Genomic DNA, 72,089 nt, shown 5'->3' with positions numbered 1-72,089 from the left:
TGTCATCACGTGACGTCCATAAATAGAAAAATTGCCTTAATGAAAAAGTAAAAAGTTCAACACTACCCTGGGGATAATTCAATCCTTTTTGTGAAAATAATTATGTAAAAACATCACTGGGTCATGAAAAGTGCTGCTAGAATCCTACTCTCCCGACACAGAAAAAATATTCCAAAGTTTTGCATGAAACCTTACCAAAATTATTACATTTTGTACAAACGATCAAGGAATTGTCATCAATTCATGTTAATCACACGATTCTAGCAGCACTTTCCAAGTACTATAGAATACAAGCTTTCAATACAAACAAAAATTATGTCTCAAACTATGCAGCGTAGTGTTGAACTTTTGCAACTTTGTTGTAATAGAACGACAGAGGAAAGGCTGATCGGGATTTTAAAGCACTGCCTGTGTTCATTATAAGAAAATATGATTTGAATATATCAGCGTACCTGATTCTTAATCTTTAATTCCTTATGAATCACACAAAACATTCACAGTATATGCTTCAAAACTCCCATTTTACATATTTGTTTACATGAATTCTCGTCACGTTTAATTTTCACTCGGCAAATATTTGATCAATAGTTATGACATCATGGGTTTGGTATATAACCCCCGTGTTAAAGACTTATCTGTTTATACCACCAAAAAACGACATGATTTTGTTTTTATTATGTTTTTGAATGATTCCATTCATTTCTTGGACCTGAAATTAAACTTTGAATATAGATATTAAGAAATCATTATTTCTAAACTTCACGTCATGCAGCTTACTATGACGTCATATTGTAGTGGCAAGTAGTATATCTCTGGGTGTAGCCTTAACATACCCGCGTAAGAATTAAAAGGGGGTTGGGGGTCGTTTCATATTCACAACTTACTGTTGATTCAGAAAAAAGGGAAAGGAATTTCTAATATCAACAAACGACTAAATGTGTCAAGAACGCTTTATAATAAAGATTAAGTAATACATGTGAAATATTATTCCAAATTGTCTACTGGAGACAACTTTCTTAAAAAATATCTTAGGTTTCTTTAAAAATCTTTCTTCTATCAATAAATTATATACATGAGCTTTCTAAATATCAAACTGTGTTTTCGTGTGGTTATAAAACACTTATTCTTGAATAAGGGAAGTGTAATATGGGTTTGCTAATTTTAGTGAAAATTTTATCTCATTTGTATTGTTTACATAACCCTAGTGACAAGATAACAAATCTTGTTGAAATTAACTGCCAAATTTCAAATTTGAAAAGCTCAATTTGACTCATTTTTATAAACGAGAGAGAGAGAGAGAGAGAGAGAGAGAGAGAGAGAGAGAGAAGCTTTCGAATGATATTTACCCAGCGGATCCTCACGTCCATGCCTAGTTTTGAGAAGTGTAATTAGAAACGGTCTCTTTGCTGTTGACAGTGACACGTACAGTTGCATAAAGATCTGAAGATTTAATCATACATAATTACGAGAGTTAAAATGTTAAAAACATGTTTTGTCAATCAAACATAGATTCAAATATTTATTTCTTTAAGATATATTGCTTAATTTTTGTTGTTGTTGTTATTGTTTGCGTCTTTCGAAAAAAAAAAAACAACAACAACAACCCCAACAATTCTCACTCATATTAGATGTCATATAATACCGAATGATAAGCGGAGTAAAATTAAGACCGTTAAACAATGGGGTTCTTTAGCATGCCAACGCTTACCGTGACAGGAGACCTCAATGACGTAGTGCCGGGCATTTGGCAAAGGCGTCACTATATATGTTAGACCTCTTAGCTTTACGAAGCACTGCGAAAGGGAATTGAATCTCGGCCTTCGAAGACCCATACCAGGATACTGTTAAGTAGCCGTGATCGCTCCTACCAGATAGCCATCAATAATAATTGTGAATAGTTTCAATTACGAATCATTTTAGAACAATCCATACACTAAGCAGCGAGGTAAGAATGTCCATAGGAAATAGGCCTTCAAATTTACCGAGAAAATGAATACAGATTTCATATTTTCTAATACAGCGTGAGTTTTGATCAATCGGAATTCTGCTATTTGCAAATATATATATCGGGTATCAGCTGAGTTCTGCCAACTCAGCTAACATTCGCTGTTTCTCATGTGACAGGTTTTAAATAAGAAAAAAATGTACACGGCTGCAAAGATAGAAAAAGTTCAAGGTTATGCAGGTATGGTTTTGCGATGTTTCTTTCAGATGTTTCTTTGAGATAAATTCCTTAACATGAACTGTGCTGGGAGCAACAATTTTCTTATGCTCGGGAATTATGTAAAGTTTAACCGTCTTCCTATAAACTTTGAAATATTTTTAATTTACGGAATAAAGCAACAGCACACAACCAGATCTCAGCAGTTTAAAAAGGGTATTATAGCTACACGTGCTTAAAAGCTCATAATTTAGTGATGAGGATATTATTGAACTTTTGAGATTTTGGAGTGGCTGTGCCTGACATTCTAGTACGTTTCTGTACAAGTGTGCCTTACTTCCGCTTTATTTAAGGTCTGTGCATTTTCAATCCAATTGGACTAGAAAATATTGATAAATACATTGAAGAACATGTCTCAATTTTGGTCCGATCACGCTTGTTTCAATTTTATTTTCATATTTACAAGATTCGATAATAGCTTGATCCACGTCTCAAGTACAGGAAAACTGCGTTTCAAATTAGTCTGTGACATCATTTCAATAAGTACGACGAGATCAAGCTGGCTTTTATTCTACATTTATTCTATTCTCAGAAAGTGTTATTATGGCGAAAGAAGTGACACATTGATTTATTTCTACATTATACGAGAAACAAAGAATTGTACTTTGTCTAAAAAATAACATTAGCATTTATTTATCGAGATTCATTTGTATTGTTTGTGACGTAATAATTGTTTCCAAAACCTCTACATAGGCTTATGTAAGTAAGGGAGCCCTTAACCTAGCTGCGTTTGTAGATAATGGAATTTTTTAAACATTAATGCAAAAAATATTAATACTTCGGAATCATTATTAATGCTGCGAATCTAATGATTTTTTTCTTCTTCATTTTTTTCCTTATAAGTAGATGTATGCAGTTGTTAGAACAGAAAAATTCAGTATGTAGTCTAAAATTTATATGCACATTTAAATAGATTGGCGGTGTTTTCATAAAAAAAAAGTTGGCATGGGTATATATAAACCAAACTTGGAATTTTGATCAGATTAAGAATTTCCAATTTTGGAATTTAAAGATCTCCTTAGAACTGCAAATAGATTTGCTGGTAAAATGATTTTACCAGATTTTGTTACCATCAAACAAAAAAGCTTGACAGACTTTGTTTCTTAATCGATATTTATGCCTATCCAATATTTGTAATGTCTATGGAGTTGGAGGTGGCTTAGTGATAGTTCATATGTTATTTAAAGATACTTTAAGTGTACATAAAATAAATTAAAGGCGATAGTGTTTTGAATTTACAACCCTTCCAAATTACAGAAGGTGAATATTTCCCTGTATTAGTGTGCACCCTCTCCAGTTACCAGAGTTACAGCATATTCTCCTTAGCAACGACTGCTACGCCCCATCATTTCCATATCATTGCACCTTCGTTTCCAGAGTGGTGCACCTTCTATTTTTACACCTTCCCCAAGTAATCAAGTAATACTTTTATACAATAACTTATAATATGTTTCTTTTATACAAAGACTTTCTCTTGTTTTGTTGACTGATAAAAGGTACAGAGCCCACGTATTACTATAACGAAATGCTGTAGAATATAGGAAAAGTATTTATAAAAGGTTTAATACAAACATTTAGGCACGGCATTTTTTCGTTACAATATTTAATCAGCATTTAAACACCTTTAAGTTGTTATTAAGCAAAGTTCAAAGAGAGTATTTCATCATGTGCATACATTTATTTTTATATCTGATTTTCAAATTGCCATGCATTTATATATAAATGTATGGAGATAACGAACAGTATTCAAGCTCAAACGTCCATTAAACAATACAATTATTGGAGCAGAGCAAACTCGGACCTCTTAAACATCAGAGGCGGGATCAGGTGCCATGTAGGAGTGAGCCTCCCCTGCTGACCGATCACACCCGCCGTGTGCTCCTTGTCATGATCGGGAAATAACGGAAAAATCCTTCGACAATTCAGCGCGTAAATAATGGCCTAACAATAAGTATGAAAAACATCAGTCAGCATTTGACTTAATGATACATTGAATTTGCTGACAAGGTCAATGTATTGACCATAGAATGTACGAAATGACGACTTTAAACGATAGAGAAAAAGACAGGAAATTGAAAAACAATTATTACTCACAATCAAGTAGATGCACAGATATCGCATTATGTCCTTTAGCTGGAAAACAGTTGATGACATGCACAATCATTATAAGTCCATATATATCGTATGGCTCTAAAAAGTAATTGCTTACAACATCACGATGTCTAATATATTTTGAATCAGAGAGGCTGCAATTAGAATTTTTGACGTAAAATGCTTCTAAAATTGATTCACTATGTAAATAAGTGGTATTAACTTTCCACTGTCCACCGTCTGTTCATTAGATGATGCTCAAAATATTGTAATAAATATATTACAAAAAAAAGCAATGGAAAATGATCTTGGGACGAAAACAACTGAGTGAAAACCGTCCAATTTGAAGAAATACGGAATAGAAAAGTTGGTCTTTATAAAAGTTGATATTTACTGACTCTTTATGCGATATAGTCATTATTTAAACTATCTGTATTACAGGTCAACACATCTATCAGATGAAGTAAGTGTATATAAGTACATGCTTTAATAAAAAAAAAGAATCCATAGCAAATCAGAAATAATTTAGTTTACCTAAACTGTGTCTATTTTTCTAGTTGGCTAGACTTAAAGCGTTAAAGTTTTCCTTACAATTTTCTTTTTAATTCAATCATACATATTAATAAAAGCTTCATGCCAGTGCAATGTCACTTTCCTTTTCTATTTGTCAATAAAATATCTCAATTTTGAACAAGAAGCGAACAAAAATTGTTTGTACATGTATCAAACTTTATTAAATATTGAAGCAAAAATTATTATTAGATGAAATATAATTACTTACTCTTAAAAACAAGATGTTAGATACAATGCCGTCGTAGAAATTTGATTCACATATTTACTTAAATTCACAAGGAAGGAATTGCTGTTCTAATTAATAGGCAGACACTTTCAATGAATAAATAGATGAAAGTAAAATACTGGTCTTTATACTGGTAATCAACATGTCATGAGAAATTTTTATACATAAACTCAGGAAGCATTTGGTATCCGAAGAGTTCTACAATCCTGATGGAATTTAGAAATTCAATATTTTTTTTTTGATATCAGTGCAGTACAATTTGATTTTTAGAATAGGGATGTCAACGAGTACCCGGTTAACCGCGTACTCGATCGAACGTCCGGGTATCGCATACTAAAATCACTATTGGTTACTTGGATGTATTTTTTTTTTTCATATTTCAAAGTACATATATTTATCAAAAACGTATCCAAAAATCCAACTTAAATATGCATTATCCATGTTTATACTGTAATAAGCGTCACCTACACCCGTTAATACCCTTTATCGCCTGTGGCTGTGTACATGTTTATACAGTAATTACCGTGACCAATTACCTGGTACACAGCCGTTATCACCTATTGTGGCTTCTTATATTTTAGAAAGCTTTAATTATTTTCTGTTTTCTATGAACATCGTTTAAGTATGGTCTATTATTTTTAAATAATTTAGTTCGCATACGGTAGCGAAATCGAACATACATTGAAATGCCGCTACCCACTTCAAAAGTGAAAAAAGTATTTGAAAAGAACTAAAATGTTAAAAGTTATCTGTGCGGAGTAGACATAGCGTACATGTATACGGGGAAAATAACCAACATATTAAATATTAACAAATGTACGTCTAGCGATCTCGACGTCAGTTTCTTTATTCTCTTTCGCTTGTCTAATCATAACAAAGCTGTGTTACAGATTGTCCTCCTCTTGCATTGATCAAATCATCTTCCTAAACAAGAGCTGTAAACCATTTGTAATTATTGGTGTATTGATTGTTGTCTTTTGTGTTTTTTGAGAAATAAATTTAGTACATAAAATCGTTTTTGTTGGGCTTGATGTTTGTGTACAGACATTAAAAACGTAAAAAAAAAAACAAACAAGAGGCCCAAGGGCCTTGAATCGCTCTTCTGATAAACTCTACAACCTATCACGTCTATTTGAAGCCTCTAAGTATCCTTTATACATGTATTTAGATAAAGCCTTGAAATTCCAAAGGTAGGTCATCATGACCTACAATTTAGATGAAACACTCTGAGAACACAAGATGATTCTAAGCCAATTAGTACCTGGGAGTAGGTCATGGTGACCTACTTATCACTTGTCATTCTCTGAGGAGCCAAGATGCATCAGCTAAGTTTGATGATTCTAAGCCAATTAATACCTAAACTATTTTTTAAATTATAACCATAAAAATTCATACTTTGAGGACCCAAGATGCATCAACTGACAAAGTTTGATTATTCTAAGCCAATAAGTACCTGATATATTTAAATAAAGCCAAAAAATTTCAAAAGTAGGTCACAGTGACCTACATTTCAGTCAACTTACTTCGAGGACCCAAGATGCATCAACTGACAAAGTTTGATGATTCTAAGCTAATTAGTACCCGAAATACTTAATTATAGTCATATAAATTGAAAAGTAGATCACGGTGACCTACTTTTCAGTAGACGTACTCCGAAGATCCAAGATTCATAAACTGAGAAAGTTTGATGATTCTAAGCCAAATAGTATCCGAAAATATTAAATACAGCCATAAAATTTCAAAAGAAGGTCACAATGACCTACTTTTCAGTTGTCATACTCCGAGGACCCAAGATGCATCAACTGACAAAGTTTCATGATTCTAAGCCAATTAGTACCTGGAATATTTAATTAAAGCCATAAATTTTCAAAAGTAAGTCACAGTGACCTACTTTTCAATTGTTGTACTCTGTGGACCCAAGATACATCAACTGACAAAATTTCATGATTCTAAGCTAATTATTACCCAAATATTTCGTTATAGCTATATAAATTGAAAAGAAGGTCACAGTGACCTACTTTTCAGTAGACGTACTCCGAAGACCCAAGATGCATCAACTGACAAAGTTTGATGATTCTAAGCCAATTAGTGCCCGAAATATTTAATTATAGTCATATAAATTGAAAAATAGGTCACGGTGACCTACTTTTCAGTCGACCTACTCCGAGGACCCAAGATACATCAACTGACAAATTTTGATGATTCTAAGCAAAATAGTACCTTAAAATATTAAATAGAGCCATAAACTTCAAAAGTAGGTCTAGGTGACCTACTTTTCAGTTGTCGTACTCCAAGGACCCAAGATGCATCAACTGCCAAAGTTTGATGATTCTAAGCCAATTAGTACCTGAAATATTTAACCTACTTTTCAGTTGGCATTTTTTCGAGGACCCAAGATGCATCAACTTACAAAGTTTTATAATCATAGATGCATCAACTGACAAGATTTGATGATCCTAGTCCTTATAGTAAGCAAAATATCAACATTTAAATAAAATGTAATTTTTAGTCAACTTTGAAGTGACCTTGAGACCACGCCCTTTGCCCCAGGGTAATGCCTTGAGCAATTTTTAATCTACAACATATCCTCATCCTTTTATGTAAGTTTGGTGATAATCTGCCCAGTGGTTCTTGAGAAGAAGATTTTTTAGCAACCAGTACTTTTATTTCTTTTTTCCTAATTATCTCCCCTTCTTTTAGTACAAATGGGAGCCCTTGGGCCAAGGCTACCCTGTGACAAATTTGACAATAATTGGCCAAGGGGTTCTTTAGTTATGGCCCATATTCTAAAAAGTTTACGCACACCGCACAAATGGCCATAGCATTAGCTCTTTGAGCCTTTGGCTCAGAAGAGCTAAAAATCACCGATAGGGTTAAAAGAGCTTAACTAGTCTCAATAAAATTAACACACTTGTACTTTACATTTCCGATTTGACATCCCTAGAATAAAATAAAAGGATTGCAGGATTTTTTTTAATCAACTGAACAGATAACTAAAACCACATTTTGAACATGCAATATAGAAATGGAGCATAGTTAAACTACGCGACAGCCTCTGTATTTGACCAATTAAAAATATGTCTCCGCTATTTACTTTTTTCAACCAAAAACAAATTGTTTGATTTTTGTTGAAAAAAAAACAAACAAATAAAAAAATGTCCGAAAAAAAAAATAAAAAAAAAAATATCAAAACAGACACTGATATTTCCATTGCACCCCTTAACTATATTGCATTATATGTCAGATTCGTTGACTGTGTCAATGTGGATGGATAATTCATTCAGAGAATTTTCAATAGCTGTTACGCTTGACAGGGCAATATTACTACAAAATTGATCGGCTTTATCTGGACACCACAACTTCACACTCGACTGGTTTACACTTATGCACGTATTTTCTAATCGATTCTTGAGATTAAAGATTGTAAAAAATACTGGCCTATGAGCATCCGATAAAAGATTGCAAAAATCATGTATATCAAAATTTTGTATAGCTTCTATAACATTTATACTAGCCAGAGCATTTTCAAATGTATTACAATTTTTACATGTAACTGCACCAATGTTTTTGTCATTACCTAAACGGCCATTAAATATAAAAATATCATTGTTCTTGCAAAAGTCTACTAATTTATAATCAAAATTATTAACAATCGTGTCTTGAACTATTCTCTGTAAGGGTATTGAAAGTTTTTCAAAAATGGTAGAAAGTGCTTCAGTTTCACTATGGGAAAAATCATCGCATACATTTATATTTGTCAAAACATTATCAGGAGTAAAATATTCAAATAAATGACCAGTTCCTGCATTAAAATCACCCATTAAATACACATACTTATAATCATTTACTAAACTGATTAACTCTTGTTCGACTTCTAAAAAACAGTCAGGGGAGGAGTATTCGCAGTACAGTTAAGGCTACACATGAAGATAATATGGTAATGAGGTCATAATGAGCTTTGACGTCATGACAGTTGCTCCGCCTAGATAGATCCATATAAGGAAATAGAGCTCAAAAAAGCTATTTAATGATGATTGCGAGAATTTGTAATGAATATCTGTATTTTCAGGTTTAAATAAATAAACATTAGTGATTTTCTCTTATATAGTAACAACACGTCTTCGAAATAATTCTCTTCTTATTGTGTCGTTTGGCTGCATTCGGCTTCAGCCAAGCGCTTGCACTCGGTGAAACGGACTGTTGTTTACATCTAAAAACGTGGCGACAGCAGCTGAGATATGCAGTGGATAAATGCAACAATCAGGCAATCTTTAAAGAGAAAAGGGATAAAATGAGAGACCTGGGCCTTGTTTATCTTTTTGATGAGAAGATGATGACGTTATTTCGGGAAATCATGGAAAACTGAGACGATCCGCACTACCTCCCTAGGTCCCTTTCTGTTCACTACTTGGTGTGTATGTGCATAGGCATTAACATGTTGACATACTATTCTTTACATCGATGTAAAATAACCTTGAACATGTACAATAAGATGTATTGTTACAGTCCGTCACAAACTGCAATGCAGTGCCTTGTGTGTACCCCCTCACCCACACACACAAAAAAACACACACATTATGAAAGTTGCACACTTTTAAACATGCAATGATGTTGTCCTTTGGCATACATGTACAAACATGTAACATAATATAAGCACAGCACGTCATGATATCAAATAGTATAATTTAGATGCAGTCACACTTAAATTGTATTTGTGAAGTCAAACTGCACAGTGTACAATGTATGTGCACTGTACATACAAGAGTATAAGACCCTATAAATTTTAATTTATACCTCTGGCAATCAAAAATATGTGAATTTTAAGATTTCAGTTTTTACCAGTGCTTTATATTTTAAATTCATCATAGAAATTTTACTATCTGTATCACTAGGCTGTAAATTTGTAGAATTTCTACATTAATGAAAATAAAATGTTTGAATTTTCATTTGTCTGACTACATGTACATTAAGTCAGTCATATATGTATATACATGTATTTATGTACTGTTTATATGTATAATTCTTTTCTCATTGTAGCTGTCACAGAACTGGTTAAAACTGGCATTTACATCAGCTAGAACTATCAAAGTAGATGCATCAATTTCTCCACTGGGTATGATCACACTAAAGCATTTCACATTAATTTTATAGTATGCCAGTGTTAAATATTTTTTTTAATGTTGTATAGGTGAAAGAATTAAATGTTATCTCTAGTATATTGATTTTTTTTTACTTAAATTAAGTATAGCTACCAATTCTACTTTTGCAAATGTCATATAGGTTTCAATTTTCCAGAAAAGATTTGTATCAAAAGTTTGTTTCCATTTATTTTATGAATTTCAGAAAATATAGTATAGCATGGTTTGTTTTGTACAATGCAATGTCATTTCATTCTACAATAGTAATCATTATGTTTTTCACTCATTACATATATATTGTGTTGTAGCTACTCCCAAACAATTTGAACAATTCATTCAGGCAGCAAGTGTTTCCACCAATAAAATAAAAAGGTATGCTCCATATAAGCTCTAAACCATACATATTCCTACATGTAGCAAGCTTATTGAAATGTTTTGATAACAAAAACAGTAGAGTCATGTACAATTATGCTCTCCATGTTACTCAATGCATTGTTTTGAGTATCACTTTTTTAAAACACCAATGAACCTTCCATAATGGTATTTCATTTTGTTTTCAGAATTGATTTCATCCAGAAGAACTGTTTTTGAACTGTGGACTGTTTGAAATATTTTGCACCTGCTCAGATATCCCTTCACAGCTTGTCTTTGAATTTGAAAGGCTGTTTTTATTAAATAAATTTTCTAGTGACTAATACTTTGAATTTTTAACAGTACAATGGTGTGAAAGTTTGAAGGCTGTTAAGATTTGAGTATCTTAAGTTTACTTGCATGTATTCTGACAGGCGCGTAGCTGCTTATACGCAAATACGCAGATGCGTAAACATCGTTTACAAATTAAAAAAAAATGGGGGGGGGGGGAGGGAAGGGAGAGATTTGTGAGAAGAGAAAAAATATCAATACCATCCAGCAAATATTTGTGTTTCAAATTATTTTATCTCATACTGTTTCGATTCAAATTCAAATTCTATATTACCATGTCTTTATAAAAAAAAAAAAATTAAAAAAAAATTGTAATATTTTATTAAATCATTGCCAAAACCAAATAAAACATTCATTAATTTGTAATTCTTCTACAACACATTGATAATTTATTTTAAGATCTTTGAGAAAATATCAACCGTTGAATGCTGTGATCCACTAGAATATGATTTGAAATATTATTTTTGTTAAAAATTGAAATTATAATTATATTTGTTGCCGAAAGATGATACCAATATATCTTTTTAAAAAAATATTCAGCCTCTACATGTACAATAAATTTGCACGGAAGTATTTAACTTTGTGTTAAAAACAATATTACTATGTCTTGTATTTTCTAAAGACACTCGAAATGGCATGATTTTGAATGAAATATTTGGTAAAAACCATGAGCTTCCAGGGACTTCGCCCCTGGGCCCTCATCTGGACCCACTGGGGGTCTCAAAGCGGACCCCAGCCGTTCTCTGCGTACATTTCACTTCCATTCTGGTATGCGCCTGTCTGTGTTTTGAGGTACAACAAAATCTAAATTTCAGCATGTATATTGTGTTCACCTGTTATTTAACAGAGTATCTGTTTCTTGATTACAAAATTTTTACTATGATTATCTTGTTTGCGCATTGATTGATAATTACTCAAAAACATGAGACTAAAGCCCCCCCCCCCCCCTTCCCCCTCTACGCCGATATGATTTGTGCTACAATACCCAAATAAGTAAAACCTGATGTAAACACTGTTTAATAATTTATTTTTAACATGCCAGTAAGTATATGGTATCAAAGGAGCCAGAGGCAAACTGGTGGGGGGAGGGGGGGGGGGTAGATCTGTAGAAAGGAAAACAGGTTATTAAATACAGGAGTAAGCACCCCAATCCCTTCCTTCTGTTCTTAAAGCTTTTAACGTAGTCTAGAATCCATAAACAGTTGAAGGTTTGATAACTAAAATAATCACATAAAAAAAAAATTAAAAAAAAACTACTAAGTTCTGTTGGAGATATTTTTTCTGTGTGTCTACTGAGGAAGAATAAATGTTTTATCATTGATAGGGGCTGTCTATTTTTTTTTTTATTACAAATGACTGAATCTTTCAATATTTTTAACCATGGGCATTTTCCAGTTCATTGACATGATGGATGTTGCGGCAAATTTTAGGCGAACGGAGGAAATGCGGTAGGTGTCAAATACGTCTTGTGCAGCGTATAAAAGAACGAAGATATACAAAACAAAGTAAAGTCAAAGATTTTTTTATGCATACCGTTTTGATTTAGTAAAATAAAGCCCAGCGCAGTCCGTAGGTATTATTTGTTTAAAATTTGCGAGGTACACACACTCTACTAAGTATCACAGAGTTATCTTCCATGCTGGGTCAATGATGCGTTTGAAAACTATATTTAGAATGAATGTATTAAGATTTCAATTTTTAATCAAAAAGTGCAAGGGCAAGGCGACAACCCAAGAGGTAGGTTTTTATTTTAAATTCTTTATTTTACTGTATAGTTTTTAAAAAGTGATGCTCATTTCTTTGTAATTCATTAGGCAATTTAAAATTTCCGATTAAATGATGAAAAATACCCTATTTTTGAATACTGGTGTTTGTTTTCAATGAATAACTTAAATATTTCAGAAATCTGACTGAATGAGCATCAGTTTTTCGATAGGCTAGATACCAAGGGACACAATGAAACCTTGTGCAGTTCAAATATTGTTTGCCTTGCCCTTGCACTTTTTGGTTAAATTTGACATTTCATATTTTGACCTAAAATCGCAGCTCACGTGACTTTAGAGGGTCACATGATGACAAAAAATACCGATGTGAAAAGCGATGGACAAACTCTTCATAAAGCCGTTAAGATATTTCAGATAGAGTTTCATGCTAAAAAAATTAGACGGTTGAACTTTAAGTGTCTCGTTTTTGGTGCCTTTTTATAGAAAATGTTGCCTTAACTGTACTGCGTTTACTATGTAAACAATACCACACAGTACATCTTCATTGGTATTGAGTAACAGTTTGTCTACTTTAAACCATAAAACATATTTACAGTAAGTGTTTATGACTTTGACATGTTTAACAATGTTATCCTTAACTGCTAAAATAATACCCCCAGCTCGAATATTCTTAAGTTTCTTTCTGTTTTTCATGAAAGTTGCATAGCAAGGTATTTAAATTTTATCAGAATCGTCGTTTTTTGTTTCAGAAGTCCTATTACATCATATTTTTCGATGAACTCTGTAAATTCGTTATAGAGTAACTTGTTTTTTAACACCACAAACATTTAAAGAAAATATTTTCAAATTATTTACATTACTCTTATGTATACATTGCTGTTATTCGGAGTTGACTGTTCTCCTGTTCGTCCCTACCTTGGACGATCGGGAGTTGACATTTGAGGTTGTCTTTTTAAAGGTTGACGCTCGTTAGTTTCCCATGGAGTATCCTGGCTCGCTGGATTTTGCTGAGCTGTAGATGTCAGGGGAGTGGATCCAGCGGGAGGCGTGCACACTTCTCCGTCAATATAAAGGATACCACGGACAAGTTTTGTTCTCTTCTTGTCTTTCCTTGCTTGCCGCATAACTGGATATAGCTTCTTCCTTCTCTCTTCTAAAACAGCCCAAACTACCCTATTGTCTATTTATACTTCGCTACTAAGAAATATAGAGGCTTGACTGCCCCTAATCTTCCTAACCCAAGTACCGATATACATTCAACCAAGTTAACTACGTCTGCCTATCTACGCAGCCTTCTTTTTTTGGTTCTCCCCCGAAACCGCGTGCTCGGCACTCCTCTCATCTAATTACACCCCAGGTGTTACATGCCCCCTCGGGATAAAATAGATAAAACCGTTCACGCGTAATATATATATATATATATATATATATATATATATATAGAGAGAGAGAGAGAGAGAGAGAGAGAGAGAGAGAGAGAGAGAGAGAGAGAGATAAAGAAACAAATTCTATGAAATTGATCTACAAATGACTCATAAACTGTTTTTTTCGGATTTATTTGATTATTTACTATAAATTTGAATTAAGATAGACTGAAGGCAACATCAATAACCCAAACAAAAGCGTTAGTGTACTTAAGAGAAGCTGTCTGTAATCAACGAGAATTTTTTGGAAAATGCAAAATTTTTTTTATTAAAAAATCTTATCATTATATAAAGCATTATTGATAGAATTAATAAAAACACTTGGGTAAGTTACTTAAACTCAGTTTATAAAATTTTATTGATCACTTTGTTGCTACCATGGTAACAAGCAACAAAGCCTTTAAAAACTGAATAATATACCTCTTTAAATGCAAAATAAATACAAATAAGATGGTGAGATACCTATTTTTATAAGTTTAAGGTAAATTAACAATGCTTAAATAAAATTTTTATGAAATCAAATTTTTTATATTTTACTAAACATGGTTGCCATGGCAACCAAAATAACTTCCATTTTATACAATCAAAAATTCAATAAAACAACAGATTTTTGAGCAAAAATTTTTCAGGGGAACAACACAGTCTGGTAAAGTCTTTCATATAGAAAGAAATAACAAATGTTAGATTTCTATTATAAAAAATAAAATCAGTTAAACAACTTTTTGTTTTTTGTTCCTAACCTGACCAAAAGACCATTTTTTGTTTTAAATTCAGCAACATTTTCAGAAATCTGTTTAAGAGCCACTCATTGTAAGAATTTTTTTTTTTGGCATGCATGATCAACAATTTTGATGAAACTCTGCTCATTCATACATGGCTTCATACTTGAAACAAATATATAAAAAAAATTGGTTGTTAAATCTCTTGGTTGCCATGGTAACAGATAAAAAAAAATGATTTTTTTACTACTATGAATCTTTATTATAAGTCTTGACAAATACTAAAAAAATCAATTTGACCACTTACAATTACACCATGTTGCTACCTATGCTGCAAAAAAATTATTTGGATATCTCTAAAATGATGGTAACCATGGATACATTTTGCATACAATTTACATGCTGAAAATGCTCAGTATTCATTTATGATAGGTGTAATGTGATGAAACCTAAATGCCAATAGTAAAAAAATACCCAAACAAAATAAGTACTTGGCCTTATGCACAAAGACTATAGCAATTTATTTTTAAAATAAATATGGTTACTATGGTAAAATATCATAGAAACACACAGTTTGTGGCTAAGTTTTAATTAATACTGTCAACTTAATGAATGAATAGTGCTAAATATATATCTTAAAGACCTTGTTGCGTGACACAGATGGTATCAAGAAATATTGAAAGTAAATGCTATATTATAGTGTAGCCATGGAGACAACATAGCTGTAATTAAAGTGATAATTTTGGATGGTACATAATTACAACACAGAAGTAGCTAAATATGTCTTCAAAGGGTGCATCTGTCATAATGGCTGGGGACATAATGAAATCCAGGAAGTGCTTTACTTGTTGAGATGAAACTTTTCCTCGGACTTGCTTTTTGTCAGGGACAAGAGTTGCAACACCAAATGTTGCAGCATGTTTACGTGCAGCAGAATACTTATAACGAGTCAGCTCTGGAATATTTTTTTTTTTCAAATCATTAAAGCTGTAATGTTGAACTAACAAACTAAGAATCTGTCTCTGAGCTCCCCAACTTACAATACTATAATAGGCACAAGAGTCAGATTCTAACATCTTCTCTGTATCTGGCATTGAATATAAAGCATTTTCTATTTTCGATTTCTGTTCAGGGACCAGGATCTGTAAAACACCATGCATTATTTGCTTCGCTTTCTTGACGTAATCATTCTTTGTCCTCTCGGAAGCTAGGTCAAAGTCAACACTCAGAGTTTTTTATGGGGCTTATATCTACTGCTGCTAAAAATTCATTCAGTGCTGCTTTTCTTTTTCTTGAGGGACTCTCCTGAGAATCCTTCCGCTCACAAAGCAAAGAAAACTGTGAGGAAGCTGTTTCTGTCACTGAAAATTCATCCTCTCCTTGGCTGTCCATAAGCACTTGTCCCTGAAATTTTTTTTATAAATATAAGACAATATTACAGTACCATGTGCTATGTCTTTTACATGAAGCTAAATTCATGCAGGTGTAAAAATCATGCATATTTCAGCAAATTTATTTGGGTTACAAAAACATAGTCATTGCATATGTTTGATTTCACGTTTCGGACGGACAGACAGATTTCGCTAGACAAATTGTGATCAGAAAAGGGCACTTTCACTTTCGGCTCAGGTGAGCTAGAAAGTCTGGAAAAGGTAACTTTAACAGAATTATAGAATAATGGAATGGCAGAAGGAAAGGGGCAAGATTTGCCCCAACCATTTCATGGTGGGGATATAAAAAGTAATTAGCTTTATGTTTGCATTCCTTTACCTTATTAGGCTGTTCACTCCTAGCTTAATCAAATTAATCATTTGTCTTCATCAATGAATTTATCTTATCATTTGATGATACTGATCTTATATCTTTGAGAATATCACGACAACTATATCATAGCTGACTAGGTCATTCCTTAGTATCCCCTCACTTCACCTGATCTGGCAAATTAAGTTTGTATTGTATATTTGTATCTTGTTATTTCACTCTCCTGTTAGCTTATACTTGTACAGGTCTGTATTTGTTTGATGGATGAGCAGTAAAACTCAAAAACAATAATAATAATAATAAAAAAAAAAAACTGGACTCAGCATTTACACAGCAGTGGTGTAATTTAAACATGCATAATTGACAATTTATAGTGTGCTCACCAATTTCAGTTTGGGATGTTTCTAATTAAAGGATTTTAAAATTGTAGTGTGTTGTGGTGTAATACTTCTCAGTACATATTATAATTTATTAAACAGAATGTTCACCTTCTTTTGAAATCAATATATTTGACAATGATATATCGTGATTTATATGGTAACTAGTATACATGCATGTACATTGCAATATATTTACCATTATAGTACTATTGTAGCTTCCATTCTTTGGAGCAGTTCTGATCCGCACTTTCCACATATTCCTACAAAATGACTGATTATCAATATATTTTTGCATACAATAATGTGTAAGTTTACCAGGTTTCACAAGATGTTGACTTGATGATAACAAGTGACAAATAACTTTCTCATGAAAGAATAAAAAACAAATAAATCCTTTAAAAACTAAAAGATCTGAACAACTTTTGTCTGAATTACTTCATAGCATTCTTGACATTTTTGATAAAATAAAAATAATTGTGAAGCATAAGTAGATTACCTGAGCCAACAGGAATATGCATATTGTCTTTTTCAAATATAAATTTGCTTTGTTCAATGCTGACAGATGTCTTCTCCAAAGCTTTATATGTTTTTTTACTCCCTCCCTTCCCACACTGAATCTGCACCATGCATAAAGATGATCGTCTCCATTCTGTGTCATATTCTGCCCTATGCACAGGGCAAACAGTAACAGAAATTTGGGTCAAAAAAGCCTCCGTGCAGTCTTAGCAAATCAGCTTCACTTTGTATATTTTCCTTCGATAAATCAAATTTGAAAAGGTGGTCCCATATCTCTTTTTTACATTGAGAAATTGATAGTATGTTACATTTAACTGTCTCATCTGATGTCCTCAGCCTGCCTTCACCACATTCATGTATTTTACTTGATATTGCTTGAAATGTACATGGAAAATCCATTTTTGTAATTATTCTGAAAACAAACGATAAAATTACTCAATAATTTGATTCATTTCGGAAGTAACATTTGTAAACAAGTTAAATGATGATCAAGAAGTTCACATTTAATATGCCGGGTTTATAAATGCAAGACAATATGATATTGATCTCATACCATATATTAAGGGATGATATAGGCCCTTTATCATATTCATTTTCAGTAATCAGTTGTAAATCCATTTAAAAAAATCATCAAAATATTTTATTAAATGGTGTTTATGTAATAAATCTATTGAATATTCATACTCTGATATGCATTTTGTTATGATCGATTTTTGACTGCTGATATCAGATATGTAAACATTAGGGATGTCAATTTTGTCAATAATTCATATTCGAATATTCAATGAAAGTATTCGAATATATTCGAATATTCGATAAAATAAATAAAATCTGTTTTATTTTAAATATGCATCATCCTACTCTCATGAGAGGTTTAGCGTAGGTATACTTATATTGGAAGTAAAATTGTATGAAGACTTTTGTAGGTGTACAATAAGAAATTCCATTTGATATTTGACAATGTTTGAAAAAAAATATTGATTTAAATGTAGAAAAGTATAATTTTAACAAATGAAACGTGTGTTTATAGTAGCTCCAACTGAGGAACCAGTCGTCTTACCTTAGGCAATATAGTCATAACGGTATACTGATCAGATTTCAATACGTGTAATAAATAACAATTATCTGCCTAATAAGAGATAGCATTATAATCTTTGATACAATGTAAACAAATATTTCCATAGACAATTTTTCTAGTTAATTAACTAAATTCCCGATAATAAATATAAAATTCAGGATTATGATTACAACCCGAGATAATAAGTAATTTACACATTTTTTCTGAAATTAAGCCCTTTACAATATTAATTAGAGACTAATTCTATCGGACATTCATTTAATGATCAATTAATTTTATTTTGATAAGTATACTCTTCAAGCCTTTTAGACATTCTAAAAATTCATTTTGTTTTCCTCGATTCTAGATCTGATCGTATCTAATAAAAACTATGAAAGAACGTTTTGTTTTATACATAAAGCATTATTGTACAATTCTTTAACACCTTACTCAAAAAAAACAAGATACATATAATTTAGTAGATCTATAAGATACGAAAGTAGTGAAAGAAATCAGGCGATCAAAATTAATTTGATCACTAGTAAATTAAACAGGGATAATCCCAGCACTGTTCTAATCAAAATTCATTAATCACAGTACTTCTTTTTATGAAATCTGAAAAAACATCGAATATTCGAATCTTAAATTCATATTCGAATATCAACTCATCGAATGAATATTCGAATGTTCGAATATTCGCTGCCATCCCTAGTAAACATATATAGGTTTGACATCTGCAAATCAAGACATTTTGTATAAATTTGAAATTTTTACACAGATTCTAACTTCACCATTAACTAACTGAGAGAACTTAATTTGCAGGAAAAAAATGCAAATATATACATTACCTTTTCAGGAAATTGTTGCATGTTGATGTCTGTGCGGGTATGTTAAGGCTACACCCAGAGATATCCTACTTGCCTTTACAATATGACGTCATAGTAAGCTGTATGAAGTGATCTTTACAAATAATGATTTCTTAATATCGGTATTTAAAGTTTAATTTCAGGTCCAAGAAATGAATGAAATCATTCAAAAACATAATTTAAACTAAATCTTGTCGTTTTTGGGTGGTATAAATAGCTAAGAATTTATCACGGGGCTTAAATACCAAACCCATGACGTCATAACAATTGATCAAATATTTGCCGAGTGAAAATGAAATGTGACGAGAATTCATGTAAACAAGTATATGAAATGGGAGTTTTAAAGCATATACCGTGGATGTAATGTGTGATTCATATGGAATTAAAGATTATGAATCAGGTACGCTGATATATTCTTATCATGTTTTCTTGTAATGAACACATGCAGTGCTTTGAAATCCCAATCAGCCTTTCCTCTGTCGCTCTATAACAACAAAGATGCAAAAGTTCAACACTACGCCGCATACTGTGAAACATAATTTTTGTTTGTATCGAAAACTTGTATTCTATAGTACTTGGAAAGTGCTGCTAGAATCGTGTGGTTAACATAAATTGGTGACAATTCCTTGATCGTATGTATAAAATGTAAAAATTTTGGTAAGGTTTCATGCGAAACTTTGGAATATTTGTTTCTGTGTTTGGAGTGTAGGATTCTAGCAGCACTTTTCATGGTCCAGTGATGTTTTTACATAATTATTTTCACAAAAAGAAATGAATTATCCCTGGGGTAGTGTTGAACTTTTCATTTTTTCATTAAGGTAATTTTTCTATTTATAGACGTCACGTGATGACGTCGTAGTGGAGTGCTTCTTTTAGCCTAAGACTGAATGACGTCTATACAATGGATGATAATAGTAAATGTTTTATCTATGGCTTTTCCGATTTATCAATGTTACATTTTACGAAAAAAGTCTAAATTCGCCGAAATATGATCTGTGTACTGGCTTAACGTACCCGCGTGCTAAGCACTGATTATTAATTTCTTCCTTTAATTCTAGAGAGTTCGCATCAAGGGGGTAATCGTTAAGTAAAATAGAAGGAACTAGTTTAGAGTGTTTTTAGCTTTTACAAAAAAAGAGTAAATTGTTTAACTGTTTTTATTTACTATATTGGTAGCATTAGCAGCTGTCTGAGAAACGGCATGTATAATTATTGACAACCCCGTTGTGCGTCAGAAAAAATAATGTCTGAAAAGAAGTTATAAATGCTCTTTTCTGACCCTCATTGATGACACATTTGAAAGAAAAAGGAGGAATAAATATAATGATCTATGTGTTTTCTCGAATTTCCTGTCGATGTACATTGTTGGGAATTTGTTTTATTGGAAATAATTGTGAAAAGGTTGAAAAATACAACATCTAATGAATTACATGTATCTGTGGGCACGTTCCGTTGCCATAGTAACAGGATGCACAATTCCCGTATTTTTTACTTCTTTATAATTTACTATCACTATGCACAAAAGTGTGAAAGTTTTGTTCAGATTTGTGATTTTTGCACTTTCCACTTTTTTTTTTCAAGATAATTCTCAATGGTTACAGACAGCTTCTCTTAAGGTTTCGTATGAAAAAATATTTGCAAAAAGTAAAGCTTCTATATGACCGCAAAGTTAACGTCCATGGTGGATATGACATTCTGTGATATGAACTCATAAACGTCGTACGCTAATCAATTGGACGATACTCACCTTAAAACTACAAATTCCATAAGTCTTAGACAAGGATGGTGTAAGCTTTCCAGGAAACACCCAAAATATTAAACCAAAAGACGGAATTAAAAAAAAAAACTTAAAAAAAGAAGATTCTTGATCGCTGTAAGTAGATACTTCTTGTGATACAAACAGCAACAGAATCACGACTCAAATAAAAGACTCGATGAAAGACTTTGTGAAGAATTTTAAAATTAGTGAAAACCGCCTAGAGAATGAATTGACGGACACCAGTGACCTAATATACAATAGTCCGAATGGCAATTGCTGACTGATCAAGCAAACAGAGGGGCAAAAAATATTTATATGACTAATCATAGCTTTGTTGTTCTTGAGAAGACTTTTCATATGTGATCCTATATATTCCTATGTAGACTTTTGATCCCCTATTTGGCCCACCCTACCCCTGGGAGTCATGATTTGAACAGATATGATTTTACACTTCCTGAGGATGCTTTCATATCAATATGACCTATCATACCTTTGATGTTTTTTATGAGATTTTTAAATAATTCTCCCTGTACAAATTTTTGTAAAACTTTGATCCCCACTGTGGCCCCATTCTGTCCCTGGGGTCCTGATCTAAACAAACAAGAATTTACACTACTGAGATTGCTTCCATTTTTATATGACTAAGTATGGTTTTGCTGTTCTTGAGGAGGTTTTTAAACGCAGTACACTTAAGGCAACGTTTTTTTTTTTTAAAACAACCCCCAAAAAGGGACACTTAAAATTCAACCGTCTTATTTTTTAATTATGAAAATCGATATGAAATACCTTAATGGCATTTTAAAGAGTATGTCCATCGCTTTTCGTCATCATGTGACCCTCTATAGTCACGTGGTGTCCGATTTTGGATCAAAATATGAAATGTCAAATTTAACCAAAAGGTGCAAGGGGAAGGCAAACCAAAAAAACCCTACCTCTTGGGTTGTCGCCATGCCCTTGCACTTTTTGATTAAAAATTGAAATCTAGACATTCTCATTCTGAATATAGTTTTCAAACGTATCATTGACCCAGCATGGGAGATAATCTCTAGTACTTAATAGAGTTTGTGTATCTCGCAAAATTTAGACAAATAATACCTAACGGACTGTGCTGGGCTTTATTTCACTGTTTCAAAACGGTATGTATAAAAATCCTTGACTTTACTTTGTTTTGTATGCATTCGTTCTTTTATACGCTACACAATTCAAACCCATACATTGACTTTTCAAATTGCTATAAGCATATCATAGTTACTTTGACTTGTCGTTTTACTTCTTGACATTTACACCATGACTTAAAACCTACTTTTCAGATCTAACAGAAAAATATAACTACACTGTGAATTTTTTTAAATGTAATTCCGCATATTTTGGACCAAATTGTACTGTAGAGTGCAGTGCCTATTGCAAAGGCAACTTCTGTAATAATATCACTTGTTTCTGCAGTAATGGATGTAAACCTGGTTTTTATTAAAGCATTAAATCTGTAATTTTTACTGCAAAAACGGATGTTACTCAAATTCTGGGAAATGTGACAATGGCTGCATTGACAGACACTTTGGAATTGACTGTCGCCTTGTCTGTAACTCTGGATTCGCACGCACTTTGATCCACTACATTGTTCTAAAAGTAATGTTACTTGGGAAATGCTTGCATGTTCTGAGGAAACCTGGGTCAATAACTGTAGCCGCATGTGTTAAAACTATGGAATGTCATGTGAAATATTTCAAATACATGTATATAATTAGGAACATTTATTCATTTTCAAGCAACTTCAAAAACCCAGAAAACAGGTGCTATTCAGGAAATCATCGAAATTGCGCGTTTTATCAATTTTGACAGATTTCAATTAAGATTATCTGTTTTAATTTGAATTTTTCATTAAATTCTTTGTATTTTTTTTTAAGAATTTTGTTGAAAGCAGTTAAGTAATGAGTTTATATATATTCCTTTTGAAAAGGGTTTTCACGTATGCATTTACTGATTATAGGGGGAAGGGGGTGGTGGAATTTTGTGAGGTAATGTTTGCCCTGGATAGGTTCTATATGCTTACAAACTGAAGAAAAAATATTTAACAAGTATTGAGTTTTTTTTTAATCAAGCCACCAATTTTAACTAGTTCTTGATTGTCTCCCCTTGAAAGAGGGTGTGGTCCCTCAAACTTGAATTCCCGTAACAAAAGGATGCTTTTTAATAGGTTTGATTGAAATTGGCCCCATGGTTCTGGAGAAGAGGTCGAAAATGTGATGTTTACAGACAGACGGACGAATAAACATACAGACACCGGACAAAATTTGACCAGAAAAGCTTACTTGAGCTTTCAGCTGAGGTGAGCTAAGGACAGAGAACCATTAGATACATATCTAATTAGTTATGATGGACATGTGTTAGATGAAAGTAGTTTTTCTATTGGAGTTTTTAATCGAAGCACGGATGCTGTGTAAAGAACAATTATACAGTATTAAAAGTTTTTATATAATCACTTTATAAAAGTTTGCTTTTTCTATTCCTGGTTTGTTTAAATTGGACAAATTGCCTATCCCTAGGACAGTTTGTCATCTCAATGCTTTTTAAAAAAATATTTTAAGCAATATATAACGAACAGATGTTTAACAATGGGCACATTAAACCTTCTATTGACAATGTGTATCGTTTTGAGGATCATTTTACGTCTAGCATTCTATTTGCAACCTTTCTGTTTGAAACATAATGCAGGTATTGTGTAATTCCATCCTAATTCTATTTAAAAGTCATCTGATACAGGTGTTTTTGGGGATATCGTTAGCATGTTTTCTTTATCTGTCTCAAGCGAAAGGGACATGTTACCTTTACGTCTCCTGAATTGGAAGGAATCCTCTAATTTAATCTTCCTTTTCTTCCTCTCAATTCCAAAGTTTTATGTAAATTTAAAGTTTTTATTTTTAAAATTTGTGTTTCTGAAATGGAAAAATACTTTATGATGCAAACAAACAAACAAAAAAAAAAAAAAAAAAATAATTTGGCCGCTCCCTTTTTAAACAACAATTATTATAATTATATTTATGTATTTAATGCTGGTATTTATGTAGAGGATTCCTTAAGAATTAAATGCTTGTAAACTTCCTTTATTGTAATTTTTTTTTAGACCCACGCCTTTCTAGACGCCACGCCTAATTAATTTCGCCTAGCCAAGGATGGTATTACATCACGTGGTCAACAAAGAGAGTCAGTTGTATTTTGAAACCCGCACGGTGACCTATTGCTATCTGTTTTCGTCTGTCGTCGTGCGTTTTGCGATGTGCGTCGTCCGTTAAGATTTGAACATTTTCAGCTTCTTCTCTGAAACCGCTGATCGAATTTCAACCAATTTCGGCATATAGCATCTATGGGTAAAGGGGAAAAAAATTGTGACTTTCATGGTCCCTGCCCCCCTGGGGCCTGAGTGGTGGGGCTAAAACTACCAAAATTAATGCAATCTTTAAAAAACTTCTTCCTTACTCCTGGACATCGACAAGTCAAACTGTTGGCATGATTGTAATAAGCATAAAGCCCTCTACCAAAATTGTGAAATTCATGATCCCAGGGTTAGGAGTTCTGGTGCTAGGGTGAGGCTATATAGATCATATAGTGAAAGTGCATTATTCCTTTGAAAATCTTCTTCTCTGCTTCTGAGTATTAAACAAACTAACTTAGTACATATTTATGATGAGCAAGAATGCCTCTTTCAAAATTGTGAATTTCATGGCCCCAGGGTCAGGGGTTCTAGTGTTAGGGCGGGGCTCTATTGATAATATAGTGAAAAAACATTAAATCTTTGAAAATCTTCTTCTCTGCTTCTGGGTATTAGACAAACTAACTTAGTACATAGTTATAATGAGCAAGAATTCCTCTTCGAAAATTGTGAATTTCATAGCCCCAGGGTCAGAGGTTCTGGTGTTAGGGCGGGGCTCTATTGATAATACAATGAAAATACCTTAATTCTTTGAAAATCTTCTTCTCTGCTCCTGGGTATTAAACAAACTAACTTAGTACATAATTATGATGAGAATGGGTGCTTTTTCCAGAATTGTGAATTTCATGGCCCCTGGGTCAGGGGTTGTAGTGTTAGGGCGGGGCTCTATTGATAATATAGTGAAATGCATTAATTCTTATTGATGATATAGTGAAATGCATTAATTCTTTGAAGCGTCTTCATATGAGTGAAAAATTCTCGATAGGGACGTTAAACAATAAACAAACAAACAATTCTTTGAAAATCTTCTTCTATGATGCTGGGTATCATTTAAACAAACTAAGAGCACAATTATGATGAGCAAAGAATGCCTCTTCAAAAATTGTGAATTTCATGGTCCTTTGGGTAAGGGGTTCTGGTGTTAGGGTGGAGCTCTATTGATTATATAGTGAAAACGCTTTAATTATATTAACGAGGCCGACTCTAATTTTTTCCACCCTAGATATTTTGATGAATTTTCTTGAATGAATTTTTTTATTATTTTACGATAAAAAATTAAATGTTTACCATCCCGATTTCTTAGGGGGGCATTTCAAAAGTTGTCAAATTTTACTATTGAATCCTATGAGAATTTGTTGGAAAAGCGCCAAATTATCAAATTTTCCCCATGTTTTTTTGTATGTCTGCCCTAGGGATTTCCTTTTCAATCAAATACATGACAGTTATTGTAAAAAGTCACCAAATCGTGAAATCTTAAAAAAAGTTGACCATCTGGTTTGGTCTAGGATCTATTAAAAAGTTAAGTTAGGATAAGATAAGTAATTTTGGTACAAAATAACAATGTTTAGATTGTTGGTATGTTTCTTTTGATGTTTTGTCAACAGTTTTTAATAAAATGTCCATGGACGTCTTGAAAACTCAAGCGAGTCATGCGTCATTCTTCAGCGTCATGCATTGCTTAGAGAACCGGAAAATAATGTCGTCGTGAAAGCCATTTCAGCGTTTATTCCTAATCATTGTCTTAAAACCACATTTTAAGACCCATAAACGTTCAGATGATGTAATATAATGTTAATTTTGTAACAAAATTACAATACTTAGGATAAACGTTATGTTGCACCTAAGAATGCATGAAACTAAACAGCTGCGCAAAGTCATGCGCACTCGAATTAGACTCGGCCTCGTTCAATAATCCTGACTGCACCTTGGTGTTGAGGAGGTACACAAAGTGCATAGTTATGATGATCAAGGGTGCTTCTTACAATTTTTTTAAACCTGTGGTCCCAAGATCAGGGATTCTGGTGTTTCTCGAAGGGGGGGGGGGGAGTCTATTGATAATTTAGTGAAAATGTGTTACTTCCTTGAAAATCTTCAACAAGTGTATAGTTATGATGATGAGGGTACCTCTTCAAATTTTTGAATTTCATGACCCTGGGTCATGGATTCTGGTGTAAGGGAAGAGCTGTGTTGAATCTGTAGTGAAAATAAATTTTTATATTTCTTTGAAAATCTTCTCTGCTCCTGGGCATATCAGAAGCAAACAGTTTAATAGTTTTAGTAAGCAAGGGCATTTTTACCAGATCTTTTAACATCTGGACTATTTGGTCAAGTGTTCTGATTCTGACCAGGGCTCTATTAAGTTATTCCCCTTTGCCATTCACTTCTGATAATTAATCACTGTAAGTAATGCATGTGAAAGGTTAATAGAATAAGTGAATTATGCAGTAATTTTTATTGTATAATACAAAAAGTACTTTTATAGTTTTAATGATCAGGTAGAATTGTATATGATAGATAAATAAAAATGAGACAAAAATATTTTATCTTATTAATTGTTCTTCAAAGACCAAGAGAGGCCAATGTGAAAGGTTCTGATATTGTGTTAAAAATAGTACAGATGCACTAATAGTTTGTTAATAGTCTGCATGGTGATAGTGATAAATGGGGACAGATCAGAACATAATTTATGAGTTATTAACTAATTATTTTGTTGATCCTGATCATCCTATTTCTCATGCTTTTTGGGAATAAAGCTTCATCTATCAGTTTATTTTATACTCTATGGATCCTCTAAATTGTTGTATTATACTCAGGTGATTGTTGAGGCCCTTGGGCCTCTTGTTTTAGGGGCCAGCCCCATTTCCATGATATCGTTTGAAAGATCTTGTAATTCTGCACTTCTTTTGTTCTACATGTTTTAACAAAATATTTACAGGTAAAGAGATATTGTAGAAAAGGTGTTAAAAATTTTGAAATTCTCGATATGCCTTTTTTCGAGCGTTGGCATGCAGCAATTCCGGTGAGAATGAAATACGTTTGTCACATCTACATATATTATTTTATCAGCGCTGAAAATCTCAAGTTTCTCACTTTAGCCATTTTTGAGAAAACTCGCAGACAAACTATCCCTCTAAAATTCATTAAAATGCAGAAATATCGGAACCGGAAGTGATGTCATCAAAACATAAAAATATATGTCTAGATTTTTTGATGTACTAATCAGACCTGGAAGTTTCATGAAAATCGAGCAAGCCGTTTCCGAGAACTCGCGTGCACAAAATCCCTAAGAAAAAAAATAAATATTGTGGAAAAGAAACCTAAGAAGGAAAACGGAAGACCTTAAAAAATAATTATAATACAATTTAACTTATTTATCGGTTGACATCTGCTTGTATCTGATTCTTTATTTAATTCTATATGAGTTATTTACTTTATATGAGGCTTTTTGAAGTAAACGAGCGTCGGACAGAGCCGGATTTATAAATTCTTTTATGGCGTATTACCCTTGCATTTGAACAACCTTTGAATCAACAAGAATCACTCTTTTCCATTACAGGATTTTTAAGCGAGAAAGGTCTAATAACTAGTATGGTCTATGGAAAAACATTTTAGAGATTTAAACTTTAAACAACGGATACATAAGCACTTGTAAGACAATTCTTTATATACATGTACGTTTAATCTACAGGTTTTACCATTCATTTCCTTTCCGATATTTTTGCAAATTTAATATCAAAATAGAACTAAAATGTAAATAACAGTTGAAATTCTGAAGAGAAGCACCTGGATTTTTTTTAACCTAGCATACTAGTAATTTACATGTTAAGACAGAGCATTCCCGAACAAACTAAAGCTTCTTCCTTCTCATATTTCCTTTCTTACACACAGCAATTACACATACATGCACATTATCGATTAACATGAATTTCTTTAAATCTGGAAATGTTATTTTTGAGTGCCCCAATGTAAAACCTCCATTAAATCAATAAAAAAAACTACAATAGTATGGTAGGACGCCATAAAATTTTCAATCCTCATATGAAAATCCCTATCTATAATTCGTCCTCTCAAATTCCATTAACCATATATTTCTGAAAAAATACTCTTTTCAGAAATAATTTTCATAAATATTTAAGCTGCTATATAGGTAAACAAGATATATTTGTTAAAAAAAACATCATTCTATCTATTGCGATGATTTTAAAAAAAAGAATATCTCACAAATATTTGCATTTTGCCATTCTTTCATTTCATGAAATATGAAGAAAACGAAAATTAATCAAGCTTAAAAGTCCATTAAAACAATACAAATTTGGAACAGGGAAAACACGGACCTCTTAAAACAGCAGAGGAGGGATCAGGCGCCATAATAAACTCAGAAAGACTTGCACAAGAGTCACCGCTTGCACCATCAATATTGCATCACACATGAGCTGCTGTCCGTAAACTATATTGCAATTTACATGATCAGCAAGAGAAGCGAATTTAATTGAAGTAATTTCGATAATCTACCCCGAATAGCAAAAATGGAAAAAAAGATGGGCGCGCTTTGGGGGATCTATGTCACCGAGAGGACAATCAAATCATTATATAGTTAATATATTTATTAAACTTCATTTATTATTTATTCACTAAAATATTCTTATTTTCTTATATGTTCAGTGACACGGAATTCAATATTTTTAATCATTGTTTTTTTTTAATTATCATCAATGCATTCTTCATTTTGCTGAAGTATCTAGAAGATTCTACAGCAAATGGAAATTGAACGGTCCATGCATGGTATTACGCGGACAAATGGAATATATTTGCATTAAAAAAAATGGTTTCGATACAGTGACTTTGTAAAAAGTTATTTGTTGTGGAATGATGGATGTAATTTTCGAGATACACTCAATGAGACGGTTTGACTGTACCCTAACCCAAAAAGGGGAGGGGGGTCAATGAAAGAAATCAATATTCATTAAACAGCAAACGATTGCTCTCATACAAAACTGCAAAGAGGGAAGGTTGGGAAAAAGTGGATGACAAATGCATTAATAACAATTTGCTGATAAAAACAGTTAAAAGAAATAGCGTTAATAAAACAGGATGACTTTTTTTTTTTTACTGATTTTAACTGAAGAAAATTATAGTTATAGAGTATCAACAAAATATGTCTTAATGGGTATGTATATAATTATTAGACCATTATTTTCTCACTGAATTGTACACGGATTTTTCGACTTACCCGATCATGACAAGGAGCATACGGCAGATGTGACCGGTCGACAGGCAGTGCTTACTCCTCCATGGAACCTGATCCCACCGCTGATGTTTTAGAGGTCCATGTTTGCTCTGCTCTAAATTTGTATTGTTTTAATTGACTTTTGAACTTGATTACTGTTCTCTTCATATTAAACGTGTACCTAAAACTGGACAAATTGACCATATGTTGTAAAGTTCCAAGGACTAATGTTATTTTTGAAATATGTTGAGCAATAAACAAGGAACAGCTGTTTTACATTTGGAAACCTCAGACCATTTATTGACAAAATGCACTGTTTATTAAAACATTTTACGTCATCTATTCTATTAACATCCTTTCTTTTTAGAAATATTGCAAATATTGTGAAATTGTACCCCATTTCTTTTTTTAGAGTTATGTGGTATATAAAGAGTAATTTTGAGCGTGCTTCTTCATCAACCGTTTTCAAATCCAAGAGACACGATGCGATACCTATACATCTGTTTAACGGTAAGTAACCTGTCTTATCTACTTTTTTCGATTATCTGCTTGTTTATTTTACTGATGTGAAAATATATAACTTTAGAATCCATTTTGAAGTAGCTTCTGTGCCTTCTTGGTATATTTTATTATGCCAGCAAAACGAAAATTAGACAGTTTTCATTTTATTATGTAGGCTTCATTCATTTTTACCCGACTTGCAGGATAAATAAAGAAATATGTATGTTCTTTCCGAAGTATTATTACCTAATTACTAGATGTAGCATAAAAATATTTACTTTCAAATTTCATTTCAAAATGTCCCTCAAAAAAGAAAAATTCACATAAATGTTAAAAAAGATGTCTTCCTTTGTTAGTATGTTAAAGTTTCATCAAAAACTTACTTTTAAATAGCCCCAACAAAAATTCAAGATATGCTTTATCATTACATACAGATATCACAGATCATTAGTTTTTTTTTCTTTTTAGCTTTCTAATTTTCATACCTTGAAAGACTAATTTAAGGTATGATTCAGTACATTTTCATAAGCCTGTGAATTTGCTCGACATGTGCATACTGTTTTTAACTTTTTTATTTCCTATCACATGTATTGCTACAATTATGTAGTGTATCTTACCCGCTGATCAAAAGATGGCTATTCATCTCTATCTTTGCAAACCGTCACAAAAAGTATTTGAATTCCATCTTAATTTTCTATACAGTCGTTCTATTTCACGTTATTTTTTTAATTTTCTGTGTTCGTTTCTCTATCTTGCATGTTACCGTCAGAAAGTTCTGGTATAAACGAGTTAGCCTGAATAATTAAGATATTAAATCTTCAAATACTCTTTTAACATTGAATATGCACTGTGAAATTTTCCTCTTCATACACTTGTAATAATCGCTAATTTATTAATACAAACCATGAATCGATGGTAAGAATATAAGGTCTGCATAGCTTTAATTGGGATTGGAAACCATATATCCCAACTTGGTTCAAAACCATTAATATGTCCAAAAAATATATTTTAACTTTAAATTGATCACGACTAATTCTTGATGTAAATCTGATAGAAAATAAAAGCTAATTACATATCCAATAGCAATTGCTTACGCTCATTTATAACGTTTTAACTTTCAGTAATGATTGATTGATTGACTGTATGTTGTTTTACGTCCCATTCGAGAATTTTTCACTCATATAGAGACGTCACCATATACCGGTGAAGGGCTTCAAATTTTGACCTTTACTCGGCACTCAGGGCCATTATCGACTTTGGTCAGTCGCGGCCGAGATTAGAACTCACGACCTCCCGATCACGAAGCGAGCGCTCTACCGACTGAGCTACCGTGAACGGTAACTTTCAGTAATGTATTTGATTTACTTCTAAGGTTCTTTTGTTACTGCATCTGACACAAGCACAAAGAAGAGATGGGGAAGACTACGGAGGCGTCGTGAGGTAAATATTGAAATCGTTTATGTTATCTCTCTTTCCTCACACACACACACACACACACACACACACACACACTTTTGATTAAACAACTAAGACTGAATTTCGAAAAGTTATCATATGAAAAGACCCTTTCACTAGATCCTCTGATTTAGTCAGGGGTAAAAACACTTAAGCAATATCTTCATATTACCCACTCTTCATTCAGGAACAAGTGAGTTATTATATAGTCAAGGCTTTTTGTTTTATAGAAATCTTATTTATTAATTTAAATTATAGATCACTCAAAGGGTGCTTCTTTTCGCAGAAGATAAATGAAATAAAGAAATTACAGTTCTTATTTTGAAATTTGTTTGACATACTTCTAAAACCTTAATTCAAAAAGTAAATAGTCCATGTTATAATGTAATAAAATTATGATATAATATTATAATAATTCACACAATAACTAAAAATATAAATGTAAATTCTGACAGGGCTTCAGTCATCATATCAAATGCTATCTTGACATATACAGTACAGAACATAGTTTATTGTTGCACGGGATTGGAAAAATCAGAGTGAATTGATCTGTGTTACTGCTTTCGGACTTTTTTCGATATGGGTATACTACAAACATACCAAAGACAGACATGCCAGCAGATCATACTCATGGGACCAAAAATTGTGGGAACAGAAAATTTACGTTCTGTGACAAAAACATTTTTATTTTGCCATACACATAATAGTTTCTGATTAAATATGAAAAAGAAAATGGTGAAAGATACTGACAGATCAAAATTTTTGCCTATTGTTCTAAATACATTACTTTGTTTTATTTCATGAATCTTTGTATAGTCAAGTTAGTGATCTTTTGACTGCAATTGTGTTGTGGTACTATAGTCGGACTCTTTTATCCGTTTTATGACCATAAATAGCCTGGGAATCATAGTACAAAGTTGGGTAAAAAATTAAATCATCTTGAAAATATTTATCACTTGTTTTAAATCTAAAACTGCTCACAGCAGTCCTTCAAATAGCATTTTTGCTTTTGACTAATACTAATAAAGTGAAGTAAAATCCTCTGCTCCAGATATAGAGTTACCCATGTATTTTCATGTGTCTCATTTATATTTGTTAGAATGAGAAAAAAGTGTTCATTCAGAAGGTACATAATACCTGCTTATATGTAGGGGGAAACATTAACTGAAGATATATATATTTTTTTTCTTTTAGTGGAAGGACTTTTGGATTGAGCTTGAAAAGGACCCCTGAAGATGAGGGTATGGGAAGTGGAGAACCGAGCCGACGCTCTTCGAAAAGACTAAAATGAAGGCTTTGTCATTGCCTTTTCATGGATATCTGCAATAAATAAATAAATGAATGAATAAAATGCCACAGATATTGTAAATACTGTAACTATTGTATCCGATAGAATGTCAATTCAAACCAGCATTTAGATATATAGAGACACGTATACAGAATTGTACAGCATATTAACATAAAATATGGAAAGAAAACAAAAGACACATGTTTTGTTTCTTCAAACAGACTAAGAACTCAATAATTATTATTGTTTCTTTATATGGTCTATAATTGTAAAGATCTCGGCGGAATACTCAGATTCAACTTATACTAGAGGCTTTTATGCCCCCCCCCCCCCCCCCGAAAAAAGCTTACGCAGTTCAGATCAGGTTATTTTTTTGTATGCCTTTTTTGTTTTAGGAGTTTTATTGCACCCTTTCAAATTTTATGATTGAACATTTTCAGGATATTTCGAGTCGACATATGCATGAAAGTAACTGTTGCTAATTGGTAATACGTCCTCGATATATCTAAATGTGTAAAGCCACAGAAAGTGTTTTCTGCTTCTCATGTATAAGATTTTGAATAAATTCGGCTTCGTATGAATACAGAAAAATAGGTCTGCTAATAACGGGGATTCTAATAACAAACGGCCCCACCATTTTCCAGAGAGAGAGAGAGAGAGAGAGAGAGAGAGAGAGAGAGAGAGAGAACGACCAATCAATACATTACTTCACATATGAATTAAATCAAGCCGTTCGTCTAATGTAATTTCTGTCCTTGTGTTTTTTAAATGATTATTATGTTCGAGCTCCGGAATTTATTCTTATTTGGAGCAGTTTGGAAGAGAAGATTCGATTGCATTTTTCTATTATTTTCGCACTAATGGCCCTAAGAGCTTTATAAAAAAATCATTTTCTCTAGCCGCCACTACACTTATCACAATGAACAGATGAACAAGATTTGGTGAAGAAACACTGCATTAAAGACGCAAATAATACAGATCGTTGTAATATAATTTTTATCCCGTGAAACTTTCGGCACTGAACTTCGTTATCCTGTAAACGGAAGGAAGCCCCCCTCCTTATTTGCTGAAAATATGACTTTTTTAGACATTGCACTCTTCCTTGTAGTGGAAAACAAGCTCACAAAGCAATCAACTTCTCACTGTCTTTATAGTTTCCTTACTAAAGCAATTCCAACATCCACCAACTTTTATCAAGGTACAGGACTTGCATACGAAGAGAAGTTTTTGACTGATAGCAAGTCATTATATTCTCCATGATAAATAAATACCTGTTTTAGGAATAGAAGAATTAATTAATTGAAAATGTGTTTAATACTGATTAATCATAAATGACAACTTTGCTAAAATTTAAACACAATTAAAACCTGACCGACACGTTTACATGTATTTGTTTCAGCTATGCAGATAAAAATGCATTACCAGAAGTGAATTCGGAATTTTCAGTGTGGTTGGGGTCCAATTTTTTTTTTTTTAAGAATAAATAATTATCAGGATGAATATTTCCGTACATGATTAAGTTTTTAAAACGTAAAATTTAGAGACCAGTCATGGAGTGTGTGATTTCTGCTACTTTCTCCATAAAGCACGGTACCATAAAGCACGCGTTTCGTGCACCCCTCCTCCTGGTGTTACATACATATTTATTTTTCAAAGAAATGACATCTGAAGCATTGCCGTGAAATACATCATCGGAAACAATGACCAAATGTATGAACCTCTTACATTAATTCTGGAGAGAGCTAAAATGCGGATCGACCGTGGCATGAGACGATTCGTGCAAAATAACACAGAGAGAGAGAGAGAGAGAGAGAGAGAGAGAGAGTTACATTTACTAAGTACCATACATGACCAAACATATACTGCAAAACACAGTAGGTCAACTTGGCATACATGTACGTGGTGCAGAAATAAAAGCGCATAAGAATAGTCCAGTGTATAATGTACCTGTCGCAGATCTGTAGAGAGGGGTGCAGCGGTTGTACAAAAGCCTTGAATGGTGTTAATCCCACTGCATGTCTACTTCCTGCTGGCTGAGCGAGACCATACTTTTTTTGGCATAATTCAGAATAAACATCATTTTGCTGTGGTTGCAAGGTAGAAGGAGGAAAATACCCCCAAAGCACACTAACTAGCTCCTAGAAGTTTCTAATAAAATTGTACAATTGTGGTTTGATTGGTCGATTAAATGACACATTAAAATAGCTGAAATAGAGTTATTAGCCACATGCTAAATATTTACATCAGTTTCGAGTGTTATTTGAATCAAAGGCATTTAATTAATTTTATTTCTACGACCTCATCAAAGTTATAATTGCTTTTACCCACCCTAAGCCATGTATTACTAGTATTTTCTCAAGAAATTTAGGATACAATACAATTTAGTGTTTAAATGATTTCAATTTCATGATAATTTATTATCTTTTCCCAAATAGGCTGTGTTTGTCTTCGATTAATTGATCGAATGATTCATAATTCATAATGTTGCAATATTATTCCTTGAGTATGAACTGATTAAAATCTTTTTAAAAATCAATTCGTTTTAAACTCTATTTTTTAACAACTATTTTACATAATTAAAAATCAACAGTTTATAGTTTTCCATCTAAATATCGATAAACATGAAAATAAAATACACACAGATACCGAAAAATCTTTGGAGGAAGTGGTGAATACTGAACGCTTCCTGTTGCTAAGTACCAATAAACAATCATAATGCAGGTTACTTCCCTTCAATAGCGGTACATGTTAACATCCATGTAGACTATTTCAGGCACGTAGGAAGCAATTTCAGTTTTTCATTTTTGGGAGGGGGGATTCTTGACAAGCAAAACAGTAAACAGTGCAAAACGGGGATTCTTGACAATCAATAACAAAGCAAAACAAAACGAACTTTTTTTTTTCATTTGTGATAGTATAGACTGGCAAAATTATACCGAGGGGATACAACTGTAAATTATAGCTTTGTTTTCCAAATTAAATTATATACTGATAACATAAATTATATTCCGGTGACCCCCCCCTTATTCTTTCAAGCTTCTTTTTGATTTTTGGTATATCATGCTGTTTAGTACGCAAATGAAATTCCACACTTTTGTATTTAAAATCCAACACCTTAGCTTTAGGCATTTTGATTAGGTTATCTATGCATTTTAACATGAATATAGAAATATTAAGTAATATTAACACAAAATCATATTGAATATGAGTATGTTCTTTTAGTTACTGACAAATCCTCAAAATAATATGCTACAGTTTCTCCCTATATATATGTTTTAGAAGTAAAAAAAAAATGCCCCTTAAAAATGTAAACAAGGGCAAAGATCATGCATTTGCTACTTTTTTTAAAAATACTAAACAGTAGGCTTTAACCCTTTTGCTGCCGTACACATTTCCAGTTCAGATTACGTACAGTGCCGTTACAGTTTTCTATTACGTTGAATCTATGATGTAACGTAACTATGACGTCACAAACAATGTAGGTAAAGGAACGTCATAATCAGTTTTACTTGTGATGTAATGAGTTAACAGTAGGCCCAAAATAGGCCCATGGCATTTAACGTAGGTTTTGAAAATAGGCCCAAAATAGGCCCACGGCACAAAGAATGTTAATAATTAAAGTCACTCATGACTACTCAGACAGTATGTTGTCTAGTATATATATATATATATATATATATATATATATATATATATATAACTCTGATTTAAGGACTAGGGAGACCAGACCATTATATATGGCTTAAGGAGACAATATACAAATTTTTTAAATTTGCTTTTTTCTAAAAAGAAATACCAGATCAAAGATCTATAGAACACCATTTAGTCGACTCTTGCTTTATTTTTTCATAATAAATGCCTCCTAAAAATATATGAAAAAAATGGTCTCCTTAATATTTTATGTTTCTCTCATATGACTTAAGGAGACCAGTGTATATTTTTTATAAATATAACTTGTGGTTTAAGTAGACCATTTTTCTTTCATAGTAATTTCACTTATTATGCATTAATTAACATATTGTTTCCAACCAGAATAGTTGCGGATGGTCATTAGTCAAGGTCAGCAGAAAGATATTTGTGCTAATGTGACTCAACATGATCAGTACAAAACGTTGAATTAAACTAAAGTTTATCATTGCAATAGTGACTTAAATAGAGAGTAGTTGCCCCAGTGACACAGTGGTTAGAGCGTCTGCTCTAGAGTAGCGAAGTAAGGAGTTGATCCTTACGTCGCAGGTTCAAATCCCACTGTGGGATGGGGAGACCGGTCCTTCAGATGAGACCGTATAAATCGAGGTCCTGTGTCGCAGTAGGTGCTGGCACGAAAAAAATCCCTCGATGCTCAATGGCCGTAAGTGCCGATATAGGACAAAATTTGCAGATCTCCACCGGCATGTGGTGGTGTCTCCATTTGAGTGAAAAAATCTTGAGAGGAATGTTAAACAACATACAATCAATCAATATATAGAGAGTATAAGCCCAGAGTAGCTTGTTCTGATATCCACATTTAACTCTCAATGCTGTCGCCCATGTGGTGCAGTGGAAAGAGCCAATGCTCTAGAGTCGTGGAGTTAGTTGATCCTTTTCTCACATGTTTGAATCCCACTTTGGGACGTAGAGACCGGTCCTTCGTACAAACAGAGGTCCAGTGTCGCAGTAGATGCTGGCATGAAAAAGATCCCTCACTGCCCATTGGCCCTGAGTGCCGAGCATAGCTCATTTGCAGCTCTCCATCAGCAAGTGTTGGCATCTCCATATGAGTGAAAAATTCTCCAGAGGGACGTTAAACAACAAACAAACTCTCAATGCCCAAAACAGTTTAACCTAAAAGTGAATGCAGACATAGATTATTCTTTAAACCAAGTATAGTATACTCCATATTGTTTTGTTGAGGACACAAAGTTCACAGTGGACTTCAAGTAGTTTTTCCTGCTATTTATACCAAGCTTCTTTTAAACCATATAGTCACTGAGTGCAATTCGCTTTCCAACTAATTGATGAAGTTCTGACCTATGCCTATATTTGTTTAAATTCTTTCTGATTTAAGAATACATTTGACCAGTTGAAACCAAGAGTACATGTACTACATAAAATTTCAAGGTTGTGATTAAGATTCAGTAAAAGTTATGCCCCATCCAGTATAGCAATATGTGGATGCCATGTTCAATATACATATTTGCTATCATTAAACTTGCAGAGACCATGAATCAAAATAATTCAAATGCTTAAAAATCATTTTATTTTTACTGCTAGTCAAAATACAGTCACTCAAGCATATCCTTTGTTAATTTGAAAAAAAAATGATAGTTTAACATTTATTATTAATACCATACCAAAGCACAAGATAGTGCACTTCTTACATAATCCAATGATTCATGCTGTGATTTCACCTATTTAGATGTTTCTTATTTACAGTTCAGTATACATGATATACCAGTACAATGTGACACTAACCTAGTATCAGCTAAATGGATCATTACTATTCTGTTTTTAAGAAGTTTGCAGGGTAAAAAGTATAATAAAATAAAAATGTTGATACATTTATTGATTGCATATGCTAAAAACTTTTATAAAATATCAAACATTGTATCATAACAGCTTTTACAAATGAATTCAATACATTCAAAGGTACAAAAATCAAATTATTTTCATCCACAGTTTTATCATATTCAGTTGAACAACAGCTACATCTATTATATAAAATGTATGGTAGTTGGCACTGATGGTATATATATCCTGAGCAAAGAAAAAACATACCTAATCAAAGAATACAAAGCTCACTTCTATAAATGTTATCTACTAGTAAGGCAAAGTCCCACTCAACAAACACTCTGGTAATGTATATCACCTGGATCCAAAATCTATGCAAGTTGGTCTGGGTTAGATTTAACTGCTCAATAACCCTGAAAATGTATGTTACATCCAGCATCAGAAGCAGGATACGTCATCTATGTTTACTGATCACCAAAGAGTATATTGTTACTTTGAATGAACCTTCTCTAAAAAACTGGTCATTAATCCAGAAAATCTAAGTCAAATCAAGGATTGGTACCCTGAAACATTTACATGTACATACATCATCTTTGCAGGTTTGTTCAACATAGAGTTTATAATTACATGAGAATAGGACTGCTCAAAACACTTAATCTTGTGGAGTCCCCCATGTGGCGCAAAGGAGAGAGTTTGTAATCTAGAGTCGCGAGTAAGGATTTAATCCTTAAGTCTCAGGTTCAAATCCACTGGGGTTGTGGGGACCAGTCCTTCAGATTAGACCATATAAACTGAGGTCCCGCCTAGCAGTTGATGTGGGCACAAAAAAGATCCCTTACTGCTCAAGGCCCTGAGTGCAAAGTATAGGTCAAATTTTGCAGCTCTCCACCAGCAAGTAGTGGCATCTCCATATGGATGAAAAATTCTTGAGAGGGATGTTAAACAACAAACAAACAAAAACAAAAAAAAAAACACATGAGGAAAATGTAGATCAGGTCAAGCATCTGAAGTAAATCTGTTAATGTGCTTTAATCCATGCAAGTTTGTCCAGGTAGAGCTTAGGAATGAACCTTGCTCCTTAAATTTTAACTGGGATGACAATGCTAGGTATATAATAAGAACTCATCTAGACTGTCCAGAAAAGCTAAAAAATATTTAGCAATTTCTTACTTGCATGATTTAAAAAAATCTGCAATCTAACATTATTTAAAAAAAAATTCAACACATTTTCTAATTTTCAACAAATTCAATGCACTATGAGACGATTTAACATTTCTTAACCACATACACTGTACTTAAAGTGCAATATACATGCATTATACTGTATGTTAAATCTTTACAGTTTTCTTCAAGTACTCTAATAGTATATGAAATATGAAGATTACCAACAGTGATCAAGCTTTAAAGTCCATTGAAACAATACATAATTAGAGCAGAGCAAACACAGACCTCTAAAAACACCAGGTGCAATGGAGGAGAAAGCATTTCCTGCCATGTGCTCCTTGACATGACTGGGCAAATGGAAAAATCCACAAACAATTCAGTGTAAACAATTTTGATGAAAAACATTAGTCAACATTCAACTTAATGATCGATTGAATTTGCTATAACAATTAATTTACACGTAAGTGTACACACATGTATGCATACTAGATGAATTATTTCACAATATCCAAAATTGGACAATAATAGTTTCTAATCTAGCTAGACAACAGGAAATTTTCATTATTACTTACATTACATGAAACTATTGAAGTCTGTGAGCTACAAATTATATCTAAAAATTATACACATTTTAACAAGTGTTTACAGTTTAGTGTATTTATTATACACAAATGATGACTTAGTAATTATGACATACTAGTAAAGTCCACAGATTGACTTCCAGATTTCAGCTCAAAGGCTTGAAGATTTTTAGTGGCTCTTTCATCATTTTTTTTTCACTGAATATTTTCATTTTTATTTTCAAGACGCTGTTTTTGTTGAGGTCTTTTAGCAGTTTGATGCAATCCAAGAACTCCAAGGGCAATTTAAGAACTCCTGAATTTCTTTCTTACCTGGAAAAAATAAAAATTTAAAAGTTTAAAATATATTCAACTTACATGAAGAAAACTAGTAAAACTAGTGATAATGTAATAGACCTTTCAGATGTTCCAAAGCAGCTACATGTATCTAATTAAAAAATATAAAGTTTGAAGTATTTAGAGTCACCTGTACTCTGAACATGGGATATATGTATTTGACAGACAGATGAATGAATAGACTGATCACTATAGAGCACCTTAGTCTTAATTTTCAATAATCTTTATATTAGTGAAAATCAAATAGGAACTAGAGTGTTTCAAGGAATGTATATGTCACCTGCTAGGTATCGTCATTAAAGAGGTAAATAAATCTAAGAGTGGTCAGCTATTAATTTAATATTAGCATGGAGGTTCAAGCATTTGCCTGCAAGGAAAAAAAGGATCCAAAAGTAAAAGACTGGGATAGAATCTGGCAATCAAAGAAAATATGGTTCCCCAGTCCTCAAATGAATAATTTAATTGAAATTATGAGGAATAACTATTTATCATTTTATTAATACACATGTAGGTGCTTCCAACAATCCTCGGAGGAAAGGAATTTCAGACTGTCTTTACTTTAATTGTCACTTTGTCAGTCAACACGATTCATTGTGGAATACTGATCCCAATGTATTTTCATAGTATTTAAATATAAGTTTGTGTGGTAACTGAATTTCATACAGTTTCAAAGTATAGTATCATGAGCTCAAAAACATATATAAATGCTAATTATCAAAACCCTGCCTCTCAAAATTTTGGAGATATAAGGTGTGACAGACGGACAGACAGACACCATGTAAAGTGATCTCTAAGTGTCGTTCTGCTCTGCAGTTGACACAAAAATGAAAGTTAGTCAATTTTTGACCATGTATATCACTTCAGTGATGAAAGGAATGCTGAAGTGGTAAGTCTATCCTAATTATTTGAAAATACGGCAACCCCATTGGTCAGAATATAATACATATGCTGTCCAGCCTTAATTTCATTGGCATAAAGCAGCACAAAACACAATTTGATTGGATGGTGCAACTTGTTTTTCTAGGGGGCGCTGTTGCAACCCTGGAAAAGAAAACAGGACTGGGGCTTGCCCCTAGAGGGCACTTACTGACCGGAAGTAAACAAACAACAGAAATAGCAATACACTAGAAATATGTCCATAGGACATGTATGCCTGCCGAGTGTATAGTAATGCAACATGAAATTTTGTGTTAGTGTATGAAGTTTGATGAGAATATCTTGAAAAGTTTCTTTAAAATTGAAATTGAAATCTAAAAAAAATGGATATAGATGATAAATTCTCACAAAATTATGTATAGATGCATAGCCTTAGATATCAATATTTTAAATGGTTTTAAAACCATGCAAAATGCAAATTGAAGGAAAGTGAGGTCAAGGTCACAGGAAAGGTCAAAAGTTTTTGAAATAGTTGAATAGGTCTTACTAATTATATATGTATCAGCATATTAAGTTTGATAAAAAATATCTTGAATGATTTCTTTAAAACTGAGCTAGTCACAAGCATGGCGCCATGGTTAGAGCGTCTGCTCTAGAGTCGCGAAGTAAGGAGTTGATCCTTATGTCGCAGGTTTGAATCCCACTGTGGGACATGGAGACCAGTCCTTTGGATGAGACCTTATAAACCAAGGTCCAGTGTCACAGTAGGTGCTGGCATGAAAAGACCCCTCACTGCTCAATGGCCATGAGTGCAGAGTATAGGACAGAATTTGCAGCTTTCCACTGGCAAGTGGTGGCGTCTCCATATGAGTGTAAAATTCTCGAGAGGGCCTGCAGATTACCTGTAATGATTGCGCAGCTATGTTTAGGCTTCCCGAAGCTTTAAAATGGGCTCAAAACATAATATGTCATTGCGAGGTTGGTTTTAGTTTTAATTTAAAAGTATTGAACTTAAGTACTTCCAATTTATATAGAGGATTTCCTCGGCTATGTATTAACATATTTGTTATGATATCACATGACTTTGCTGATCACGTGACGGTCATTTATAATTTTTTGAAGTGTTTCATATAAATCGCTTCGGCGAAGTTGATTTACACAATAATTATTAACATTTTGTTATAAAAATAAGCTCATCGTATCCTTGTGTATCCGAAATGTGCTTGGGAAAAGTCATAGTATTACTTAGATACAAAATATTTCCAGAGAAATTCAACTTACCTACAAATTTGAGGGTATTTTCCACACAATATCGTAATCTGTATTAAAACAAAGCCAACACACATTTTTCCCAAGCAAGATTCAGTTAGAGAACAACCTCTTCTTACAGATTTCAACAAAAATTCTCAGATTAATCCTCATTCTTCACCTGCGCCAGACTCTTTTATACACACTAAATAAATTCTACCTCCAACCACGGGTATAAAACAGAGTACATTTCAAAAGTATATTTTTCATAAGCATTTTGAACATGCTGAATTTCAATCAAGGGTAGGTAAGCGGTGTATTTTTAAAATATTCTGACATATACGACTTAAAAAAACCTTTAACGACCCGTGAATTTTGCAATAGCTACCTAGCATTTTACATGCAGTTTCAAATAAAGTGTAAAGTTCATGACACTCTCCCCGTCATAACACCTCAAGATTTCAGTGACTTGACGTCATTTTCCATTATGACGTCATATTTTGGTAGTTCAGAGATGTGAAGGCACAGAGTGCACTGTGATATTCTACGGGAAGCCTAACCTACCTGCGTGACCAAAATCCCTACTAGGCTTTAAACTCTTCATTCTTGACCTGTATTTCGTCAAATAAGATTTTTCCAGTTAATTAAGGTAAAATTACTAATTGTTAAAACTGTAAATGATTTTTTTTTTTTTAACCTGAGCCAGATTTTTACTTTTCTAAAAGTGTCTGTATTTGACTGTTGGTTCCACCTATCTCAAGGAAATGATCTGTAAAAGCTAGTAAATGTTAGAAATCATAATCTGTTCTCTATCTACTATAATCATGAGAAAAGGTGTTGAAAATTAACAGATGGAGATAAAATCAGCAGTCATATTAAAGGCTTTTTTTCAATAATCAATTTATTAGTGAAAATCATAAAAGTATTAGGCAAAAAGGAAAAATAAATGTTGTCATTAATTAACCTTGCATATCTCTACAATTTTCTGATAAGAAAATTATACCCGATGGATGCAATATAATCACCCTTTGCCTGCCCCTAAATTAAATTATGAAATTTTGATAGATTTTGATCTAGTAAGCAATTATTTAAAACAAGGTTCTTTTAGAGGTGCCTAGGGTCGAAATTCATAGAAAAAAAAAACTACAAAAAACGTGAAAACCTATTTCAATCATACTGGTTTATATTTATTACAAATGTCCTCATAGTCAGCATAGCCCAGAACGATAGACCGCAGACTCTCACCATGAACATTTTTAGTGTCCTGGTTCGAAACCATTTGTTGGCACATTTTTATTTTTTCAAACTTTTTACCTGTATAAACACTAAAGAATGAGTGCACTTATGGGCTCCGGTAAAATGTGACAAAATGAAGAATTAAATTAAGCATAATTTTCCATCTCAGATCATTAATTGATATCTAAACCATAAGATTCAACAAATTTTATCACTGAAATTCATGAATATACAAAGAGCAAAGCCATACAATGTGGTAGGGGTCAGCCGACATTCGTGATTTTTTATAGTAAATCGAGGACGGTCATTCATTTCAAAGCTTTTGTTTATTGTCAGCTTAACATTGTACAAACTTGTGCGATTGACAAAAAATGCATTATACATTTATAAAACTTGTGTGAAAGTAGGAAATTTGTACATGATTAGGCTTGTACTTAAAATATTAAAAATGTATGAAAAGTTCAATGTTTTTCCTATAACAAGCAAGAGCTATTTACCTGTATGACCTATGTTGAACCCACCCGTGGAATAAATTATTTAAAATACTGGTAGTCACGTGAGTTCTACCCAGGTAAACATTCCTCAAAGATGTTCACTGTAAAACATAACCACGTTTTGTATCATTATATCGAAGTCAAGCCACATAGAGAAGTTTGTATGTATTTAGTTTTAGGAACACAGGATGGTTAGGAGAGTTTAGTGTCATTAAAATGTCATCATAAATAAAAGTGTCAAACATTTTTAACATTCATGCAAGACAATGGTACTGGTATTGAAAGCCACCTAAATACACTTTTTTTCATTTTAAAATTTAAAGGAACTAATGTTAATAGTTATTGTATTATTTCAAACGCAAGCATGCAAATTTCTTAGTTTGATCACTATGGATACAGGTATCTATACAACTTCATTCGATTTTTTTCTCGGGTAAAATAGCACAAGAAGTATCATTCGGCAAAAGTGGATGCTCTTGTGTATCGAATCAACTGAGAGATATAAACCCCATATGCAGGTGATGAAGGTATATTGCTGAATAAGTAAGGGAAGTTGACGATTGAAAAGTTAAAGTCATTACGTTTATCTTAAAGCTTGGTTGTTAGATTACCATTAATGTAGAACTAAAGCAATACATGAGAAACAAGAAACTACACACATGTGGCCTAAAGTCAGTGACCGGAACATATATCGGTAAGCTTTTTCTAAAGACAGAAACCAATATTGGTCCTATAGGTCATCTCATATTTTTAACTAGAAGTGTTCCTTTGATATACTATATTTTACTTAATTTCTATAGACTATACCCTGAAAAAAAAGGAGGAAAACAGGAACTACCTGTTTAAATGACCCCGACCACCGAGGTTAATCTAAAGTTTGTCCCTGCCTACCTGAAAAACAGACTGCCTCGGGCAGTCAGTAATTTCCAACTCTGGTTATGAGATGCTAAATGTTTAATATTTACAATTAAATGCTTATATTTACATTTTTAAATTCATGATAGATTGAGAAAGTCGATAAAATTATTTCTATATTAAGTCTGTATACTGTATAGGGGGAAAATAACTCGCGGTGTTAATATTCGCTATATTCACGGTGTGAATAAATCCGTGAATTCAAGAAACAGTGAATAAGTTTTCAATAACCTACATGTTATATTTGGAAATTTGAGAATAGACTACGATATCATAGGTAAATATATGTGCAGTGCATGGTCATTTCAGTAATTACGAATCGTACTTGTCATTCAATTATTTTAATTAAAATGCTTGACATTAATTTAGATCACCCAGCAGATAATAACCTGTATTTGTTTAAAAAAAAAAACTGTTTTAATAGCCAACGCTACATGTTTCATCAATCAAAACACTAGGGTCATGGGTTTTGAATACCCGTACGTAACTATGTTACGATGTGTATTTGTTACCTGCATTATCATGTTTTTATCGACATTTTGGTTTTAAAAAATCATTCAAATAACTATTGAACTTGCTGATGTATATATAAATCTACCCTGTTGTTCGTGAAGTGAATACATAACGCTGATTAATGCCTTCTAGCTATGCTATGGATTAAACAGATATAGACATTGAAGGGAGGTACATATAACCTTAGTTATATACCGATTCTGCGAATTCAACAAACCGCGATCGTGTCAGAGGAGAGAAAAACATGAAAATTACAACCCCTGAAATTAATCCCCTATACAGTACTTCAACCGAGAAATTAGTTGAAACTGGTTCCAGAAAAGAAGCTGAAAATGTTCAATAGTTTACAGACAATACTTGACACATGATGACTGAACAAGAACAGATAGCAATAAGTAATTTAAATGACTCAGGTGAATTATAACCTGTTCAATCTTAGATCCATCTTTTTTCTAATACGAGGGTTGATCCAAAAGTTCATGGGATTTAATTATTTCTAAAATTTTATTGTGATTTGATGAAAGCAAACAATAGGCATATTTATAATATAGAGTCATTATGCAACAATACTGGAAAATTTCACCACGTTCCAATTACCAATAAGGTCACATGAGCTTTCTGAACACTGATAGTTGTAAAATCCGGGGGAGACTTCGACATAACGTCAAGTTAAGTAAGTCATGTCATGTTATAGGAGCATCTCACCCTCATGTTCAATTCAACTAAGTAATTCTACAGAATATTCTGCCTTTTTCTCTTTTTTTCTCTCAAGAAAAGCCTGGGTATCCACCAATCAACTTATCTTTATATTACACTCATATTTCAAAAATACTCCCCATCTTTCCATATGATGTTCCAATTTCAGTAGCAAAGTCAAGCACAGTATGTCAGTGGTCAACATCCATCAACGCTTAATTTGTCTACGAGAAAAACAGACCCTCCAAAAGCAGCCACACCTTTAATCAACCTCCATGGAAGTTCTATTGTTCTTAAATTTCTCACGCCACTGGAAAATCAGTTGCTAAATGCATTTTTCTCCAGCCTGTATCAGTAGTATACCCCATTAAGTCAGAGTGTTCCTAAGATTTTAACAAAACTTATAACTTGACTGAAATGTGACGTTCTCTAACAATTAAAAGATGAACAAGAAATCATCAACTAATAATCTAAATATCAAGTTAAATCAGTAAAACTCTCACAGACAGATATATTAGTGGTCAAGCAATCGTAATAATGACAAAATTCTCATTTTATTTGCCACTTAGCGCAGGTTTTTTCTTATATCACATATTAAGAATTAAAATGATAATGAACGAGTAAATGTCTCCCCTGCATTTTAAAACATCCTTTGCTATGGCAACTGCCATAGAGTTACTATCATTAATATTTAAAATATTTTTTTATTAAAAAAATTCAAGAAGTGTCTATATTTTTATTTGTAATTTTCAACCACTTTCACTAATAAATAAATAAAATAAGAAGAAATTCCATGAACTTTCGGATCAATCCTCGTACATGTCAGTCATTAAATTTATATAATATACAGTATGCATAAGGGAGACCAAATGTATTATTACTGCATTAAGGAGACCAACCACTATCCATATGTAAATCAGTATTCAACCACTTTCACTTAATAAAAAAATAAAATATGAAGAAATTCCATCAGCATTTGGATCAACCCTCGTACATGTCAGTCATTAAATTTATATAATATACAGTACGCATAAGGGAGACCAAATGTATTATTACTGCATTAAGGTGACCAACTACTCTCCACATGTAAATCAGTATTCAACCGCTTTCACTAATAAATAAAAAAAAATATGAAGAAATTAGTGATGAGACATCGGTTAATTTTCATAATTGATCATCGGTTGGAATTGGTTACTGCCTCTGATGCGATTTCACCGATTATAATCGGATTTCTTCATAGTTTTGTATACAAAAAGCAGACTATTACAATAATTTCATTTATTTCTTTAACATGAATATATAAAATACATAATATATTATTTTCTTTGTTGTTTTGCTTCTTTTACACTTTCTAGACCTAAAAATATTTACAGTGGACACCCAACATGGCTGCCTAGCGGCAGAAAACGAACTTCAAAAAGCTGTGGGGGGAATTGATCACTCTATATTTAAGGTAAATGTTGACTAAGTTGCATATTTTATATCTCAAATAAAAGATACAATTAATATTTTTTGAATAAAAAGAATCAGCTGATTGATCAAACCAAAGAGCAAACACAGATTTGGCAGAAAAAAAATTCACCCGGGGGTAAATTGAATGGGTCGGTCGAGTTATTACAGGAAACAAAAATAATTTTTTTTAGGCCCTATATATGCATCTTCGGTTCTTAATCACCTCTGCTTCGTGCTAGTTGGCTAGTATCAGATGCAGATGCCATTTTCTTTCATTAAGAAGAAATAAATTTTAAACCAGAAATGGATAATTCCGGAATGTATTGTATTAGAAGTATGTTTCCGATGATCGATTATGAAAAACTATAATCGATCATCGGAATCAGTAGCATTTTTTTTGTCGACAATCAATGTTTTCTGATTATCGGTACAACACTAAAAGAAATTCCACGAACTTTTGGATCAACCCTCGTACATGTCAGTCATTAAATTTATATAATATACAGTATGCATAAGGGAGACCAAATGTATTATTACTGCATTAAGGAGACCAACTACTATCCACATGTAAATCAGTATTCAACCACTTTCACTAATAAATAAATAAAATATGAAGAAATTCCATGAACTTTTGGATCAACCCTCGTACATGTCAGTCATTAAAGGGGGAGTTTCGATAAGGCCGTTTTTCGGCCCCTCACGAAATTTTATGAAATTTTGATATTTTGTAGAAAAACTTCTAAACTTCCTAAAAATATGAAAATAATTTATGTTACGCATTTTCCGGTCACGTGATAATTGAAAATTTAAGTATACCCCCATTTCGTATATTTTGGGAGTAGACATTTTCATAGGGGGAAAGTGGATTTTTTAACCGTCAAAATCGTAAATGAAATAGGATAAATATGAATAAAGACATAAATTAACCAATCTCAACAATTTTTTTACGGAAAATGGTGTTTATCTTATGCGAATGTTTTTTTAAGGTGCGATATTTTTCTGGTGTGTCAAATGTTACTTTTCTTTAAAAGAGGATGGATTTAACTTATGAAACGTAAAATATATAGAAAGATTTAACATCATAATTAATCGACAATTTATACATAAACTATATAATCAATATTTAACATTTTCCCATACGAAAAATGCAAATGAAAAAATATGTAGACATGAGATAGGTGAATGCAAAAACGTCATATACAGGTATATGCACTACATTTTCATCAATAAGGTTATACAACTACATGTTTTATAAAAATATACCTTAGTATCATAAAATTGAAATTAAATAACATGTTTTGAAATAAAAAGATTAAAAAATATTTTAAATACATACATGAATAAAAAGTTTACTTAAAAGCATCATATTGCTAGGTAAGCCAGTACATTGTAGGTGCAAGGTAAGAAAAATATTTTATCTGGCGTTCGCCACATAATTATTTGGCGGCCGCTAGAAAAATTGGCGGCGGCCAAATAGTTTTCCTGCGGCCACCACATAAATGACTGGCGGCGACCAGAAACTTATCTGTTGGCCGCAACATAAATAACTAGAATCCGACAAATAAGTTCCTTGCGGTGTAGACATGTAATCTAATAAAACATAAATCTAAAGTTATGAGGTGAAAACCTTATGAAGTGAATTTTCGTATGAAGTGTAGATTTTATCTTTGCTAATAAGGCATGAAACTCCAAGATTTGACTTCAAAGAGAAGTTGTAGATGTCGTTAAGATGGCTGGGGGGTTGTGGCCATTTTCAGACTATATTGATCTCCTTCAGAAGAAGAGCTCCATATAAAGATATACAAAAATGATCAAATTTTGAAACAAAAATGTATGAAATTTTTCTTTGCCAAATAATAGTTGACAGCTTAAGATATCATATCTAAAAAATTAAGTTATATCTGATGGTTAATTTGTTGACCCCCCAGCCTCCTTAAAGGCAGAGATTTTAAGCACCGCCTTCGAAAATACCTGGTCTGTGTACCTCTGTCAATCAAGTGCATTGAGGTATATCATTGGGTGCTACAATTTGATTGGCAAAAACACTACAATTTTATCTGGCGGCCGCCAGATATTTCAATGGCAGAAACTTATCTGGCGGCTGACAGATAACATATTTTTTTACCTTGCACCTACTGGCTTCTGTATATTGCAATGTATTTGATAATATGAATGATATTGATTACAGTCAAAAGTATTTTATCATGATACGTAATATGATGGAAAAATCTATAATGCATTAAATTTTCCTTCTCATTATGAAACTTATAAGTATTTGCCCACATAGATCTGCATTATGTTTTCAGCGTAACTGAGAGAATCCCAGCCAGGACTTATTTCCTCTCGCTTCTCAAATCTCCAGAGATACTTAAGTTTTTACACCATTTCTAGTCACTTCTCATTTAGAGAGTTCTAGAATTCATTATATATGATTTGCTAGAACAGAGCGCAGTTCGAAATGCATGTGAAAATGCCAAAGATATGTGTTTAATCCGTAATCAAGCAGACATATGCCCCTAGACATCCAGACTTAAAACAAGCCACGTTTCCTATATCAACCACACATAAATACATGGGCGCCTCTCTAGCATGTCGGAGCGTGGATTTCTATTTACAAGAAAGTCAAAAATATAACTATGCATGATGAATAACGTTAAGGAATGGACTTGCTCGAAAACTTATTTTTTGTTCAGTCAGTAGGAAAATGTAAGAAAGATGCAGCATCTGAACCATGTCTGGTAATGTGCAATCCTAGATGCATCATCAATGCAAGTTTGGTCACAATGGGGCTTATAGTTATATAAAAATGAGACCAGCTTCAAAATCTTTAACCTGCTCACTTATTAATGAAATGTAGGTCATATCCAGCATCTGAAGCAATATAGTAGTGTGCATCATAAAGCAAGTCTGGTCAACAAGTGCTTTCAGCTGCTCTGCTCCAAAAACTTAAACCTGCTTTTAAAACATTTACTTGGACATTCTTTGACTAAAAATCCAGCATCTGAAACCTGACTGGTGACAAGGAAACACGCTGGATCATGTGACTCTGATTAATATAGGGCATAGATATACTTGAAAAAAAAAAATCTGCTTCAAATACTTTTACCTGAAACACCGATGCCGACGGTATTACGAAAGCTCCCCCAACTTCAAGGAGGTGAGCTAAAAATGTGATGTTAACGTTATACTTTGGCGACAAAAAAAAACTGTCGAAATGAAGATAGGATACGATAATGTTTTCTACTGTTAATATAATCGAGAATCTTCTTTGATTTAAAAAAAAATGCTACTTTTGGCCTAGTATTTTAACACAGAGTCAGATCAAGAAACCAGGAGCTTCTAATTTTAGATATGCAAATTTTATGCAATTTTCATTTTTTTGGATATGAAGTGCACACGCGACACTCATCATATTTCAAGAAATTAGTGTGCAGAGTATATCTAATTACTGAAAAAAATTAGGTGAGTGTCCCTCATGCACTTCATATTCTAAACATCGATTTTTAAATGCCACCCTCTTATATTTTCCCATAAGCCTAATGTTAACGGATCTGAGGGTACATCTAAGTATGTATCAGCTACGTTGTGAATTCATCTCATATTAACCTCTGAAATGTAAATAACTAAAGTTAATATATTTTTCTTGAATTCTTAACTAGTTTTGAAAAAATAAATTGAAATTTATTTTTATGAAAAAAAGTGGGCCGCTGAGCGACCTTATCGAAACTCCCCCTTTATATAATATACAGTATGCATAAGGGAGACCAAATGTATTATTACTGCATTAAGGAGACCAACTACTCTCCACATGTAAATCAGTATTCAAAACTTGAGATTTTAATACCCTAATAATTTACATGTTTAGTTACATGAACTAAATCTATTTACCTTTGTCATAACTCAAGAACTGTTTTACATTCAGCCAACTTTAACATTACACATGCATACAGTGTATGCCATGCATTAGGAAGACCAGATGCATTACTTCAACATTAAAGAAACCAACTACAATGGAACAATTAGACAGTACATGTATTCCAAAAAGTTCATTCCAATACCATAGTAATTTCCCTTAATTTGTTTGTATTTAGATGACCTAAATCAATTTATCTCAGCCAGAATTGGAACAAAAAAACTAATCATAAAAGTGGCCAAACACATGAACAGACAGATGGACATGATGATTCCTATGCTTATATACTCCCAAAGTTGCCAAAGTAGAGCAGATGCAGTGGTTAGAGCGTCTACTCTAGAGTTGCGGAGAAAGAAGCTGATCCTTACATCGCGAGTTTGAATCCCACTGTGGGACGTGGAGACCCGTTCTTCAGATGAGACAGAGGTATTAACCGAGGTCCCATGTCACAGTAGGTGCTGGCTCGATAAAGATCCCTCAATGCTCAATGGCCGTAAGTGCTGAGTATAGGACAAAAATTTGCAGCTCTCCACTGACAAGTGGTGGCGTCTCCATATGAGTGAAAAATTCTCAAGAGGGACGTTAAACAACAAACACTCTACACCCAAAACTTTGTTTGCAGAAGATTTTGTGATACATGCTTTACAAGTATACATATTGTTCATAAGGGAATAAAAATGCTATAATATATCATTAAGGAAAGCAACTGAAATTAAATGTGCACTTCTAATTGAACTAAACAAAATTACCCTTTGTCAGAATGTAGATTTATAAACAGGAAGGCTGTTTTTCTTCATTTTTCCATGTCAGATTCAGACTGTTCTTGAAAAAATTCTGGCATTCACCCTGTAAAAGTGAAGAGTGCAGATAATAAAGAGCTTCTAAATAAACTGCATAATATTTAAATGATCCACTTAAAAGGGATAACAAATGCATTTAACTCCATCAAGGAGACCAACTGATATCCATATATATATATAAATCAGTACATGTATTTTAATTGTGATATTTTAATATCCTAGTAATTTACATGTTTAGTTTCATGAAATAAATCTAGTTACCTTTGTCCAATGACCAATGAGCACAAGCACTGATTTTTCCTCTTTTTTTTTAACGGAATCACCAGGGCCAGTCTGCAGTCCATATGATTCTGGCATATGTACACTCTGTAAAATGCATATTTGTACCATGTACAGGCATATGAACAATATTTCTATACTACATACATGCATCATTAAACTAAATAATCTTTTTTTTCTAAAATTCATTATTCATAGTGTTTTGCTGTTAGCAAAATTCAACAAAAACTATACCGTATATATACTTGCCTATAAGGTGGTCCACCTATAAGTCAGTTGTATTTTTTGAGGTTATTTTGGAGGGATTTGCTATTGACCCGCTTATAAATTGGTACAACTTTTTGCCAGAATCAATTGACAATTTCAAATCAATGCTCTGATGTTTTAACCTGGTTTCAAAATACTAATCTTTTTATGACTCACCTATAAGCTGGACATAGAATATATACAGTACCTGCATTATACATGCATTAGGAAGACCAAATGCATTATTGCAATATTAAAGAGACCATTGTGGCAAAAGAAATCAATGTATGAATTGTATTCAAAACTACGGGTGTACTAATTTGTCTGAAGTATATCATGATATAATGTGATACACAAAGACTTTAACAGGATATGTACATATACCCACATGCCTAAATGTAACAACAGGAATTATCGTTCTACAATAATTTATTGAAATTGCCAATATGAATAAACAAAAGCAAACTTTGTTTCGATTGTATGAACTTTAAGTTTTCTTTTTCCACTACGGTCAGATAATCTAACTATCCCCCCTGGTTGGCTACCGGGTCCTTCGTTAGACTGCCTTATCGGACATGATATTTACTGAAGATTTGATTTTTGGTACTGACTTTTATACTCAAAGTAATGTCTTTAATTGTTTAATTTCTTGAGGTCAATATCACTTTGATGTGTTCAGTGTTTACTTTGATATGTAATGATGTGTATAAGCGTGTATTTTCGATAATTTAAATTTCTAGTACAGTAATCGTCCCCAAGCTGCTGTTTCATTATCGTGTCATAGTATCTCTGAGAGTGCATTTTATTAACACCTCCAAATCACCTGGCCTGCGTAATTAAATTTAACTACCAAAAACAACAGCTTGGGACTAATAAGGTGTGATTATCAGCAATGGTCCCATGAAGCCTGTGCTAGACCTAACGGAAACGTTCAACAGACCGTAAAATTAGCATAATGGGATTATTGTGTACTAAGGTGTGAATTCAGTGGAGCGAGAATTTGTTGGACTTCGAGATAACGCATGTGTTTATAGCACTTGGGACCGTAAATCTACTTCAAGATAAGCGAGGTATTTGAGATTTCCATGTTCGAGATACCGGGGTTTTTTAAAATCATAAATATAATAAAAACGGCTGGGACCGTTGATTCACTTCGAGATATCCGTGGTATTCGACATACCGGTGTTCGAGATACCGAAGTTTACCTGTATATCGATATGTATCTAGATTAATGAATATATCGTATCAAAAACAAGAGGCCCATGGGCCACAACGCTCACCTGAGCACATTGGCTAGGAAAAAGCACAAATCACTTCAGTATTGAAAAGTTTAAAGGGGAGGGGGCTTGGATTTTGAACTACCTGAGGATGCTTCCATATCAATATTACAAATGGCTTTACTGTTCTTGAGCAGAAGATTTTTAAAGATTTTTTTCCTATATATTCCCTTGTTAAAAATTTGATCCCCCATTGTGGACCCTCCCTAACCCCCCCCCCCCCCTCCATCATTTGAACAAACTTGAATCTACACTACCTGAGGATGCTTCCATATCAATATGACTAAACATGGCTTTTCCGTTGATGAAAAGATTTTTTCCTATATATTCCTAGGTAAAAATTTGATCCCACATTGTGGCCCCACCCTACACCTGGGGTTTATGATTTGAACAAACTTGAATCTACACTACCTGAAGATGCTTCCATATCAGTATGACAAAACATGACTTTGCTGTTCTTGAGAAGAAGATTTTTGAAGTTTTTTCCTATGTATTCCTATGGAAAACTATGATCCCCCATTGTGGTCCCACCCTACCCCCAGGGGTCATGATTTGAACAAACTTGAATCTACACTACCTGAGGAAGCTTCCATATCAATATGACAAAACATGGCTTTGCTGTTCCTGAGAAGAAGATTTTTCAAGTTTTTTTTCCCTATATATTCTTATGTAAAACTATGATCCCCCATTGTGGCCCCACCCTACCCCCCAGGGGTCATGATTTGAAAAAAACTTGAATCTACACTACCTGAGGAAGATTCCATATCAGTATGACAAAACATGACTTTGCTGTTCTTGAGAAGAAGATTTTTGAAGTTTTTGATCCTCAATTGTGGCACCACCCTAACCCTGGGGGTCATGATTTGAACAAAGTTAAATCTACACTATCTGAGAATGCTTCCATATCAATATGACTTAACAAGGCTTTGCTGTTCTTGAGAAGAAGATTTTTCAATTTTTTTTTCTGTATATTCCTATGTAAAACTTTGATCGCCCCTTGTGGCCCCACCCTACCCCGAGGGGTCATGATTTGAACAAACTTGAATCTACACTACCTGAGGATGATTCCATATCAATATGACTAATCGTGGCTTTGTTGTTCTTGAGAAGAAAATTTTTAAAGATTTATTCCTATATATTCCTATGTAAAACTTTGATCCCCCATTGTGGCTCCACCCTACCCCAGGGGGTCATGATTTGAACAAACTTGAATCTACACTATGTAATGAAGGTCTCACCTAAGTTTCAACTTTTACAGCCCAGTGGTTCTTGAGAAGAAGATTTTTAAAAGATACCACTAAATTTTCACTAATTCTTAATTATCTCCCCTTGAAAGAGGGTGTGGCCCTTCATTTGAACAAACTTGAATCCCCTTTACCCAAGGATGCTTTTTGACAAGTTTGGTTGAAATTGGCCCAGTGGTTCTTGAGAAGAAGATGAAAATGTGAAAAGTTTACGACAACGACGACAGACAACGGACAAATTTTGATCAGAAAAGCTCACTTGAGCCTTTGGCTCAGGTGAGCTAAAAATAACTTAATTCCAATACATTTTGGGCAGGCAGTTTTTTTTATGTAATTCTGTGAAAAACTTGGGAATTTCAATCACCAAAGATTATATTTACCGGTAATTGTTTTGAATTAAAACTGATCAAAAATGATATAATCATTAAGGAGGTAGCACATCTTAAAAAATGATTATTACAAAATCATAAAAATACATAGACAACTTTACTTAACATGTTGATTTTACAGTCAAGAAAAGTTTGAATTTGAAGTGTAATTTTTAAAGACGGTGAGACAAAAAATTAAAAATGAGAAAAAAACAATTATTATTTTTATAAAATTCATGCATAATGATTTATAAGACTTTTTTGATAGAATTGTTAAAGAATTCAATATATTGCATATCGCATTAAAAAATGTCTTTTTTTTTTTTTTTTTTTTTTTTTTGCTCAATACACAGCCCTAGCAAAAATGATATACAACAAGGACTTTGATTGGATTATTAACATTCATTCGATTGATCATAATTATTAACTGTTATTGCACTTTCATTTTCAAAATGTTGTTAGGTACATTGTTTGTTCACTCTTTTGCATTGATATTATAATTTTATAAAAGAGTATTTTAGCAGAAAAAATTATCAATTTACCTTTCTTGGAATAAAGACATGTTGACCCTTGAGCTGAGATTTTCTCTCTTTCCATAGATTTGTTACACTGGGGTCCACATGATACTAGCAGAGACCCTGTAAAAAAGGACTTAACTATGGAAAAGCATGAAGAATATATGCCTATTATACATATCTTAAATTCTAATGAAAACAATGTTTTTTAATTAAGATCCATATATTTCTAATGATTGACATAATACAAATTCAAAATAAAATATGCATGTCTATATTATACACTATACCTTAAGCAGACCAATTGCATTATTACATCCTTCAGGAGACCAACTTAAATCAATGTTTGAGAACTACTTGTGAGAACAATAAATTTGTCTACTTTACAGTACTAAATGTACATGGAATCTATAGGATCATGTTACTTAAATTGACCTGCCTTAGTTCAACACAGTAATTTAACAAAGAAATTGAGCCAAAACAAAATTTTAAGACTTTTTGAACAGTGCATGTTCCTATCATTTCAAAACCATTACCAGTAAAAATGCTAATATAGGAAAATGATGACAATTAATTAATATTGTACTTTCAGGTATATTAGATGAATTAATCTGATTCGTCAAGAAACATTTGTTAAAAAGCACTATTATCCGCTGAATAATGAAGCCACGCCCAGTGTCACAACAGTCAACATTGCTTGACGACGGGTGATATTCCAAAAAATAGTGACTGCGCAGATTTATGCGCTCAAAGTTCACTATTATTTGTATTTGTATAAAACATTCAGTATAATATAATAAATATTGCATGTAGTTGAGTGTAATATTGAAAATTTTCACCCCTCGAAAACCAAATACGTAAAAAAGGGGATGGGTTTCTCCAACTTCTACATAGTTTCGCCCCTGCAAAAACTGGTATAGACCTTGGATATGTTTAAACGGGCTAAGAGAAATCAAATGCATCAAGAGTACTTAATTGTTTTTACCCAAGTTACATGCCAAAAAAGATTCAGAGAGACGTCACATAAAGTTAATGTTGATTTGAACTGAAGTTAGGGTGTCAAAAGTCATTCACATCCAAAAGTGACATTGATCATGTGTGGTAGATAATAAACTCCTACGGGCTAAATATGCTGCCATAATCAAGTGAGGATCTTTCCCTAATCCTATATATAAATCCATTTAGTACAATATTATATGCACTTAAGCAGCTGTTTATGACATTGTAAAATTATATAAACAAGACCGGTTTATATAATTTATATCAATTTATATAATTAATAATATAATTTATGTAATTTTATCAAGATAAGTGTATGGGGTAGAGGGAGCAGACATTGAGAATCAATGTTGTCGGACCTCATGAAACTAAACTAACAGTCTTCCAAATAACCCGGGAGTCCAATGCCAGAGACCTGTTAAATTTGCAGCCGGGCTTGTAAAAATTGCCAAATTACATGTCCGAAGAGGGCATATGTGAATCTTCTTTCATTGTACGATCTTTACTTGCCATTTACTCTGTCCTACCCCCATTATTCGCTTAAACGTTGCTATATGTAATGTCGATGGATTGCCTGTCTACATTCTCGATACGACCTGTCAAATGATTGTCAATCTAATCATTGAAGTGTTTAGTTTAACCTATTTGTTTTCTCGAAGTTGCTTGCTAAATTACGAGATGTTCATCCATGCCACATACTGTGGCACTACAGTCATGATCCCATTTCTGAAATTCAGTTCAGCTAAACCGGCCAACAAATGACCAGCATGCAACTCAAAAGTTATTTATGAACAAAAACGCTTTAGAAAATGGCAATCACAGGCCATGGTTGGTTTACGACGCTGAAAAAATTAATATAAAACCTTTATACCTAATGGGTTTTTTTTGTTGCACAATACTGGTAAATGTAAGAATTTTGAGTAGGACATGTACAAATTTGAATGAGCTGGGTAAAAATGATAGGTCTACATGCCCGAAGGGCATGTGCTGAAAAAGAATTGTTGTGAAGACTGAACTAAAGCGACAGCGCCGGGTGATCATATAAAGTCCCCTTTATTACATAATAAATTGGCAAATTATCAACACATCAAGCTAAAATTTCCAACATATCTTAACAGTGAGAATTTTTATTTTTTAAGTTGAAACCTCGTGACCTGTGAAAAAAATGAAATTTGTATCCCATCTAAAGTCTTAAAATGTATCAAGGTAATTTTCGATACAAAAATGCGGTTGGGGTTATAAATGAAGGATAAATCCAGAGACCTCGGAATGGAATACTCTGAAGTCTCTGGTTTTATTCTACCCCCAACTGGAAGTTGTATCCAATCTAAAGTCTTAAAATGTATCGAGGTAATTTTCGTGGAATAAATGAGTGCTTTACAATAAAGAGACTCGACCAGAGATGTCTGAAACGATTTATTTGACAAGAAAAAAGTCTCTTGAAGCGAACGATGTCATTTTAAAGTAGGTTAATGATTGATAATGATACATGAACAAAATACGAGCTTGAAGCGGGGGTGCCTGAAATTGAGTTAGATACCTTGTGGTAAAAATAAGTAGGGGTGCACCGTATATGAAACAAGTGCCTGTGATTGATAGTCTGAAATTTCTCTTCACCTAAATATTAAAAGCTTGCAGTGATCGCTATAAATCTATACAACAGTCAAGTTACATATGGTAAACTAACATAAAAACAAGATTACAACAGTCATGATTACAGAAGGTATATTTTGAAGACTCTAGGTCAGTAGGTGAATGTAAACAGGTAAACACACGTGGGACAGTCACCGCAAATATGAACCACAAAACGACTTATAACATTAAAATGTAAATATTCATCTGCACACAGATTTTTGCATAATAATAATAATTTTTAAAAGTGTAAATTAAAATATAAAATAAACAAACCTCAAACCTTGTAACAAGGCTTGTTTCCCTACAATCTTATTCTGGTTCTCTGTGGTTCACTGAAAATGCAGGGAACCAGGCTGCGTTATTAACTCGTACACAGATTTGTTGATACGAATAAACCTATAAACATATATACGAAATAAGATATTATCATAAAAAATGAAGAATTTCAAATTGCTTGAAAAATTATCTTTATGTAGTTTATAATAAATGGTTGTAATTGTTTATTAATTTCTATCTATCCATTAAAATTTTATACGTATATCAGCTTAATATGTATCCGTCTGAAAAATTATTGTTATTACACTCCCTGTCACATCTTCATAGTTAAGCCTGTAAGCATGGTAAGTAGGAATCAATTTCAGTTGAAGGGGACCAAAACCAAACATTTTTCAGTTTCATTTGGTGGGGAGGGGGGGGATATAAACCTCAAATGATTATTTTATCTCTGTCACTGAACTGCTGAAAATAATGAAGGGAACTAGGCTGCGACAATGATTTGTTGACAGAATTAAAATACGAAATAAATTATCATACATACGAAATAAAATAATTTCATGAAAAAATGAAGAATTTCCAATTGCTTAAAAAAAGAAGCTTTTCATGTATGTGATTTACAATAAATGTTTGTACTTTTATATTTTCTATATATCCATTAAAACTTCACAGTATCAGTATTTCACTATTTGTAAACATTAACAATAATATTAAATAAATGTTACACTCACTGTGGCTTTGACTGAGTTACTGTCACATCTTCATAATTAAACGAGAATATTCCCTTCCGTAAATATTGCTATATATATCTGAACTGTTACCAATTCATCTTTCTTTGGTGAAAGAAAACCTCAGGGATGGAGAATAGGCCCGTACGTAATTTAGTTGGAGGGGGGGGGGGGTGAGCACAACCAAACAACATTTTTTCAGTTTCAGGTTGGGGGAGGCTACAAACCAAAAAAAATTTTAATAAGCAAAAGAAAAATACATTATCAGAGGTTATTATTGAGGGGGCCCAAAAGCAAAAGAAAAATAGATCATCAGAGGTTATTATTGAGGGGGCCCAAGCATAAAGGAGCAATGTTTTCTATAGTATACCTAAATTTCAGCAAAATTACAGGGGGCCTGCCCCCCCCCCCTTCCTTCAGCCATGTATTGTATCAAATCTGCTTCACCCTGATTCAGATTTTTTTTTTACAGCATATATATTCTATTAGCAGAGGACCACATTGTATTAATAAACAATTATTAAATTACAGCTATTTTTTTCTTACAGGGTCTGTTTCATTTATACTATATCATGATGAACATGTCCTGCATGATGTTTACAGAAAGTTTAATTTAAATTTTTAAGCTCGAAATAGCTGCGTCAACTTGCGAGACTATTTTTTCAACGTTCGGCCTAATCTTTAAATATTTAATTTGTTTGTGGACTTGCATAAAAGAATTAAAAAAATATAGGGGCCTATCATTTAACTTTATTTCGAATTTCCTTCAGGATTTTATATACCGAACTATAGTCTAACGATTATTTAAAATCATACTTTTTCTCTTGAAAGCTAAATTACTAGGCAAAAAAAAAAAAAAAAAAACAACAACAAAAAACCCAAACGAATGTTTGTCTTGTGTATTCTTAATTACAACTTATTACTGTATCATTTTAGTTACTTACCCAAATTTCTCAACATCCATGGTGTTCAGAGGTCATTTTCTGAAAACTGAAGGGGCATTCCGATGGCATTCGGAACAAATGACGGAAAGCACTTGCTAAGAATTCAAAACATGGTTCATAAATTTACAATATTTTTCCTTTTTAGGTTTTTAACATAAAACATGGAAAACTAAGTTAAAGAAACACTCATTTGAACAAATCAAAAGCGGAAAAAATATATATGCTAGATTTTTTGTTTAATTGCATGTTTTTCATGGTCTCCAAAATGCAGAAAAATTATCCTTTGAAATTATACGTAGGTTATAAATTCTTTTCTTTTTTAGGGAAGATGATAGAAATTAGACAACTTTTGAATGTTAAATAACAGAGTTAAAGATAAATAATATTTAATGGCAGACTGTTTATTTATCTATAAAAAGACATTTGCAATACTGATGAGGTCAAAATAATAGGGAGACCGAAAAAGGTCGCCTTAATCCAGTGGTCTCCCTAAGCCAGAAAATATATCCTCCTTGGTCTCCTAAAGCCATATGTCATATATATATATATATATATATATATATATATATATATATATATATATATATATATATATATATATTTGAAAAATATTCAAACATATAAAAACACGTAGAACGAGTAAAACATAAGCGCTATATATATTCCTATGTAGACTTTTGATCACCTATTTGGCCCAGCCTACCCCTGGGAGTCATGATTTGAACAGATATGAATTTACACTTCCCGAGGATGCTTTCATATCAATATGACCTATCATACCTTTGATGTTTGTGATGAGATTTTTAAATATTTCTTCCTGTACATATTTTTGTTAAACTTTGATCCCCACTGAGGCCCCATCCTGTCCCTGGGGTCCTGATCTGAACAAACTTGAATTTACACTACCTGAGATTGATTCCATATTTATATGACTAAGCATGGTTTTGCTGTTCTTAAACGCAGTACAGTTAAGGCAACGTTCTTTTTTAAATAAAAAAGGCACCAAAAAAAAAAGACACTTAAAATTCAGCCGTCTTAGTTTTTAGTATGAAACTCCATATGAAATATCTTAATGGCATTTCAAAGAGTATGTCCATCGCTTTTCACATCAGTATTTTTCGTCATCATGTGACCCTCTACGGTCACGTAGTATCCGACTTCGGTTCAAAATATGAAATGTCAAATTTAACCAAAAAGTGCAAGGGCAAGGCAAACAAAAAGTAAACTGCACAATGTTTCAGTGTGTCCCTTGATATCTATCTCAAAACTGATGCACATTCAGTTAGATTTCTGAGATCTTTAAGTAATTCATTGAAAACAAACATCAGTATCAAAAAATAGGGTATTTTCATAATTTCAACGGAAATTATAAATTACCTTATGAATTAAAAAGAAAGGAGCATCACTTTTTACAAACTATACAGTAAAATTAAGAATTTAAAATAAAAACCTACCTCTTGGGTTGTCGCCATGCCCTTGCTCTTTTTGATTAAAAATTGAAATCTAGACATTTTCATTCTGAATATAGTTTTCAAACGTATCACTGACCCAGCATGGGAGATAACTCTCTAGTACTTAATAGAGTTTGTGTACCTCGCAACATTTAGACAAATAATACCTAACGGACTGTGCTGGCCCTAACAAAAAATACTATAGTTAACTAAAGTTTACTATAGTTAACTGTAGTTAACTATGGTGATAACTTTGACACTATGAAAACTTTGATTTACTATAGTGATAACTTTGACACTTTGATTTTCTATAGTGATAACTTTGACACTTTGATTTATTAAAATGATAACTATGAAAACTTTGATTTACTATAGTGATCACTATGAAAACTTTGATTTACTATGGTGAAAACTTTGAGTTACTATAGTGATAACTTTGAAAACTTTGATTTACTATAGTGATAACTATGACACTATAGTGATCACTTTGAAAACTTTGATTTACTATAGTGATCACTTTGAAAACTTTGATTTACTATAGTGATAACTTTGAAACTTTGATTTACTATAGTTAACTATAGTAAACTACAGTTAACTATAGTATTTTTTTGTTAGGGGGGCTTTATTTCACTATATCAAAACGGTATGCATAAAAATCCTTGACTTTACTTTGTTTTGTATGCATTCGTTCTTTTATGCGCTACACAATTCAAACCCATACATTGACTTTTCAAACTGCTATAAGCATATCATAGTTACTTTGACTTGTCGTTTCACTTCTTGACATTTATACCATGAGTAAAAACCTACTTTTCAGATCTAACAGTAAAATATAACTACACTGTGAATTTTTTTAATGTAATTCCGCATATTTTGGACCAAATTGTTCTTAAGAGTACAGTACCTATTGCAAAGGCAATGTCTGTATGATATCACTTGTTTCTGCAGTAATGGATGTAAACTTCGTTTTTATAAAAGCATTTGTAATGAAATCTGTAATTCTTACTGCAAAAACGGATGTAACTCAAATTGTGGGAAATGTGACAATGGCTGCATCGACAGACACCTTGGAATTGACTGTCGCTATGTCTGTAACTCTTGATCCGCCCGCACTTTGATCCACTACATTGTTCTAAAAGTAATGTTGCTGGGGAAATACTTGCATGTTCTGAGGAAACCTGGGTCAATAACTGTAGCCGCAGGTGTTAAAACTATTTAATGTCGTGTGAAATATTTCAAATACATGTATATAGGAACATTTATCCATTTGCATGCAACTTCAGAAACCCCCAAATCAGGTGCTATTCAGGAAATCATCGAAAGTGCGCGTTTTATCAATTTTGACAGATTTCAATTAAGATTATTTGTTTTAATTTGAATGTTTCATAAAATTCTTTGTATTTTTTATTTTTTTTTGTTGAAAGCAGTTAAGTAATGCGTTTATATATATTCCTCTTGAAAAGGGTTTTCACGTATGCATTTACAGATTATAGGGGAAGGGGGTGGTTGAATTTTGTGAGGTAATGTTTGCCCTGGATAGGTTCTTTATACTTACAAACTGAAGAAAAAATATCATAGCTTCGAAGTTATTGTAGAGTACATTGAATTCATTGTACGACTAAGCTCAGCCCCTTAGAATTTATAATGTGTTAGAGTTCCGCCAAAGATTTTCTAACTGATTAAAAGTATGGCTAACAACAAAAGAAAAAATAGTACAGCACCATTACACAATTGTACATCATTATCCAACAGGCTTTAATGAACCTTTATTTTGAACAAAAGTTAAACTTGCACGAGTATATAAAAAAATAGAGATTGTATGTAACAAGGCAATTATTTTGATACCCATCAGAAAATAACAAAAAGAATCCAAATCAAATCCGTGTTGAAATGTTTAAGAAAATAAATTGAAACACAAAGTTACTTGAAAATTGTTAATATTACCAGCACATATACTTTAAACATCCGAGGATTTTTTTTTCTGTAACTATATGTCCTGGGTTTTTTTTTATTCTCTTTTGAACAATCTACATTTACAAAATCGAGATTCATTTTGTCACAAACTTGATTACAACACACATACGTCAATGATAAAATTTGCAGAATAACACAATTGTTACAGAGATGTCGTGCAGCTGAGTAGTGAAAGTGTTTTGACTGCTCAACAGAGGGTCCAAGTTCAACTCTATACGGTTCTAACGAGTTTAGACATTCAGACCTATTTCTCTGGCTTACGTTTGGCTTAGTTCCTACTTAAAGACTGTCTAGAAATCGATTTTAAGCTTCTATAAACCATCTTTAATCCATCTAAAAACCCCTTTCAGGAGTCGGAACTGGCACAAAAATAATGTATATATCATTTAAAGATAGCGTATGCATGCTGAAAGATGGCTGGAAAGCAATCTTTACAACAAGAGGGTCATAGGCCACAAAGCTCACTTGAGTCGACATGACCCTGCTGACCATCAGCAGACTTTTTCTTCTATACATTGGAATGTAAAACTTTGATTCCCTGTTTTCAACCCATACTATCCCTAGGTGTTATGATTTGAACATAATTGAATCTTCACTATCTGAGGATGCTTCCACATTCATATAACCAATTTGCTGTTCTTGAGAAGACTTCTTAAGATTTGTTCCTGTGTATTCCTATTTAGATTTTTGATCCCCCATTGTGGCCCCACCCTACTTTGGGAAACATGACAAACAAACATGAATCTACACTACATGTACCTGAGTATGCTTCCATATCATTATGATATTCATGGTTTACCTGTTCTTGAGGAGAAGATTATTAAATATTTCTTCCTTTTCATTTTGATGTAAAACTTTGATCCCCCTGTGGCCCCACCCAACCCCTTTTGTCCTGATTTAAATAATTATATGCTTAATCAGAGCTTTGTTGTTCTTCAGAAGGTTTTGAAAGATTTCTTCCTATATTTTCCTCCGTAAAAAATTGGTCCAACATTGTGACCTCACTCTATCCCGGGGTGGGGTGGGGGTTGAATAAACTTGAATTTACACAACCTGGGGATGCTTGTATATCAATATCACTTATCATGGCTCAGCTGTTCTTGAGATTTTTCCCGTATAATCCTTCGAAAAATTTTGATCCCCCAATCTGCCTGACCCTCCCCCTGGGGTCATAATTTGAAGAAATTTGAATTCAGCATGTAGTAAAGCTTTAACTTAAGTTTAAACTGTTCTAGTCTAGTACTTGAGTAGAAGAATTTTTTTTAATCAAGCCACCAATTTTCACTAGTTCTTGATTCGCAGCTAGGATAAGGCTGTCCGAAGAATGTCACAGTGTACCAGCCGCAGTAACTTCTCTAAACTACCTAGATATGACGTCATAATGGCATATAACGTCAAGTCACTGTAAATTTGAGCAGACATGACGGGGAAAGTGTCATAACTTTTACATTCCTTTCACATCACATGTAGAATTTTTTTACGTTGATGTTTAATTCATGTGTCTGGATTGTTGTTTTAAGGCTGTTATGATGGTGAATATTTGCAGTATATATCCTTTTCCTTGTCTAACATGTACGTATTCAAACAATTACAAAACAAAATGTGAAACGCTCCCCCTTACGCGTCTGTAGACAGAGTGAGAATTTATAAATCGTGTATATATTAGTCTGGCACAAGTGAATAATAAGGATTAATGGAAGATATTCTGTTTGAATCTACTAGAGAAATATGTCCTCCAACTGAATTTTGCTGGGGGATTGTATGTAATTTATTCCATTCTGTATAAATTGCGATGAAGAGTGGAAAATGACCCCTTGTATGTGGGTAAGTTGAATTTCTCGTGAAATATTTTCTTAACAAATAAAATTCAGACTTGCCCCCAGCACTTTATGTATACTCAAGAATACGTTTAATTGATTTATGTAACAAGCCGTTCACAATAATTTTGTTTTTCACTTGTGCCGATGCGATTTTTGTGCAACATTTAAGAAAATTTATAAGTGTCCGTCACGTGATCAACACAGTCATGTGACATCACAGGAATGCTTTTTTATAATACCTTATTCAACTTTCTTTACAACTTAACTGTGTATGTATACATAGATTACAAATTTAAATCAAAACAAAGCTCAAAATAAAATAGTATATATCTAATACAAATTAAGCCTTCGGACAGCCTTAACATAGCTGCGTTGTCTCCCCTTGAAAGAGGCTGTGGTCCTTCAAACTTGAATTCCCGTAACAAAAGGATGCTTTGTAATAGGTTTGATTGAAATTGGCCCCGTGGTTCTGGAGAAGAGGTCGAAAATGTGATGTTTACAGACAGACGGACGAATAGACATACAGACACCGGACAAAATTTGACCAGAAAAGCTTACTTGAGCTTTCAGCTGAGGTGAGCAAAGGACAGAGAACCATTAGATACATATCTAATTCGTTATGATGGACATGTGTTAGATGAAAGTAGTTTTTCTATTGGAGTTTTTAATGGAAGCACGGATTCTGTGTAAAGAACAATTATACAGTATTAAAAGTTTTTATATAATCACTTTATAAAAGTTTGCTTTTTCTATTCCTGTTTTGTTTAAATTGGAAAATTGCCTATCCCAAGGACAACTTGTCATCTCAATGCTTTTTAAAAAATATTTTAAGCAATATATAACGAACAGATGTTTAACAATGGACATATTAAACCTTCTATTGACAATGTGTATCGTTCTGAGGAACATTTTACGTCTAGCATTCTATTTGCAACCTTTCTGTTTGAAACATAATGCAGGTATTGTGTAATTCCATCCTCATTCTATTTAAAAGTCATCTGATACAGGTGTTTTTGGGGATATCGTTAGCATGATTTCTTTATCTGTTCTCAAGCGAAAGGGACATGTTGCCTTTACGTCTCCCGAATTGGAGGGACTCATCTAATTTACTCTTCCTTTTCTTCCTCTCAATTCAAAAGTTTTATTTAAATTTAAAGTTTTTATTTTTAAAACTTGTGTTTCTGAAATGGAATAACACTTTATGATGCAAACAAAAAAAAAAAAAAAAAAAAAAAAAAAAAAAAAAAAAAATAATAATTTGTCCGCTCCCTTTTTAAACAACAATTATTAGAATTAGAATTATATTTATGTATTTAATGCTGGTATTTATGTAGAGGATTCCTTAAGAATTAAATGCTTGTAAACTTCCTTTATTGTAAATTTTTTTTAGACCCACGCCTTTGTAGACGGCACGCCTAATTAATTTCGCCTAGCCAAGGATGGTATAACATCACGTGGTCAACAAAGCGAGTCAGTTGTATTTTGATACCCGCACGGTGACCTATTGCTATCTGTTTTCGTCTGTCGTCGTGCATTGTGCGATGTGCGTTGTCCGTTAAGATTTGAACATTTTCAGCTTCTTCTCTGAAACCGCTGAACGAATTTCAACCAATTTCGGCATATAGCATCTATGGGTAAAGGGGAACAAAAATTGTGACTTTCATGGTCCCTGCCCCCTGGGGCCTGAGGGGTGGGGCTAAAACTACCAAAATTAATGCAATCTTTAAAAATCTTCTTTTACTCCTGGACATCGACAAGTCAAACTGTTGGCATGATTGTAATAAGCATAAAGCCCTCTACCAAAATTGTGAAATTCATGGTCCCAGGGTCAGGGGTTCTGGTGCTAGGGTGAGGCTACAGAGATCATATAGTGAAAGTGCATTATTCCTTTGAAAATCTTCTACTCTGATTCTGGGTATTAAACAAACTAACTTAGTACATATTTATGATGAGCAAGAATGCTTCTTCCAAAATTGTGAATTTCATGGCCCCAGGGTCAGGGGTTGTGGTGTTAGGGCGGGGCTTTATTGATAATATAGTGAAAAACATTAAATCTTTGAAAATCTTCTTCTCTGCTCCTGAGTATTAAACAAACTAACTTAGTACATAGTTATGATGAGCAAGAATTCCTCTTCCAAAATTGTGAATTTCATGGCCCCAAGGTCAGAGGTTCTGTTGTAAGGGCGGGGCTCTATTGATAATACAGTGAAAATACCTTAATTCATTGAAAATCTTCTTCTCTGCTCCTGGGTATTAAACAAACTAACTTAGCACATAATTATGATGAGAATGGGTGCTTCTTCCAGAATTGTGAATTTCATAGCCCCTGGGTCATGGGTTGTCGTGTTAGGGCGGGGCTCTATTGATAATATAGTGATATGCATTAATTGTTATTGAGGATATAGTGAAATGCATTAATTCTTTGAAGCGTCTCCATATGAGTGAAAAATTCTCGAGAGGGACGTTAAACAATAAACAAACAAACAAACAATTCTTTGAAAATCTTCTTCTATGATGCTGGGTATCATTTAAACAAACTAAGAGCATAATTATGATGAGCAAGGATGCCTCTTCAAAAATTGTGAATTTCATGGTCCTTTGGGAAAGGGGTTCTGGTGTTAGGGTGGAGCTCTATTGATTATATAGTGAAAACGCTTTAACTCTATTAACGAGGCCGAGTCTAATTTTTTCCACCCTAGATATTTTGATAAATTTTCTTGAATGAATCTTTAATTATTTTACGATAAAAAAATCAAATGCTTACCATCCCGATTTCTTAGGGGGCCATCTCAAAAGTTGTCAAATTTTACTATTGAACCCTATGAGAATTTGTTTGAAAAGCGCCAAATTATCACATTTTTCCCATGTTTTTTGTATTTCTGCCCTAGGGATTTCCTTTTCAATCAAATACATGAAAGTTATTGTAAAAAGTCCCCAAATCGTGAAATCTTAAAAAAAGTTGACCATCTGGTTTGGTCTAGGATCTATTAAAAAGTTAAGTTAGATAAGATAACAATGTTTAGATTGGTGGTATGTTTCTTTTGATGTTCTGTCAACAGTTTTTAATAAAATGTCCATGGACGTCTTGAAAACTCAAGCGAGTCATGCGTCATTCTTCAGCGTCATGCATTGCTTAGAGAACCGGAATATAATGTAGTCGTGAAAGCCATTTCAGCCTTTATTCCTAATCATTGTCTTAAAATCACATTTTAAGACCTATAAACGTTAAAGATGATGTAATATAATGTTAATTTTGTATCAAAATTACAATACTTAGGATAAGTGTTATGTTGCACCTAAGAATGCATGAAACTAAAAAGCTGCGCGCAGTCATGCGCACTCGAATTAGACTCGGCCTCGTTCAATAATCCTGACTGCACCTTGGTGTTGAGGAGGTACACAAAGTGCATAGTTATGATGATCAAGGGTGCTTCTTACAATTTTTTTTAAACTTGTGGTCCCAAGATCAGGGATTCTGGTGTTTCTCGAGGGGGGGGGGTCTATTGATAATTCAGTGAAAATGTGTTACTTCTTTGAAAATCTTCAACAAGTGTATAGTTATGATGATGAGGGTACCTCTTCAAATTTTTGAATTTCATGACCCCGGGTCATGGATTCCGGTGTAAGGGAGGAGCTGTGTTGAATCTGTAGTGAAAATAATTTTTTACATTTTTTTGAAAATCTTTTCTGCTCCTGGGCATATCAGAAGCAAACAGTTTAATAGTTTTAGTAAGCAAGGGTATTTTTACCAGATTTTTTAACATCTGGACTATTTGGTCAAGTGTTCCGGTCCTGACCAGGACTCTATTAAGTTATTCCCCTTTGCCATTCACTTCTGATAATTAATCACTGTGAGTAATGCATGTGAAAGGTTAATAGAATAAGTGAATTATGCAGTAACTTTTATTGTATAATACAAAAAGTACTTTTATAGTTGTAATGATCAGGTAGACTTGTATATGATAGATAAATAAAAACGAGACAAAAATATTTTATCTTATTTATTGTTCTTCAAAGACCAAGAGAGGCCAATGTGAAAGGTTCTGATATGGTGTTAAAAATAGTACAGATGCACTAATAGTTTGTTTATAGTCTGCATGGTGATAGTGATAAATGGGGACAGATTAGAACATAATTCATGAGTTGTTACTGAATACTAGACTAATTATATTGTTGATCCTGATCATCCTATTTCTCATGCTTTTTGGCAATAAAGCTTCATCTATCAGTTTATTTTATACTCTATGGATCCTCTAAATTGTTGTATTATACTCAGGTGACTGTTAAGGCCCTTGGGCCTCTTGTTTAAGGGGCAGCCCATTTCCATGATATCGTTTGAAAGATCTTGTAATTCTGCACTTCTTTTGTTCTACATGTTTTAACAAAATATTTACAGGTAAAGAGATATTGTAGAAAAGGTGTTAAAAATTTTGAAATTCTCGATATGCCTTTTTTCGAGCCGTAGCGAGCGTCGGCATGCAGCAATTCCGGTGAGAATGAAATACTTTTGTCACATCTACATATATTATTCTATCATCGCTGAAAATCTCAAGTTTCTAACTTTAGCCATTTTTGAGAAAACTCGCAGACAAACTATCCCTCTAAAATTCATTAAAATGCAGAAAGATCGGAACCGGAAGTGATGTCATCAAAACATAAAAATACATGTCTAGATTCTTTGATGTACTAATTAGACCTCGAAGTTTCATAAAAATCGAGCAAGCCGTTTCCGAGAACTCGCGTGCACAAAATCCGTAAGAAAAAAAAAATAAATACTGTGGAAAAGAAACCTAAGAATAACGAGAAGGAAGACGAAAGACCTTTAAAAAAATTATAATACAATTTAACTTATTTATCGGTTGACATCTGCTTGTATCTGATTCTTTGTTTAATTCTATATGAGTTATTTACTTTATATGAGACTTTTTTAGAAGCAAACGAGCGTCGGACAGGGCCGGATTTGTAACTTCTTTTATGACGTATTACCCTTGCATTTGAACAACCTTTGAATCAACAAAAATCACTCTTTTGCATTACAGGATTTTTAAGCGAGAAAGGTCTAATTACTAGGATGGTCTCTAGAAAAACATTTTAGAGATTTAAGCAACGGATACATAAGCACTTCTAAGACAATCCTTTATATATAAATACGTTTAATCTATAGGTTTTACCATTCATTTTCTTTCCGATATTTTTGCAAATGTAAGATCAAAATAGAGCTAAAATGTAAATAACAGTTGAAATTCTGAAGAGAAGCACCTGGATTTTTTTTTTACATAGAAGTAATTTACATGTTACGACAGAGCATTCCCGAACAAACTAAAGCTTCTTCCTTCTTATATTTCCTTTCCTACACACAGCAATTACACATACATGCACATTATCGATTAATACGAATTTCTTTAAATCAGGAAATGTTATTTTTGAGTGCCCCAATGTAAAACCTCCATTAAATCAATAAAAAAATCTGCAGTAGTATGGTAGGAAACCATAAAACCTCATATGAAAATCATATAACGCCTATGGTAATAAAATTTTTCTGAGATATATAGGTAAATAACGGAAACAACATATCAGCCAATCAAGTAAAAATACAAATCCATCCTATAGATGCGGTCGAGATATTTAGTGGTACGTTCAATAATTCAACTAAGGAGAATACATTTATAAGAAGAACTAACCCCTACGGTGCAAGAGAGGAAATATCGTTTTTTTTCAGTGACAAAAATTTCCATACCTTTTAGAAATGGGTAGCGCTACATATTATCTCCGATATTTCTGTTAAA

General features: G+C 33.0%; 2 long non-coding RNA genes across 2 annotated transcripts; one reads left to right on the top strand and one right to left on the bottom strand.

The window, feature by feature from the left end:
- The first annotated feature begins 10,157 nt into the window (after positions 1–10,157).
- LOC133197991 (uncharacterized) lies at positions 10,158–10,890 on the top strand. The gene is made up of 3 exons (XR_009722477.1): positions 10,158–10,224; positions 10,558–10,621; positions 10,810–10,890. It is a non-coding gene; the product is annotated as an uncharacterized LOC133197991 (long non-coding RNA).
- A 27,470-nt stretch (positions 10,891–38,360) lies between these two features.
- On the bottom strand, positions 38,361–59,510 carry LOC133197983 (uncharacterized). Its single transcript, XR_009722475.1, has 5 exons — positions 59,387–59,510; positions 56,507–56,602; positions 52,812–52,916; positions 52,500–52,596; positions 38,361–40,383 (listed from the first exon to the last, which is right to left on the bottom strand). It is a non-coding gene; the product is annotated as an uncharacterized LOC133197983 (long non-coding RNA).
- Between the last annotated feature and the right edge of the window lie 12,579 nt (positions 59,511–72,089).

Source organism: Saccostrea echinata, unplaced genomic scaffold, assembly GCF_033153115.1.
Source record: "Saccostrea echinata isolate AGI-Se365-2 ecotype Australia unplaced genomic scaffold, CSIRO_AGI_Sech_v1 ptg000032l, whole genome shotgun sequence".
NCBI classification, from domain to species: Eukaryota; Metazoa; Mollusca; class Bivalvia; order Ostreida; family Ostreidae; genus Saccostrea; species Saccostrea echinata.
The sequence above is the reverse complement of the archived record's forward strand: the minus strand, read 5'-3'. Positions and strand labels throughout refer to the sequence as shown.